At 38.0% G+C, this 72,089-nt stretch overlaps 1 protein-coding gene and 2 non-coding genes across 3 annotated transcripts; 2 read left to right on the plus strand and 1 right to left on the minus strand.

The window, feature by feature from the left end:
- The first annotated feature begins 20,782 nt into the window (after window positions 1–20,782).
- Window positions 20,783–20,889, plus strand: LOC128131434 (small nucleolar RNA R71). Its single transcript, XR_008229350.1, has one exon. It is a non-coding gene; the product is annotated as a small nucleolar RNA R71 (small nucleolar RNA).
- A 6,839-nt stretch (window positions 20,890–27,728) lies between these two features.
- On the minus strand, window positions 27,729–27,835 carry LOC111876338 (small nucleolar RNA R71). The gene has a single exon (XR_002844976.1). It is a non-coding gene; the product is annotated as a small nucleolar RNA R71 (small nucleolar RNA).
- Window positions 27,836–35,155: 7,320 nt separating this feature from the next.
- On the plus strand, window positions 35,156–36,966 carry LOC111876228 (demethylepipodophyllotoxin synthase). Its single transcript, XM_023872764.2, has 2 exons — window positions 35,156–36,132; window positions 36,259–36,966. Exons 1-2 carry the CDS (start codon window positions 35,191–35,193, stop codon window positions 36,895–36,897), a joined length of 1,581 nt encoding a protein of 526 aa, XP_023728532.1. The 5' UTR covers window positions 35,156–35,190; the 3' UTR covers window positions 36,898–36,966.
- The last annotated feature ends 35,123 nt before the right edge of the window (window positions 36,967–72,089 follow it).

A 72,089-nucleotide genomic window follows, 5' to 3' on the forward strand; every position in this document is an offset into this window, starting at 1 on the left:
TCGTCACAAAACTTCAAATACAGCTTCACCATGCTTCTGGGGTTAAAAGATTGTATGTTGAAAAATAATCTTCACTTCTTGTTCCTTTGAACGAATGTTCTTTAATGATCACCATTGCGCCTTGAAAAGTAACCATGACTAAAAACTCCCTGTGGATCACAAAATCATAAATACCTTTCTCACCACAGTTATTCACGGACCCAGCCTTAGCTCAGAAGAAGACTACTCACAGTATCTGTGTGAACACAGAGGAAAGCACTGCGATTTGTTAAGTATCAGAGAACTAATCATAGCCTTTTTGATGTTAGCCCATGTATATCCTAGATCAAAGATCTCAATACAGTTTTTCAAGCTAAAGAAGTTAACTTGGCCCTTGGGGAGACATTCAACGATAATCGTGCCTTGTGAGGTGCATCACCCTGGTGCTTTGAGCCATAAGTCGGCTAGTACTTAAATACGACAACTCTTAGAAAGATATTGCCTAATTGACATTTTGTACAGTTTCAATCCTTTAATTCCTTGTTAAAACAAAGTGAAGTCTAATGACCATCAACTCCTTTCTAACTTTCTTCTCCTTGCTCAGAAAACTCCGATATAGTCTCCTTGAGTCTTTTCTTCTTTTTGAATTCGCTTTTTAAGACAAATGAAATATTGAGATAAAAACAAAAATAAAAATAAACTTAGCACACAATAAAACGAATAAGAATAAAAAGTAAAATTAAAATACGCTAAAAACAATGTTTTGGATTTTTTTTGATTTTTCTGAAAAAAGAAATAAAAACATAAATAAACATATTTTTGGATTTTTTAAATTTTATGATTTTTTTTTTGATTTTTTTAATTCTCCCCCTAAATTTGTGCATAGAGGAAAAATATGAACAAATTTAACAAAAACAAAAATAATAACTATATTTAAAACTTTTTGGGATCAAAGTTGTCAAGCAATTCAATTTCGTTTTTCAACACACACTTGCATGAATAGCTCTGGTCAAGCACCAATATTGTGGTCCACTTAAACAAAAAGGATATTTGCAAGTTGGACAGATTATAAGTGACAAGACATTGCACCTATATTCCTAAATAGACCATTTAGCTGACGACGACCAAGGATATTGTTGTCCACTTAAATTCAGCAGTGAGACCTACATTCAACCTTTAGTCATGAACCAATATAATTTTAAGCACACTAGAATGTGTTCCCCATTTCACGACATACCCTAGCAATCAAGGAATTCCAAAGAGCTCTTTACTTTAGGTGAGTGCTCAATTATTTGTGAGAAAAGACAGACATAGAGATACATACGTTGTATCCCAGGTCAGATAACTTCCAATCATGCAGAGGGACAACATATGACTAACTTAGATAGAGGGATAGAAAGATAGAAAGATGCATATGTTGTGTCCCATGTCGGATCTTCTGATCATGCAGAGGGGACAACATATGACTGACATAGATAGATAGAGAGACGCATAGAGATAGAGATGCATATGTTGTGTCCCAGGTCGGATCTTCCGATCACGCAAATGGGGCAACATATGACTGACATAGAGGATAAGAAAGAAAAACAATTTCACATAGACCTACCTTATCAGAACCCCCTAGTCACCTTATCAGTACCAGAATTAAGGACATAAGTTTGTACATCGAAGAAGTGTTGAGGCCACAGTTCTAGATGATAAGTAACTTTAATGTATCTCGTAGGTTCCCTTGTTTATTTCACTGCTCAATCTATCCAAGCATCGTATGGTCAGTCCAAATGTTACTATCTAAGTCCAGATGAGTTAACATTGTCATGACCTTTCATTGTTAGCCATGTCTAGTCCTTCTGAATCCTTCGTGCCTATCAGCACATTAAACACAAAGTGTAAACAATTTAGCTTAAGTGCATTACACGAATTTCAGATTGCCCTTTAACACTAAACTTCATATCATTCCCCAAGAACACTTACGAAAAAGACATATTTTTGGAATTTTGATTTTATAATTTTTATGTTGTTTTTTTATTTCTCCCATTAAACTGGGCACGGGGAAGAAAGAAAATAAAATAAATGCGCAAATTTAAAAAAAATTGTCTTCAAAATGAATCATTTTAGGAAAAACTTAGAAGTATCGAGAAGAAAACTCAAACCATAATTTAACAATTCAAGATGCATCCAGATGATCTAAGAATAGCACGTAGATGCAACAACGTGTTTAGCCTTAGCTGTGTTTCAGCTTTAGAACGAAGTTAACAAGTTCAACAATTCTTCACATCGTTAAGTATGATCCCCATTTGTGATCCTTTCTTTCTTCCATCCCATAAAGGACACATACCCTCACTTAAAATTCTAAATGGTGTACAGATGATAGGTGTCTCCTATCATGTGCCTGGAACAACCACTATCAACAAATTGAAGTCTACTGATATTTCTCCATAGCTTCTCCGACACATAGTGCGAAATTAGTTGGTCTTTAGAGCCCAATCCATTTTGAAGCTGGGTAGACCATCACTATCTACACACTGTACTCTTTCCCATGACATATCATGTTTATCACACACAGAAGATGAAGAAATGTTAGAGTCATTAGATGATTTAGGAGTGTGAACTTTTGGTACCCATCTATAGTCTGGTTTAACCCATTTCTTGTTTGATCGGATGGATGCCTCAGCACTCGTTTTAGAACTTGAAACCGATCGCCGAGATGACTTTGAACTAAACGATCATGGTCTAACATAACCATCTCTTGAATTCGGCTTCTTGTCAGACATTCCCTTCTTGTCCTTGGGAATTTGATTCTTACCCTTCTTAGCATTCTAGTCACCATTGTATGAACGTGACCTCGAAGGGTTTCTTTTGGATGATCTACCTGTTGGCATATTCTCCCAACCTTTTTTTGTAGTAGGGAACATACGCACGATTTGGACAATTTCTGGCAATGTGTCCAGGTGTTCCACAATGGAAACATGTATGTTTCTTCATGTAGAAGTTGTTTCTGTCTTTCCCTGGTAGCGTGCCCATGCCTTGTCTCTGATTGTTCCCACATACACACTTATAGCAAGCAATTTGTTTCGCTTGTTTTGGTGGCCTGTATTTACCAACAGCAGGTTTATTAGAAGTAATAGAATTAGAAGCAACAAATTCAGAGTTCAAAGAGACATTGGCTTGACAATCAAAAGAATTAACAGAATTAGAATTATTTATGTTCTCCTTGTTCTCATCTTCCACTACTTTACCTGCACATAAAGTAGAAGAATTAGTATCGCTCACCTTAATACTCTTTGTTGGAACAGATTGTTCAGTCTTAACTGAAGCTGGTACAAAGGGTTGGCCAAACTGAGCAAATATCTCTACCTCATTGGTTTCAAGGGGCGGGGTACAATTATCATTGAAGGGAGGTGGAACATTATGATACCGTAGACCCTTATTCCGATTATATTTAAATTTTAATTGTTTTTCTATCATGGACTCAACTTTCTTACTTGACACATCAAACTTTCTAAACTTAAAATCTGCATTTTCAGACTTAACTTTCAATCTGTTTAGCTCGGTAGTTAGACTGACATTCTTTTCTTGAGCATAATCATAGTGTTCGCATTTTATGCTGTATTCTTCCTTAATTCTTTTTAAATCTTTTGTTTGGGCCTCTAATTTTTCTTTTAATGGTTTTTGGGCCTTTCTGAGAGTGTATCCTTCACATTTGAGGTCCTCAATTTCCCTAATTAATAATTCATGTTGATCACGATAATGTTTAATTTTAGCTTCACAGGACTTAGAGCATGAGTTTTCACTTACCTTGGTGATTGAAGAACTCATTATTCACCAAAAAGAATAATTTACCAAAAAAAGAACTGATTGTGAAATTAAGAAAAATACCCTTTGACTTGAAATCTTGAAAGTCAAACTTGAAAGTCAAGCGTAAAAGTCAAACGTGAAAGTCAAACTTTTTTTCAAAAAAAATAAGCTTAACCGAGAACAAAGGTTTCTAGACCGAAAACGAGGGTATTTGACCGAATACGTGCCTTTGTGACCGAATACGAAGCTTTAGGACTGAAAACGAGGTTATTTGATCGAAAATGTGGCTTTTGGATCGAAAACTAAGTTTCAAGACTAAAAACTAGCCAAAATCTTGAAAATCTGAAAATAGCTCCGAAAATTCGAAGCCTCTCGACCCTAACAGAGAATACTCGCACCGAAAACTCTCAACCGAAGACCGAAATCTCGCATCGAAATCGTAAACCGAAAGCACTGACCGAATATGTGGACCGAGAACGAGCGAGACCGAGAACTGCGTACCGAGAACCTGACGGAGAATTTCGCAACCCAAACCAAGAACAAGGCTACTGCCAAAGACTCGGAAGATTGTGACCGAAGATCTCGCAGAAATCACCAAAAACACGAAAATTTCCGATGTTAAAGCTAAAATCGATCAAAAACTCAAAAATATGAAGAACGCGAAGAACAAACAGCCAATATTTCATCAAAAATAAATCAAATACACCCAAAAATCCAAGAAAAACTCCAAGACACGGTTAAAATCTTGCCAATTCGATTGATATCGATCCAAGCTCTGATACCAATTGTAAAACCCCAAATCACTACGTATCAATTGGATTCACTTTGATGGTGCGGAATCCCAATCTAGTGAATGATGCAAGATATAATATGGAATAAGAGCAAGATGATTAATCTTCAATGCACACTATTATAGATGAATAGTCAGGTACATAAGATTCATGATTACACTTGGTTTTCTCTCTTTCTCTCTCTTGAATGTGTTCTTGGCTTGTGGAGCACCCCACAAACCTCTCACAATTTACGAGGCTAAATTAACACTATATATACCTAGACCTAATAACAAAGTCCCAGCCGAAAAGACAAATGAAACAATATTAAGCCTAACCGAAATCACATGTGATTTCAGTCCAAACAACACCAAAACATGGTGTTTTTGGTCCTACACCGAGAACTCTAATAGCTTATGAAAAGAAAAGTATAAACCACAATTTATGTGTAACACCGTAAATTTCAAAACAATTTTTCGCATTTTATAAAAACGTAATTCATTTATTACTCATAAAAACATCATTGTTTAAAACTCAATTCATAGCATATAACAATCCCAAGATCTCATAGCATAAAAATCCCGTGTGTGTACTGATCAAGCCGGCGCCTTCCCGCGATCGTCACTAGTACCTGAAACACATGACACATAACACTGTAAGCACGAAGCTTAGTGAGTTCCCCAAAATACCACATATAACACATATTAGCCACTCGAGGCAATAACTCTGTGGGTCCGTGCACCCAAACTCTGTGAACCCTCAGGTTCTATCTCTGTGAACCTTCTGGTTCTAACTTTGTAACATGCACAACATAAATCACAAAGAATAATGAAATGCAACACATAACACATATATAGCATACAACACTGTATCACATAACTCTGATTACCTACTCAAGGTAAAGTATAGTGAGAAGACTCACCTCAGACTCTCGTAAATCCCTGACTCGGTTGAAGTATTGCCTAGCCTCCGCCTATTCACACAAAGTAAATATCCTCATAAATATAACACTCGAGGCTAGACTTGACCCTCAATTGTCACCCTCAGAAGGGTAAAAGACTATTTTAACCCCCCCCCCCCCCCCCCCCCGCCCTCTTGACTCAAGGAATCCATTGCTGACCAAACCCTAAAAGTCAACAAAAGTCAACGGTCAAACTTTGACCCAACTCGCCGAGTACACTCCGGTGACTCGGCGAGTACACACATGACTCATAACCCTTGACCCACTGGGCACGTCGAGTCCCTCCCTAAACTCGACGAGTCACATCAGACATGAATCGCGGGGCCACCCCGACTCAACTCGCCGAGTTTCAAGAACAACTCGGTGAGTACAGCCTTGAACCTCAGTCCTCTAATCCCCTTCTGACTCACTGAGTCATCCCCCAACTTGGTAGTCCACTCACTGAATGATTAATGGGCAACCTTCATACTACTCGCCGAGTCTGTTCTTGGGACTCGGTGAGTTCATGCCATGCACACTCTCAAATCAACTTCTGAGGTTAGATCCGTCCCATACAATCATAGATCTGGCCTCCCCAAGCATGATAATCACGTAAAGCAAACATCTTGGTGCTCATGCAAAGGCTTAAAGGCCTTATTTGAAGATATGACCACTAAAATGACATCCAAAGCTCATAACCCCAATTAACACTCATAAAGCTCAAGGGAAAAGGGTCTCTGGACCTCTTTGGGTCCAGATCTACATCACCAACACAAGAAGGGACCAATTACTCAATAACCTTCCTCTAAAAGGGCTAAAAAGCCATAACTCTAGGAATTACACCATAAACTGAAGAAAGGTCGAATGAATACCTCAAAATGAAGTCTTTGAGCCCTGGAATCACTGGATTAGCACCCTCTTCATCCTCCTCTTGTCTTGGTCCTCTTCTATTTGCAAAAACACTAACAAATGATCAAGGAATGGCTCCATTCCTCTCACAATCGCTCTAGCTCACTTAGGGTTTCTCTCTGGGATCTGGTAGCCGCAAATGACGGCCATAAGGCCCCTTAAATAGGCCCCAAACCCGAGGAATTAAGGTTTCATTAAACAACGTGGACTCGACGAGTCCTCGGGGCGACTCACTGAGTCCATCCATCCACCCGGATAATGATTCGCGTCTCTACTCGGAGAGTCTACGCACCAACTCGCCGAGTTCTTCCACAAAACTTGAAACACAAAGAATAAATATGATACATGAAATTCCGGATGTTACATTATGACCTAACAAAAGTGATGGGTTTTGGTCATAAGACATCCTATGTGCTCATACAAACCCTAAAGCTTGGATCTAGGTTTCTCTATTGTACATGCTTTGAATCCAAGACTATAAACCCTAATTCTAGCATATGGAAATCAGAATTCACATGTAATTAGGTTTAAGAACATACCTTGATTGTTATATAGCAATAACAATCCAATTCCTTCTTGAATTGACCTTGGAAAGCTGAGAGTCACAAGTGTCACTCCTCTAATGGCTTACAAACACCATAAGCAAGTGGAGAAGGTATAAAGAGAGAGGAGGGAGGTAGGAATTCGTCCTTAGGACCTCTTGGGAAGGGTTAGACGAATTCCTAAGCCCTAGGGGGTTTATATAGGTGTAAAGATAGAGTTTCAGTCATTATCCTTATCTAGTTGCTTATCCACCAAGCAACCCATAAGATAATCCTTGAATCCTTATCATAGTCGAATTCTAAGTGATTATCACTTCAAATTCGTCCACCATATATATAAGATAATTCTTACCTTATTTTGTAACTATCACATAATTACAATTCAGCCCCTCTAGTTTAATTAATTACACTTGATCACAAAATTAATTCTTAATTAATTATTGACCAATATTAATTAAACAAATATGATTTCTCCTTTAATATATTATTCTTATAACATATTAATAAATCATAATAACCTCTCTCTCTTTATTTATTTCTCCAATCAAGTTGCTTTGGTGAAGGCAACCCAAAAGGACCATGCACCATCGGGTCAAGTACATACCAAAATAGTTATGGACTTAGACACTAATCCAACAGTCTCCCACTTGGATAAGTCTAACAACTATTCTGCGTATGACTTTGGATCCCGATCTGCAATCGTAGCTTTCCAAAGCCGCTGTCAACTCTGATCATATCAAATACGCGTGTCCTTAGATAAGGGATCATATATTCCTCCATTCTAGATATCATATGAGATATGATTTCAAATCATTCTCTTTGTACTATATCTCGATTTCCTATTTATGACAACTGACTAATTGAACAAATCAAATTAGCCCTAGCCCAGCCGAGCATTTACGTTTGTCATCACTAAACCATCAAGGGGCCCAAAGATATCGCCTTTATCCTATTTTGAATAAAAGGAATGGATAAACTTTGATACAATGCTCGCTTGCACTCACGCACCGAATCACACACAACAATATGTTTTATAACACCAAGTTACTAGTGCGTTTACATATTATCAATGTGCAACCAATTTGCAAGATACAACTCACACATCTCGGTTTCAAGAATATAAGATGTTATCGTCTCACCAATCACTCGTGATACAATCCATGGAGTGATCCAAGTGAGCGTGGGTCTAATCCAATGCTCAAATCACATTCATAAGCACTCATGAACGTTGCAGCAAACATTTGCTTATGTCTAATACTCTTTTAGAAAATCCACACACCAATTCACGACAGTCTTAATTCATATCTACTTCCAACATATGAACGACTGTGGTCCGTTTGAATAATTCGATTATTCTTAATAAACTCAATTATTCTGGAAGTCAAAACATGCAAATGTGAAACACAAGAATAATACTAATCCCATACGGCCTCAACCCTTTGAGCATAAATAAAACACCTTTTATTTATCACCATATTGATTACTCATTATTTGTAGTTTCGGGTAATCAACTTTTTACTTGAATTCCAACACTTGTCCCATGCTCCTAGCGTGCACACAATGTTTACCTATGGTTCTTACTTTGTGAAATAGATCACATTGAACACATTTCCAATCCTTCTCATTTCACAACTCCAAATCCGTTTTTCATAAATCAAAGAATATCAAATTCTTGCTACTTATAGAATATGCTAGATTCTAACATTCTATGCAACTATCGTTTCGTAATGTCACTTCACCAAAGTCACAAAGACTATTGCCAATGATATTACAAAGTCCTCTATCGGAGATTGTTACAAGACAATTCCTTAGATATGATGTCTCTCACTCAAAGTACATTCCTTTGAACATCCTTTTGCATAAAAGTTTCTAATCTAGACATAGATTTTCAATATTCAATTCCCAATATAGATACATTTCCATATTTTCCATATGATAACTCATTCTTAATATAATCTTATCTATTCGTAATGATGTCGATATGGTCCATCCAATATGAGAACATTTTCATATCTTCCAATACTATACTTCCAACTACTCACAAGCGACCAATCCTCGTCGAACTTTGGATTGTCCTTTGATAGTTGTTTAGTTATTTTAGTCAAAACCAATTCTAGTCCCTTTTCCCTCTAAATGCGCTAGACATTTGGAAAATTTTAGAATGGTCAAACATTAAAGCATTCGCAATCGATCCTATACCCGAAGCGTATGGGACACGACGCATAATGTTTTATTTGCTATGTTCTCAAAATTCGAATTGTGAAGAGGAATGCCGTAATCATAATCGAAATTTTAAGAACACGCTATGTACCCTTGACTAAGTTTATTAACATTTCTCAACCTAATCCTTTAGATTTGAAATGAAGCATAATATTCTCTCCCTTAATTATAGCAAAACAACCTTTCAACTCTTACAACTTTGCAAAATATGACTCTTGTTTTCTATAATTAATATTGCTAACCTTGCAATACTTGCCTTAATCATCATACAATCATAACATTTATGCTCCCACTATCATGATGATTATTATAAAACATAACACTTATGCTCCCACTAGCTTCGACATGTATTCATAAACATCTTAACTTCCAGAAAAACAATACTTATTGAATTTCTTAAGTTTATGTTTCTAATACTTAGTACTTTGATAATCTTTTATCAAGGTTTCTTGAACTTATACACCTTTGCCTTCGATAGTTCATATGTGTTTCTAAACACTTAAGACTAATTGCCAAACCTCACAATTCAAATTATGGAAAGGGATACCGTAACCATAATTGAATTCGAGAATGCAATTTTACAATTACTATCTTCTTAAAATCTTTCTTAGTGAAAGCATTTCCTCACAATCATTTTCATGAAGGAGGAAATCTTATGACACTTAGATTTGAACGGTGTATGTGTTCCTATCCATGTGAATTTGTCAAAACCAAAGTTTACGACAAATTCAAACTCTTATGGATCGAACTTTCTTGATCTCGATTTCTTGCCTTTATGGTAGCACAGCTGCCCACCATGTCTTCCAAGTAGTTAAGCAGCTCACCCTTTCCTATCATTGTACCTTTCATTGATTAAGGTGCTTTGTTCAAAATGAGAATTCATAGAACTCACATGCATACTTAACTCGATTGGATTGGCACATAATCAAAATAATGTCAACACGATAGGTTGTAAACCTCAACTCGTGTGCTAGTGATGATCGATAAGGTTTATTTGATTTGTTCTTGAAACCTTTCAAGACCATTAAGACTCCCACTGACTCCTTGACATATATGATTCTCTTGTCAATAAACATTTCTTGACAAACAAATATTCAAGAGTTAGTGTAGTTTTTATCAAAACACTTCATAAATTGGTCCTAGTTGGTCTTTGTCTTATCCAAGACATCACAACTTTCCACATTTAATGAAAGTTACAAACCTTCTTAATACCTTTCACTTAATGTCACAATCTTAACTTTAAGACTTGTTATTGGAACGAAGTATGATTGACTTATTGATTTAACCATTTCTTCAATCCCTGATTCCTCTTCTTAAACATACAACTGTACTAAGACTTACTTAGAGGATCAATTGAGACATGGTTCTTAATCATTAAAACCTATCAAAAAGCATAAAAGGTACTCTCCCTTCTTCTTAGAATGGAGAAACTTTTATCTTTCTGCCTACTTGATTCTTGTTATTCGTTCTACTATTGATTTAAACTTTTTCAATCAATTCAGAATTACACTTAATCTTATAAGTATAATCATATTTACTAAGCCTTTAGTAAATCATGACGAATATCTTTGTTACTCTTATGGTGGACTTGATCAATACGCAACTTTGTGTACTCGTTCTCCTAGTCCTTCACTTGACACTTTGTCAATGAATTAGTCTAATTTCCAAATACGAAATTTCTCATTCATCGTGCATCCACGTTGCATGATTCCAAGTTTCTGTCCAATTGAAACTTGGGCGATGAGAAACTCTCCTTATTTGGTAAATTCTCGACTTTTCATAATATAATAAGAACCAAATCCATTTGTTGTAGAAGTATGCAAACACCAATTTTCATAACGATTTCATTGCAAGGAAATAAACAAATAAATAAATAAGTCAAAAGAAAATTTATTTTATTTATAAAAGCAGCGGAAAACATTTTTCCTTACAATGCAAAATCCATTGAAAACTATGTATTTCAAAAGAAAATTTTCTAACAACTCTATCATAACTATCTAAGATCAAAATCTAATCTTCAAGTCCATGCGATCAAGATCCATTCCTTGTGATTAGATTCATCTTGCTCTTTCACCAAGCTTTCTTTCTTTTCACCGATCCTGTAAAACATTCAAATGCAATCTTATTACATTATGTATTAAGAATTAATGAATAGGAACTTAATGGAGTTAGATAGTGGATTTTACCTTAAGCGCAACCATACTCTTTGACTCTCCCATCTTCTGGACTCTTCAGGCTCTTTGGGCAGACTTGTATCCAACGCCCTTTCTTTTGGCAGTAAACGCAGGTCGGTTCTCCTAGAACGTCCTCGGAAGCATCGTCGGTTGATTTTTCCAACAAATACGCTCCATTGCTTCGCCAAATCATTTCTGATTCAGCAGCAATGAGCATGTAAGTTAGGTCAATGAGGTTGTCGTCATGATTCATCATATAATACTTTCTTTTGAACTTATTATATGATTCTGGAAGTGACTGCAAAACCCAATTCACAGCCAACTCATCTGGGAATGACACACCCAACATTATCAACCTATCAATGTGTGATTTCATTCCTAGAACGTGGGCACACACGGGTTTACCATCTTCATGTTTCATTTCCAATAGGGCTTTAGTGATATTGAACCTTTCAATTCTTCGATCTTGTGGGTTGGGGAGAACAATAGGGGGAGGAGGAGGAAGTGAAGCATGATTTCTCGTTCCTCGATTGAATCGTGGAATACCATCTTCATGTGGAATGCTTGTTCCACGGGATTTGGGAAGACCATAGTTGTCGAACTTTGACATCTACAAAACGGGAGAAAAAAAAACAAATTCAAGTTAGTTAATTGATTGAGTCCTTAGTAAATCACCCAAATGAAATACTAAGGCTAGGACCCAACACAATATTCTACAACTTGGGAGAGGGATGCCGTAACCCAAATTGCAGAACATTTGAAGGTAAGTGAATGACGATTCACTAATTTCCACCATGAAAAACGAAAAAGAAATTTAAGTTTTAAATCTATGAAAACTCCTAGATCCTTTGAGATTCATTGAACTTTCAATGGCATGTTTAAATCTCGATATGCCCCTCTTGTTTGTGACTGGGATGCCGAGGATCACAAAGCGGGTGTGAATAACCATGCAAACTTACATGGTGCCCTCACATGTTACAGTCACCTATTCGATGTGCCGGTAAACCACACACGCTCCACCGAAGTATGACAAACGTTGAGTCACCCTTTGCTACCTTTGCTTAGAACCATTTAGTGTGTCGGTAAACCACACACGCTCCACTAACGTCTTCGCAAGGGCACAAAGTGTAATTTCATGGAATTGCATCAATTCACTTTTGCCTAAGTAACTAAGATTGGGAATTTTATGACAACATTTAGTTACTTTTATACTTCATTATACTTATAATGGAAGGTTTTGTCCTATCCTACCCATTCGGCTAACGACCCTCCACTAGTCAAGAGTGCGGTGGGTAAGAGTGGATACCCATTCAATCGCCATTTTATAGGCAATTTCCTTAAACACCCCTTATAAACCAGCTTCATGAATGAGGCCTACTAACGGTAAGACTGACTTTTACTCATACATATATATAATGTTAGACTTTTAATGTTATATATAGTATAGGGTGTATTTTATACTTTCAAAATACTAGGTGGTCTAATTTAACAATTATACTTTTAATTGTAGACCTAAACTTTTATGGATTTATTAAACCTCTATTAATTATACACCTTAATTAATTAATAAAACCATAGGGTGTGATTTGAACTTTTTCAAAACTATACTAGGGTTTTAGAATTTAACATTCCTAATTAAACTTTTAATCAACTTTTAAATTCCAAAACTTGAGGGCAAGTTTTGAAACATTTCAAACCATAAGGGTTTAGAATTTAAATATGCATCAAAATTATACTATTTAATCAAAATTTAAATTCCAAAACTTGAGGGCAAGTTTTGAAACCTTTTTCAAAACATTAGGGTTTCAACCATTTAAATTTCAAAATAACAAAACTTTTGGGGTTCAAATTTAAACTATAAAACCTAAAGGGCCAAATATGAAACTTTTCACAACAACAAGGATCAAATAACAAATAATTCAAATTAACATTTAATCACATAATTATCCATATTTGATGATTTCTTGCAAAGTAATTTATCAATTTACTTAAAATAACTAATCAATTATCTTATAAGGAAACAATTATCTTATTAATTGACAAATATCTTCAATTAGATTAAAATATAGTCAAATATATCATATAATCGGATTAATATTAATCTAACATGATTAGGTAATTATCCCAATGCAAAAACAGCAAGAAATCCCGAGATAAGCACTGTCTGACGCACCGACTCGCCGAGTCACCCTCTGGAACTCGCCGAGTAGGGCTGACTCGCCGAGTCCAAGAGTGACTCGCCGAGTCAGGTCGAACAGTGAGGCCAAAACACGATTTTCAGTTACATCAAGCATCAATACAATAGAAACCAACCAGGCTCTGATACCACTGATGGGTTTTGGTCATAAGACATCCTATGTGCTCATACAAACCCTAAAGCTTGGATCTAGGTTTCTCTATTGTACATGCTTTGAATCCAAGACTATTGATGTGCACAAAAGTACCCACTAATTTTAATATTTATAACCTAACAAAATTAGACTAACTATGCACTTATAGGCAGTGTACCTAGTCAGATTACAGTATAGCTTGGGTAAGTCGGGTGTCGATCACAGGGAACGGTGTTCTAATTAATTTACTTACTATTAAATTAACCTAATTTATTAACAAATTTAATAAAGGGTTTTATCTGATTTTACAAGATCAGATGAACTTAAATCCAATTCAATAAGTAAAAACACACACTCTTGTTTAGATTGAATCCACTTTTCCCTTATGGCTAGCTAACAATTACGGATTACTAAGTTGGTTTTTAATTATATTAGTAATTTAGTTCTATCTTACCAATATTTAACTAATTCATGTCAAACCATGTATGTTCACACATAATTAAACACAGAACCAATTATAGTTGAAAATATGCTATATAAGATTTGTTGTGTAAACGCAATTATGATCACAATTATCATTCTCTAACACAGCTAGACTTTATTTATTCTAATTATTAACTAAGATTGGTCAATCCTAGCTCTAACAATTCAATGTTCACTAAATTATTAGGTAAACAGGTTCATGCAGTTTAATGGTCACTAAGCTACACAGAACATGTAATTAAACAATTAGATAAACAAATATTAACATGCTAGGTCATACAAATCAAACACAAGCAAATTTTCACCAACTAAGCTAAATCCATAATCATATAACTATTCATAAGTTCAAAGCTTCATCTAGCTAAACAAGAGTAGCTAGATTCAGCTGCTCATCATAGTAATTAAACTAATACAGCTAAAACTAATAAAAGACATGTTCTAAAAAATAAAACTTTTCTTCTTTTGGTGTTGAAAACCCTCTTCCAGAGCCTTTTTTTCGTTCTTATTCGTCTTCTGGAACTCTTTTTCTTCTGCCAAAAAGTCTCCTTTTTCGTAATAATCATCAGAACTTATATAAGCTTTAAAAACTCGCGCCACGTCGTGGCCAGATCTCGCCACGTCGTGGGCTTCAAGAAATCCGTATTCTTCAAGGAAATCCTCCGCGTCGCGATGCTTATCTTCTGGAACACCCATGCCACGTCGTGGGCTTCATCGCCACGTCGTGATTTTAGCTCTTATCGTGAATTTATTATTTTCTTGTCTTCCAAGCCTCCCATGTTCCCCATTTTGTCACCTTTAGTCCCTTTCTTCGAAAATCCTTTGTATTGACTGAAAATAACAATTTAAACTCATAAGTATCATTATTCTAAACATATTATCAATTTATTAATAAAAATGTACTTAAATATTGCCTAAAAATAAGTGTAAATATGGCAATATCAAAATACCCCACACTTAGGCTTTGCTTGCCCTCAAGCAAATTTCAACTTAATTCTTAATTACTAAAACTACACAGAACAATCCGACTCTAGTTCAACCATTATGCCAAAACCTCAACGCATGCATTTGTGTCTAAAATTCTCCTAAAGTACCCCCCCATACTTTAAATACTCACAATCTTCATAAACACTCACCCACTTTTTCCGAACAATGCTCATTTTATGCAACCCTCCGAATCCATCCGCAGAAAACCTCCCAACCTCAAGGTATTTTTAGTTGAGCAACCTAAGCGTACATAAACTAGAATTACAATTTTTCGATACCACTATGGAGCTCTATTTGAATTCTTCATTTCTTTGACATTTGATCTTTAGTTTCTTTGAATTCACCACCTTTGTTTGATTTTATTGGGTATCTTCAACTTTTTGGATTTCTTCAGAATTTTGATCTTTTGATCTTCACTTTATTTGCTCCAAAATTCTTCAAACTTTTTTCGTAATTCTCTCTCTTTTTCTTTCACATGTAACTCACTCTTTTTTTTTTTCACTCAAAACCCTACATGCTTAAGCAGAGGCGCTCAACCTCAACCTTTATTGGTTAATGATAATAATTTTCCTGGATACATTTCAGGTTTAGGCTGCTAAACATATTGCATCCCTCAAACCAAGCGAGGTTGTGTTTTTGTTCCATGATTTCACTAAAATAAGGGAGGCCACAAATGCACTATAAGGTGTATTGGCTCAACTAAACATTTGAACTTTCATCGGATCATCCCGCATAATACTAGCAATTTTAGCTCAAATTATTAGTACTAGATTCAATTAATTTTAATTTTCCAAATTTTCTAGCAATTTACTTTTTCTACCCCTACCCCACACTTATTTCATACAATGCCCTCATTGTATGTATAAAACAAATCAAAATTAAAGACAAGGGAGAAAAAGTAACAAACTCCCCTGGGATAGTGGCGTGAGCATCTCCAAAAGCGTGGACAAAGTACAATTGGACTTCCAAAAATCGAAACTTGGTGGAAAACTGGTTGAATACGTAAATAAACCACGAACCGAACTCGAAACGTCAATTCGTCAAAGTGTGTATTTGTAAGGAAAAATGTGGCAATGATAAACTGGATCTCGTCGTGATATTGGTTGAAACCACAAACACCAAAAAACCAAACTACCAAAAATTTCAATAGCGCCACGTTGTGGCACAAGAAGTCCACGTCGTGGAAACTGAACCTCAACAGAAAATGAGTTGTTTGCTTTATTCACTCTAGGAGCTTTGATCAATGGCTAACTGGTTGCCGACGCTTCTATGCAAATATATTTCCCAACTATAACCTCTCTCCCAATAGACCCCACACTTATCTCGAATTGTGGTTCCGACTCACGACTCTTAGCTTCTTTGACTAGACAAACACGACTCGAAAGTTAACCTTCTATGCTCCTTAGAATGCCAACGCTAATCTGAAAAATTAGATCAACCCAAAAGAAAAATAAAGTAACATAATAGTCTTAATAAAGTTTTACATCACATACTAAAGTTAACATAAAAAAAAACTACTCAAAAACAGAACAAAAGAAATAAAATCAATCATCATCTTGATCTTGTGCTCCACTCGGCCCTGCTCCATCATCTTGTGGACGCCATAGCTCCTCCCATGTCGGAAAATAGGGATATTGTGGTGGCATAGAAGGTGGTCGGGCCACACCCAAATGTGAATAGATACCCTCAGTAAGCTGGGTATGGTAAATAGCATGACCTCGTAGATTATCCAAATATGTTCCCACCCGACTCTGAAAAGGGTCGGTGGGCACTCCTTGCACATACTGCGAAGCAGCACGCTCTCGTTCGACCTCCCCTCTAGCCCTTACATTCCGACGCCTCGGCCTAGCTGGTGGCTGCTGTCCCGGCTGCACTTCCTCCTGTTCATCATCGATCGGTGGTATAACAAAGCGACCCCCGATATTCACCACCGCGCGCATCACACCCAAGACTTGAATGGTCAAGTCTGTGTCCGGGAATTGAGTGAGATTCCTCACAAAGTCAGGGGTCAAAATTTGATATGACCTAGCCAGGCGAGTAACCAAATGCCCCCGAGTAATCGGGCTCCCAGGCCTAGAATTGGCCGCTTTCTTCCCCATAAACCTTGCCAACATATAAGGCAGATCACAACAAACCCCCGGCGTAATAAGTGTCCATAAATAAAATAGATTCTGGATGGGGACCTTATCACCATGATGCTTGTGATTGATTGAAAACGTGATAAGGCGGTGCAAAAATCGGAACATAGGATTCCGTATTTGTGATTCACTTGAGTCACGAGTGTTGTTCTCATGGTTAGAAATGCCCCGCCAAAACTGCACATCCAAAGTACCCGGAGTAAAATCCCGCACACATCCAAGCAAGAAAGGAATAAAAAATGGAGATTGCGTCTCCACTTCCGTATAGAGCCCCATACGCCAAGCAAACTCCCGAAGACTACACTCACGATATACACCTCCAAGACGAAACACAAGTGCCCTATTGTAGGTGACATCAAGGGTGCGCTCTTCAAAACAAACGGTAGAAAAAAATTCTACCGACAATTCCCGGAACACGGGTTCTTGAATGGCGAATAGATTCCTCCACCCGTGACAAGTGAACGAAAATTGATCTCCAACATAAGTCTTCGACCAATAACGTTCCAGCTCCACTACCATTCCCACTCTACCCAGCCATCCCCAATCAATAATTGGGGCTATTGCAAACTCCCTATTGTATAACCATCCAAGTCGATTCTCGTAGGTTGTTAACAACGGTCGGGGAATGTTTTGAGGGAATTGATATAGAGGATGTATGCTTGCTACATCTATCGGGCCCTCTTCCTGCTGGACAGCTCGTCGTGGTCCCATTTCTGCAAACAAGAGCAAAGCAAAACAGCAAACAAACAACACATTAAAACATATATAAGGTCCTGCCAGAAGTCACGACGTGGCCAGGCTGCGCCACGTTGTGGAGCTTGTCGAACCCAGATGCTGAATCGGACATGTTTACGTGCGAATTCCATAAAAATAATTCTTGGGGTTTGTTCCTATGGACTTTTAAATAACATGGAAACTAAAATCGGACACTAGATTCAACCAATTTCATGAATCATTCAAACCCTAATCACGACAACTTGAAATTGGAAGAAATAATTGCAAAATAAATAAAACACGTACCAAATGGAGTAATTAGCAAGATCTTGCAACGAATTTAGAAGTATAATAAGAAATTGGCAGTAGGGTCGTGATGTTCCCGTGAATGCGGCAGTCTTCCAAGTGGGGGATAAGGGGTTACTCGGTCAAAGGGTTTTAAGCGATTGGTCCCCCCCTGATTTTTAAAGGCCACGACGTGGCGGGCTTTGCCCATGTCGTGGACCTTAAATTTCCTTAGATCGCGAATTGTAATTAAGCCCACGACGTAGCTGGCTATGCCCACGTCGTGAGAGCTGTCAGATGCCAAATTTTAATAATATTCATCTAATTAACTAATTTCTTTGCAAATATTTCATTATTTAAAGTCCCCTACAGCTATTTCTCTGCTTATTACCGGTTTTTAGATGATGAATTGATGTCTTTCCTAATTAAAAAGAAAATAAAAAGAAAGAAAAAATTGCAAACCAAACTCGGGTTGCCTCCCGAGAAGCGCTTCTTTTTTCTTGGAGTCTTGAGCTGGACTCCATGCCTTCTACGTTGATTCTTCGGAAGAGTCTACCATCAGGATCTTTTGTTCCTTGAACCGCCGTTTATAATCTTGAACTCTCCTTTTATATGCCTTCTTTGAATTTTCTTTTTTAGTTTTTCCATCTTCTTCATGCTTTCGTTTTGTGCCCTTTGTGTGTTCCTTGCTCTCCATAGCGTTCCCCTCTTCTTTCACCTCCGGCCTTGTTTCTTTTGAAGTGACTTCCTCTTCATCACTTGTCATTTCCTCGTCCTCTTCGCTCACCCAAGAAGGTGGGTTCTTGTAAGTTATGACTTCAATCAAATACGGAACAGATGCCCTGGGTTTTGTCCTCTTGGCTTGATGAACTACCTTTATCTCTTCTTCCATAAGCTTTTCCAACTCTTCTAGTTCATTCTCCTCATTAATCGTGAACACCTCTTCTTTATCTTCTTGAAAATCATTTCTTATCCTGAAGACTTCTTGTTCATCTCCAACCCTCAAAGTGAGCTTGGACTCGCGAATATCAACCAGGGCACCAGCAGTGTTAAGAAATGGCCGACCAAGGATTATCGGAACATCTGTGTCTTCTTTCATATCCAAGACTACAAAATCTATTGGAAAAACAAATTTTCCGATTTTCACCAAAATATCCTCCACTATGCCTCGGGGTTGTGTCACCGAACGGTTCGCCATGTGAATCTTCATCTTTGTAGCCTTCATCTTCTGAATCTCCAATTTTTGATAAAATGAAAAAGGCATTAGATTAATGCTAGCCCCGGAATCGGCTAAAGCATTAACCTTCATTTTATTCCCAAACTCGCATGGAAGAGTGAGGCGTCCAGGATCCCCCATCTTTTCTGGTGTTTCTCCCAACACAACTTTTGAAATTTGCTCACTTAGAATCACTGTAGACTGTTTCTTTAATTGCCTTCGCGTATCTATCAAGTCTTGCAGTAATTTCTGGTTCTCGGAAGCTTTGGATAAGGACTCAACAAAGGGAGTATTAATTGGAATCCCTTTCACATGCTTCACAAACTCTAAATGTTCCTTCTCTAGTTGACTAAGTGTTGCACGGGTGGGAAATGGCATAGGTGGATGATAATCTGGAATAGGCTCCAAAGATTTTTGCTCAGATTTGCGCCACGTCGTGCCCAGAGGCGTGCCACGTCGTGGCGAGCCTAGTTCAGCATTCTTTCCATTTTCGATCCTTGATTTCTTGGGCTGCTGCGGTTGTTCTTCCAACGCCTCCAGGAACTCGGATATTGTATCTTCTTCAGTATCGATGGCCATTACGTGAGATTGGGCTTTTACTTCGGGATTCTTCAGGGACAATTTTTCATGGACTAAAGTGGCTAGTTGACCAAGTTGTACTTCAAGGTTGTGGATGGAGGCTTGCTGGTTCTTCATCAATGTTTGTTGTTCCATGATAGCGGAATCCGTGGCATCATGTCTCTTTTCCGAAGCCTCCATAAACTTCATCAAAATGGTCTCTAGGTCGGGTTTCTTCTCGATTGGTGGCTGCTCCTTTTGGTAAAAGCCTCGACCTGTCTGCCTATACTTCTCTTCTTTTTGCTTTTTATACTCTTCATATGGCAGCCACTCCTTCTTTGGTTTCCTCCAGTCGTCATCAAACTTATCCCCACTAGAGTAGCACACTTGAGCTTTTCTGTTCCCAGACTCATCCATATTGCAGTCCTTGGTCAAGTGTGGACCACTGCATCTTTCGCACCCCACTCTTATGGCATGTATCGACTGGTCCATTTGTGTTATCCGGCGATCCATGTTATTTAGCATGGCCATGACAGCTGCAATTTCTTCAGTTTGGGTCCCTCCACCGCCTTTACTTCCGTCTTGCCTCGGGTTATGGTATTCGCGGGAGTGCTTCGCGAATTCTTCGATGAGCTCCTTGACTTCCCTTGGATTTTTCTTTGTCAACGGTCCTTGAGAATCAAGGAGTTGTCTTGTCATTACATTGACCCCATCATAGAAGATTGACATCTCTTGCTGCACATTTAGGTCATGTTGAGGGCAATTTCTGAGTAAGCCCTTGTACCGCTCCCATGCTTCGTATAGTGACTCCCCCGGTTGTTGTTCAAAGTTGGCTATCGCCTTCTTGAGTTTGGCTATCTTGGATGGCGGGCAGAACTGGTCCAGGAATTGCTCACGCATTTGAGCCCAAGTGGTGATTGTACCTGGTGGGAGTGCTTTTAACCACTCCTTAGCAGCTCCTTTGAAAGTGATGGGAAGCATCCTAAGCAAGACTGTATTTCTGGTGACATTTGGGACACTGAAGTAATCAGCAATGTCGTTGACTTCGTCTAGATGCTTAAAAGCATCCTCATGATCCTTCCCGAAAAATGGGATGTCCTTCAGTGCTGTCAATATGTGTCCCTTTAGTTCGAATGTGGCAGTGGCAGGAATTGCGGGTTGGACTAACCCAGGACCCATATCATCTCGGATCCGCTTTTTGTATGCTCCCATGGACATTTCTTCAATCGCTGCCATCTCGTTCCTTGGCTCGTTCTCGGGTTCACTTGTGTGTTCTTCAAATTCTGGCTCGGTATCGCTTTCGGACTCGGTTTGCACGGGTGTGTGCTCAAGATTGCTCTTGTGCTTCGCTGGTGAGCTGGACTCTCCTGTCTTCTTTCCCGACTTCCTAGAAAAGGCTGACTTCAATTCTTGCAAGGGCGTCTTTTTCTTGTGAAGTGCAGATTCGGGGTCTTCCAGTGGTGGCACCAAGTGTGTGTTCGAGCTTCTGGTCAGAACTCCTGCAACTTGCTAAACTAAAACGTAAAACTGAACTAAAATAAGAAAAACTAACTACCAAATAAGTAATTTTTAAAATTTTGCCTGTCCACGTCGTGGCAAGTATGTGGCCACGTCGTGGACTCTGTAAAAATTTTATTTTTGCTGAAAAATTAACTTTTTGTGGCTGTGACTCCACAAGAAGGATCGATTAATTTAATGCAAATAATTAAACTAAAAACTAAGCCGTTCCCCAGCAACGGCGCCAAAAACTTGATATGCACAAAAGTACCCACTAATTTTAATATTTATAACCTAACAAACTTAGACTAACTATGCACGTATAGGCAGTGTACCTAGTCAGATTACAGTATAGCTTGGGTAAGTCGGGTGTCGATCACAGGGAACGGTGTTCTAATTAATTTACTTACTATTAAATTAACCTAATTTATTAACAAATTTAATAAAGGGTTTTATCTGATTTTACAAGATCAGATGAACTTAAATCCAATTCAATAAGTAAAAACACACACTCTTGTTTAGATTGAATCCACTTTTCCCTTATGGCTAGCTAACAATTACGGATTACTAAGTTGGTTTTTAATTATATTAGTAATTTAGTTCTATCTTACCAATATTTAACTAATTCATGTCAAACCATGTATGTTCACACATAATTAAACACAGAACCAATTATAGTTGAAAATATGCTATATAAGATTTGTTGTGTAAACGCAATTATGATCACAATTATCGTTCTCTAACACAGCTAAACTTTATTTATTCTAATTATTAACTAAGATTGGTCAATCCTAGCTCTAACAATTCAATGTTCACTAAATTATTAGGTAAACAGGTTCATGCAGTTTAATGGTCACTAAGCTACACAGAACATGTAATTAAACAATTAGATAAACAAATATTAACATGCTAGGTCATACAAATCAAACACAAGCAAATTTTCACCAACTAAGCTAAATCCATAATCATATAACTATTCATAAGTTCAAAGCTTCATCTAGCTAAACAAGAGTAGCTAGATTCAGCTGCTCATCATAGTAATTAAACTAATACAGCTAAAACTAATAAAAGACATGTTCTAAAAAATAAACCTTTTCTTCTTTTGGTGTTGAAAACCCTCTTCCAGAGCCTTTTTTCGTTCTTATTCGTCTTCTGGAACTCTTTTTCTTCTGCCAAAAAGTCTCCTTTTTCGTAATAATCATCAGAACTTATATAAGCTTTAAAAACTCGCGCCATGTCGTGGCCAGATCTCGCCACGTCGTGGGCTTCAAGAAATCCGTATTCTTCAAGGAAATCCTCCGCGTCGCGATGCTTATCTTCTGGAACACCCATGCCACGTCGTAGGCTTCATCGCCACGTCGTGATTTTAGCTCTTATCGTGAATTTATTATTTTCTTGTCTTCCAAGCCTCCCATGTTCCCCATTTTGTCACCTTTAGTCCCTTTCTTCGAAAATCCTTTGTATTGACTGAAAATAACAATTTAAACTCATAAGTATCATTATTCTAAACATATTATCAATTTATTAATAAAAATGTACTTAAATACTGCCTAAAAATAAGTGTAAATATGGCAATATCAACTATAAACCCTAATTCTAGCATATGGAAATCAGAATTCACATGTAATTAGGTTTAAGAACATACCTTGATTGTTATATAGCAATAACAATCCAATTCCTTCTTGAATTGACCTTGGAAAGCTGAGAGTCACAAGTGTCACTCCTCTAATGGCTTACAAACACCATAAGCAAGTGGAGAAGGTATAAAGAGAGAGAGGAGGGAGGTAGGAATTCATCCTTAGGACCTCTTGGGAAGGGTTAGACGAATTCCTAAGCCCTAGGGGGTTTATATAGGTGTAAAGATAGAGTTTCAGTCATTATCCTTATCTAGTTGCTTATCCACCAAGCAACCCATAAGATAATCCTTGAATCCTTATCATAGTCGAATTCTAAGTGATTATCACTTCAAATTCGTCCACCATATATATAAGATAATTCTTACCTTATTTTGTAACTATCACATAATTACAATTCAGCCCCTCTAGTTTAATTAATTACACTTGATCACAAAATTAATTCTTAATTAATTATTGACCAATATTAATTACACAAATATGATTTCTCCTTTAATATATTATTCTTATAACATATTAATAAATCATAATAACCCCTCTCTCTTTATTTATTTCTCCAATCAAGTTGCTTTGGTGAAGGCAACCCAAAAGGACCATGCACCATCGGGTCAAGTACATACCAAAATAGTTATGGACTTAGACACTAATCCAACAAAAAGGACATTAGGCCTTCACATGGCCCACCTAATCACAATGGTAATAAATCATGGTGCTCGGTACTGGGGCATGCTAACGACAATCTCTCACAAAATGCCCCTCCTTGCTCCATTTTTGGCACCCACAAGTTAATCGACAAATTCGCTCATGTACCCTTCCGCAATTTCCATAAGTGCGGCCCCTCTGTTCTCTTGATCGTGAAATAGCGGGCTTAAACTGCCTTGCTGCAGGTTGTGGCTGCACCGGAGCCTGCTTCTCCTTGCTCGTCTAGATCTCAATCTCAATCTCGCGTTTCCGCACGACATCCTGAAGCTCGGAGAGGGTACTATAACGTTGGGTAGACACAAACTGCTGAATCTCAGTCTGGATCATGCTCAAGTATCGCAGCATTTGGGCTTGCTCCGAGGTAGAATACTAAGAACAAAAAAAGATCTCTCAGTAAACATCTTGGTGATCTCAGTCACCAATTCTGTCTTCTGCCTCAATTCCAGATACTCCTGAACTAACCTCTCTCTCTCTCTCTCTCTCTCTCTTTCTTTCTTTCTTTCTCTCTCTCTCTCTCTCTCTCTCTCTCTCTCTCTCTCTCTCTCTTTCTCTCTCTCTCTCTCTCTCTCTCTCTCTCTCCACCAGGGTAACATACTTCAGGAAAAACATCTCCAATAACTTCTCCCAAGTAACATCAACCCTCTTCTCAGGAGTATAAGTACCAGTCACCAGGTTCCACCAGTCCTTCGTGCCCAGACGAAAAAGGTTCAAGGCACACCTGACCTTCCAGTTCCCCGGACAGGAACAAGTGAAGAAGCATCCCTCCACATCAAAAATCCATCTCATAGCCATAATTAGGTCCTTGACACCGTTGAACTCTGGGGGCTTTGTGTTGCTGAAGTCCCGGTATTAGAAAAACCCTTTCCCGTGAACCCCTACAACAACAACAATGGTGGTAGCTGCAACAACAGCAGCCTAAGACGCAGCGATGTATCGCTCGTCGAAAAGTTCAATCATCACGGTCTTGATATACCCAAAGAACTTTAGGATCACCTACCTGACAACCACGATCATGTTAGTGGTGATCATCTCCCGTATGTCATCATCCGTCAAACCTGGCCTCTCCGGGCCGTCAACTCCTGATCCCGAACCTATCGTGTACACCATACTAAAAATGAACCAAACATGCATTAGAAATACCACAATTAATATTATAACAACAATTTCAAACAGACTAAAGCCTCTTGGTTCATGACTTCCTTGTTGCACGTACAGGTCCTATTCTTTTAATAGTATGACCCCATACTACCTTCCACACCTACCCGTACTCGTATCAAGGGGTCGTCGTGGACCATCTGATTGCATGACCCAACATCTAGGAAATGCATACATCCTATACATTCTCACAAGAGTGGCTAAACCTCCTCACATTAGCCTGCTATAAACTGCACTCACTCATGGAACTTCCACCAACCCTACGGTCACTTGTGCATGCTAATTATACATAACGCTGGATTCTTAGACATTCGAATACTTGATTCTACCCTAAGTCCACAACCAAACAAAAGAATAGGAAAAAATGATAAATAAAACATTCACATGCTATAAAATCTTAGTTATGTACCATTATGGTGCATACACTAAGAAACTACAGTAATGATGTCAATTTCATCTAGCATACTGATATGTGCATATTTAGTACTGTATTCCATGCATATGTCTAATACTTTTAGCTACAATCATGCTTAGTTTTGGACAACAGGTACTTATTATGTTTGAAATTTGTTTTGTAGTTGCAAAGACATGCTCGAGACAAAAAGGTAGCAAACAGTTGAAAGCAGGAAAATGAGAGCTAGGACAAAAATGAAGAAAAAAATAGACTTGAAGACAGAGAACCACAACATAGTGATCATCCACCACAACATGGTAGAATACGAAATATGCATGAAGACCACGACGTGGTGCCTTTAAACCATGACGTGGTGATTAGATAAATGGCACCTATAAATATCCTAGAATTAGGTCGAATGAGGGGATATGAGGCTGATTTTCTGAAGAGAATTGCGACTAAAAACCTCTGGAAACTCAGAAGAAGATCAAGAATCAATTGGACCTCAAAAGTTGAAGAAGATTTAGAAGAATTCTACCTAGATCCATTCGGTTTGCAAAATATACTCATGTCTAGTCTAGTTTTCATGGATTTTGTGTGTTTTTCTGCTACTATGAGAGGCTAAAAACCTTATACTTCTGTTTGGTGAAGATGAACCTGATCTTATAGTGTTGAGTTCGATTTATGGATATTAGATATTGGTTTTTCCTGTGTTTGATAATTAACTCTAGCATGTTCTAGTTCTAGTTTATACTGCTTATAAATCTGATTTTGTGTGATAGTTGATCATTCTAATTGCATGAATTTGTCACCTAGTTGTTTATGATCATTAAATAATTAGATCTAGGATTAATCACATATTATATAAAGTAATTAAAACTAGTAACTTTAATTGTGTTAGAGACCATAACTAATCTTAATTTGTGCTTGGTTGCTTAACTTGATCATAGGAAAGTAACTACTATCATTTATAGTCCAATTTGTGCTTCTTATCTATTTGGTGTTTAACTTGTGCTTGATTATTGCATGGTAATTCATAAATTGATACGTCTAAATATTTGATCATAATAGCTACTTAACGAATTGGTAGTCAATATATTCTATCCACTAGAAATCAACCATAGGAGAAGGTGAAATCGGATCTAAGAAGAAGTACTCTTTAAATCTTGAAGTAAATTCGTTTTCTTTTTTTGGTTAATTGTTTAGTTAATAATAATTTGAATTATGTTCTTATGATCTTTGAAATTCAGTAAAAACCCCCACTTTAAGTTTGTCAATTAGTTTAGTTAGAAGTTGTTAAATTAATTAATTAAATTTCGTTCCCTGTGTTCGACACCCGACTTACCCAAACTATTCTATACTCCAACTAGGTACACTATCTATAAGTGCATAATTTAATTAAGTTAGTTAGGTTATAAATCTAAAAACAAGTAGATACTTTTGTGCAGATCAAGTTTTTGGCGCCGTTGCCAGGGACCGAACAACTTATTTGATTTATAGTTTAATTTATTTTAGTTATTCGATCATTTTTGTGGTGTAAAAACTACAAAAAGTTATTTTTCTGCATTTATTTTTCTCTTTGAGCTGCAACCACGTCGTGGTTGTTCTGGTTACGTCGCTATTACATTTCTGTAAGTTTTTAGTTTAGTCATTTTTATTCGTTTTATGCATTTTTGTTTTGTTTTGTTTTTATTTCAGTAATTTATGACCCGAGGATCTAAAACTCCAATAGTTCCACCACTTCAAGATCGAGAATGAGCTTTTCATAAAAAGAAGGACAAGAAGGTCAACGAGTCAACTAGCAGTTTCCAGTCGGACAAGGGTTTTTAAAGTTTCGATAGGACACCTGATAAGAAGGGAATTGGTTACGAGGCAATAACATAAAGTGATACGGACGAAGGTGATATAAAAATGAGGTTGAAGAAATGGCGGATATCACGAGAATGGCTATGGGAGATTACAAGAATAGGATACATGCAAATAATGGACCAGATCTTGTACCACCCGAGATTCCAGCTGAAAGAAGTTTTGAGCTCAAGGGTCACATTCTATCAATGCTCAAAGACATACATTTTTTTGGGAAAGAATACGAAGATGCATTCAAGCACATTGATGAAGTAAAGGACATTGCAAACTACTTCAATGTTCCAAATGTGACACGAGAGTCAGTATTACTTAGGATGCTTCTGGTATCATTTAACGGTGAAGCTAAAGCTTGGTTGAAATCACTCACGCCCGGATCCATTTCTACTTGGGCAAATCTTCGTGACGCTTTCATTGACCAATTCAGTCCACCTTCAAATATCTCAAAGCTAAAGAATAAGATTGCTAATTTTCAACAAGAAGTCAGAGAGTCCTTATATGAAGCATGGGAGAGATACAAAGGGTTTCTTAGGAGTTGTCCTCAAAATGATCTAAATGTCCAACAAGAAGTGACAACTTTCTATGATGAAGTGAATGTCACAACCAGACATCTTCTTAACTCTCAAGGACCAATGACAAAGAAATGAATGGAAACAATTAAGGAGTTGATTGAAGAATTTGCAAAGCACTCACGTTGGTATCATAACCCATGAAAATATGTTACTAGAGGTAAAAGAGATGAAGGGAACGAGAACATGTCTATGGTTTTGGAAAAATTAGAGAATATAGATCGGAGGATGACAAAGATGGATCAATCTATACACACCATAAGAGTTAGATGTAACAATTTCCATGGGACACATTTAACAAAGGACTGCGATTTGGATGAGCACGGGAATAAGAAAGCACAAGTGTTTTTATCTAGTGGATATAAATATTATGAAGAATGGAGAAAGGCAAAAAAGGAGGGGTTGCCTTATGATGAGTACATGAAGCAAAAGGACGAGAAATATAGACAAACCAATCGAGGCTACTACCAAAAAGAACAGCCACCACCCAAAAAGAAATTGGATTTTGAGTCAATATTTAATCAATTTATAGAAGCCTATGAGAATATACATGAAACTATTGATGCTAATGTGAGAAATCATCAAGCTTCTATCAAGAACATAAAGACTCAGCTTGGGCAATTAACAACACTTGTTAACGAGTGGTTGCCTCCTATAAATCCCAAACCAAAATCACAACCTCATGTAATGGTAATTTTTACTGGGAAAGAGGTTCATTCTGAGCTATTAGTGACCCATGTTACAACCACTAAAAATCTTGATTCGTATTTGAAAGAAGAGAAACCCGAAGCTAAAAAAGCAAAATATGAGTCGTGTTCTGATGATTCACCACGTCGTGGTGAACTTGCCACGTCATGGTCACGGGAGAACTAAAATTCTTCTTTTTTAAATTTTTATCAGTCTCCTACCATTCCCATCTCAAGCCCTTAAGCATGCTTTGGAGCTGGAACAAAAGAAATTTATGTCACAAGTTATATCCCTCTCAATAAATGCTCCATTTTTAAATTCCATGGCTAAGCTTCCTAAGCTTGCTAAGGATGTGATAACTAATTGCAACGAGTTGGAAAAAGCATCTACTATCATACTTAATGAGTTGTGTTTAACTGTAATCATCAATGGGTTGCCAATCAAAATGGGAGATTCGGGCCAACTAACTTTGCCTTGTGAATTTGGTAATTCTACTTCAATAAATGCTTTAGCAGATTCGGGATCAAGAATTAATCTTATGACATATTCTTTCGACAAGAAACTCGGTCTACCAAACCTCCAAAATACATAGATGACACTATGAATGGAGGATCATTCAATCACTAACCCACGTGGAATCATTTTAGATTTGTTGGTAAAAATGGGAAAATTTATTTTTCCAGTTGACTTTGTGGTTCTCAACATGAAAGAAGATGAAGACCTTCCCATAAATTTAGGAATACCATTCTTGAGTACCACAAAAGCCCTTGTTGACATTCATGAATCAAATTTAGGAATACCATTCTTGAGTCCAAGCTTTACCATACAAATTTCAAAATTCGATCTCGCAACTACTATCCCAGGGGAGTCTGTTCCAATTTCTCCTCTTTAATTTTATATTCTTTAATTGTTTAGGCATTCAATGTGGAAATTGTATCAATTGAGTGTGGGGTAGGGAGTCGAATATAGGAATACTAACATACTTAGAAAAAATGAAAAATGACTAGAATTTAAAAAATTATTAGATAGATTTGAAAAAATAATCTAAAAATTGAATCTAGTTAAAAAAATTGTTGTATTGTTGCGTCGAGACCAAGGTTGCTAGTGTTATGTGGGACGACCCAATGTAAGCTTCGATGTTTATTTGAGCCAATATATGTTCTAGTGTATTTATAGCTTCCCTGTCATAGTGAAATCATGGAACAAAAACATGATATTGCTTAGTTTAAGGGCCATATATGTTTAGCATCGTGTACCAGAAATGTATCCTGGAGAGCTTAAGTAGCCATTGCACCTTAGACTAATACATTTAACCAATAAGGGTTGAAGTTAAGTTCCCATGCTTAAGCATATGTTTTTCTTTTTAGGATTTTTAGTTTTGAGTGAAAAAAATTGATAAAAAATTAGAAAAGAAAAAAAAGTTGCAAAAGTTTGAGAGAATAAGAGTCTACAAAGCTATGAAGATCAAGAAATATCATGAAGAAAAGTTCAAAATTGAAGACGTAAGAATAAGGCAATTTGCCAAGTTATTTATTGCAATTTTTCATTTATAGATTATTTTCCCATATGTATGCTTGGGTGCTTAACCAAAATTACCTTGAGGTTAAGAAAGTTTTCTGAGGATGGATTCGGAAGGATGCATAAAATGAGTGTTGTTCAAAAGAAGTGGGGAAGTGTTTATGAAGATTGTGAGTATTTAGGATTGGGGAAGTTCATAGGAAAATTTAGACACAAATACATGCGTTGCAGTCTTGATGTAACAGAGAGGCTCAAAATGGATTGTCTTGCACGATGTTGGTAACTAGGGTTTTAATGTAACGGTATGATAATAATAAAATCAATTTTGCTTGAGGGCAAGCAAAAGCCAAGTGTGGGGTATTTTGATATATGCATATATAATCATGTATTTCATGCATATTTCTAATACTTTTAACTATAATCATGCTTAGTTTTGGACAAAATGTACTTATTATGTTTGAAATACTTTTTGTAGTTGCAAAGACATGCTCGGTACAAAAAGGAAGCAAAAAAGGAGCTAGAAGCAGGAAAATGAGAGCTAGGACAAAAAAAAGAAAAAAAATTGACTTGAAGACATAGGACTATGAGGAGGTAATCATCCTCCATGACATGGTAAACAGATGATTCTCGACCAGTGAGCTGACTTGGAGAATACAAGATATGCATGAAGACCACCACGTTGTGCCTTTCAACCATGGTGTGGTGATCAAATAAATGACAACTATAAATATCCGAACATTAGGCCGAATAGGGGGACATGAGGCCGATTTTCTAAAGAGAATTGCGATTAAAAACTTCTGGCAACTCAAAAGAAGATCGAGAATCAATTGGAGCTCAAGAGTTTAAGAAGATTTAGAAGAATTCTACATAGATCCATTTGGTTTGCTAAATATACTTATGTCTAGTCCACTTTGCATGGATTTTGTGTGTTTTTCTACTACTATGGGAGGCTAAAAACCTTATACTTCTATTTCGTGAAGATGAAACTGATCTTATAGTGTTGATTTCGATTTATGGATATTAGATATTGATTTTACTTGTGTTTGATAATTAAACCCTAGCATGTTCTAGTTCTAGTTTATATTACTTATAAATCAGATTTTGTGTGATACTTGATCATTCTAACTGCATGAATTTGTCACCTAATTGTTTATGATCATTACATAATTAGAGCAAGGGTTAATCACATCTTAGATAAAGTTATTAAATCTCATAACTTTAATTGTGTTAGAGAGCATAACTAATATTAATTCTTGATTAGTTGCTTAACTTGATCATAGGACAGTAACTACTATCATTCATAGTCCAATTTGTGCTCATTATCAATTTGGTGTTTAACTTGTGCTTGATCATTGCATGGTAATTCATAAATTGATAAGTCTAGATATTTGATCATAATAGCTAGTTAACGAGTTGGTAATAAATATATTCTATCCACTAGAAATCAACCATAGGAGAAGGTGAAATCGGATCTAAGAAAAATTACTTTTTAAATCTTGAAGTAATGCATGTTCTTTGTTTGCTTAATTGTTTTGTTGATAGTAATTTGAATTATATTCTTCTGATCTTGCAAAATCTGTAAAAAAAAACCCCCACTTTAACTTTGTCTCTTAGATTAACTAGAAGTAGTTAGATTAATTAATCAAATTTCGTTCCCTATGTTCGAAACCCGACTTAACCACGCTATTCTATAATCCGACTAGGTACACTGCCTATAGGTGCATAATTTAGTTAAGTTAGTTAGGTTATAAATCTAAAACAAGTAGGTACTTTTGTGCACATCACATACAAGAAAACCACCCAGGATATTAGACATCACGATTCAGGCAATTATATCATGCAATTTCTAAAGATCCCTAGCCTACAACTAGCATGCAACTTTATCATATTCATCATAAGTGAATAACAGTGTGGATATATTGGGGTATAGTTTCTTGCTTCGGCTGATTGTACACATCTCATCCTTCCTTGGTTACTTTTGAAAACATTTTTAAAAATAAATTGAAAACTTTTACAAATCCTTAGTTTGAGTCTGGACTCACACGAATGTTCATCCAATTCTTTTAAACCAGGGTTCTAATACCAACTTGTAACATCCCAAAAATCAAGGTAAATTTTTTCATTTTTGATTCCAATCCAAAACCATAAGTGTTTACAAAACATAGTTTCCAAAAGTCATAAACATGAATCAAAGTATCCCAAAATCATAATCTCATAAAAATCGAAGATGATGTGCATGATCAACTCATCGCCTTGCCCTTGTCCTCTGAAGTACCTGAAACCATAAATTCAAACTGTAAGCCAAAGCTTAGTGAGCCCCCCCCCCCCAAGTACCCCACACAACCAAACAGAAAACAACATGCACGTATGATCCTTCAGCCTTACTGCACCGCCTCACATGCCTACAACCTATCTGGACCACTCTTCGGGCTTTGGCCTGACTAGATTGCATTGCAGGGCCTACATCCTATTCGGACCGCCCCAGGTATCTTGGCCTTCAGCATAAAGTAAGACCGCCTAACAAAACATACACATGTCGAGATATAAAACAACAATCAATAACCAACAAGTACATATAATCATACAGATCTACCAATCTAACACATAACCAATGAACATTGATAATTATACAGATCTACCAGTCTATCATATAACTAGCATACCATTATCCAATATACCATGATACATAATCTAGTGGGCTGGCATTGGTGCCTTCGACCCACAATTATAGTGAGGAAAACTCACCTCACATTCTGAAAAATAGCTGAACATATCACTGCTCCAAATGTTGTCTCTACCGGTTACATATACATAAACAACGACCTAATCTCAAACTACTATTCAAATTACCCAAAATGCCACTAAATCAAACTTGGTCAAATCCCTGGTCAAAGGTCAAAGTAAAAAAGTCAAAGGGTTAACAAGGCTGAGTACACCTTGTGTACTCAATCACTACGCATGGTGTAGTGAGGTCCTTTCCTGTTTACGTGGCTCTATCTTGGTACGCGTTGCGTACCACCAGGTACGCCCTACATACTCGGCCAACATCCATTTTTCCCATTAAGTTCTTATTCCATTAAGATCTCACATCCAAAGCTCATATCGAGTCACAAAATATCATTCTAAGTCAGAAAACTGTATGACTTTTCATGGCTAGAAGGTGTCCAAAAACCAAAACCCTAACTTATTAAAGAAACCCAAACTTCATAACACTTGCATGGAGGAAAGAAATGGACCAAGATCATATTTTTATGACTCCTAACACTCAAAAACATCTAAAAGAACAACTCTTTTGGTCTAGAATAAGCCATACTTATATATACCAAGATTATGGGACCAAAATGCTCCAAAATTTAAGAACTAACAAGATCTAGTGAAACACTTATCAAGCTCATAACTTTATACCTTCTGGAGGTTGCTTGAGAGGTGTAAATCATAGATCTACAATGCTTGAAGCTTTCCAAATGCGCCCCAAAGATCTTCTTCCTTCAAGGATGGACACAAAACACACAAATGGCTCAAAAACTCACAAATGAATACTAGGGGTTGCAAGGGGGTCATTTTGGGAGGATCGAGGATGAAGGTGGAAGGGATTATAAGAGTTAAGGTGGTTTAAATAAGGCTCAAATCCTCAATATTAGAGTACGCCCTACATACTCACATGCCTCTGCGTTCATTTTTAATGAATTATGTCATGCTTATGCCCCAAGTACGCATGGTGTAAGGACCAAATTTACAACAATACTTTGAGTCTAAAAGGAAAATATCTTATGTCTGGGTGTTACACTTATTATCTTCTATTCTAATCGGCACCCTGTAAACTCTAAAGACCTTATAAAAATAAACTTTTTGATTCATAAAAATTATGTACCCCATCATCTTCCTCATAGAACGAGTGAACAAAACCTCTACAAATGAAACTCGAGTGATGTTTATGTAATGATTCAAATGTAAGCAAGTTTAATGTTTTTCTAATGGTTTTGTAATGTCTTTGTTTAGTGGGATGATACATTTGTTGAGGAAACCACTCGTGGTGTCACTGATAATGGTTTAAATCTTGTTAATGAGAAAGTACACAGCGTGAAATAATGTAACAAAAGACAACGAGCTAATAAAGGATGGAATGAGAGGGCCACATGTTGGAACTACTTTGATTTGGTGTATTTAGTTGAAAATGAAGTTAAATGGAAACATTCAAAGTGCAAGTTTTACTTCATGCACGATATTAAAGCTGATCTGGTATAAAATGATACTTGTAGTCTTAAAAAACATTATTGGAATCCAAACTTTGTTGCTATGAAAAACCAAGTACCTTTGTGTTGATGGTTTTATATTATAAACGAAAATGAGGTGATTTGTTATTTATTATGGATTGGTATTTTTAGTGAATATGATTATTGTAAAATCCATCCGTCCACTTGACAATCTGCACAGTTGGACAAAGTACACTGCATTTTTTATTTTGATGCTTTTCATAGTCAAGTTTGATACATTCGACCAAACATATAATTTTTATTTTATTTGATTGGTCAACAAATTTCGATATTCTGCATTTATAAATTATTTTTAGGTTTATTTCTTATTAATATATTTTTTAGTAATAAGTTAACTATAGATGTTTTTTTTTATAACTAACACTAGAGTATATATATAGTAGCACCTTTGTATTATTCTTTGATTTCTTTTTCAGGTCTCATCGATCCATCTCCCTTCCTATTAATTATAAGGATTTTTTATGTAAAATTCATACGGAGAACATATTACAATGATTCTCAATCAAAACAACATCAATTCTAATTATTATACTTGATTATTTTATCTTTTACCCTTCAAACATCATATTTATTTATTTTATTTTCGTTAATAGTAAAGTGATTTTTAATTAGGGTAATGTATTGCACTATTGTGTGATTGAGAGGCTTTGAAAATAAAATATTAAGATATCAAATCTATTATTTTTATAGAACCGTCGCATGATGTTGTGGACCAGTAAGTAGTCCAGTACCCAATTTTGACAAGAATTTTCCCAACTAATCCTATTTTTTAAAAATAAAATAACCCTCCAACACTCAAAAGCAAGCGTCCTCTCCATTAAATAGTCTTGATTGCATAATAGTTGTGACCACCATAAGCCATGTCTTTCCCTGCGATATTTACAGCAATAATTGTTGGGGTCTTGTCTCTCATATTATTCCTCCGTTTCGTGCTTACGAAAAAGAGCGGAGATGTGAAACCACCTCCGCGGGCGGCGGGGGCATGGCCAATAATTGGACACCTTCATCTTCTTGGCGGTGAAGGCGGGCTGCCTCACAGAGTACTTGCAACCCTGGGCAAGAAGTACGGACCAATCTTCACTCTGAATCTTGGTGCTCATGAAGCTCTGGTAGTCAACAGTGCAGAAATGGCGAGAGAGTGCTACACCACCAACGACAAGGCGTTTGCAGACAGACCCAGATCACTCGCAGTTGAAATGCTCGGCTACAATTTTGCGAGCTTTGGATTCGTTCCTTATGGCCCTTACTGGCGAGGCTTGAGAAAGATAGCCGTGCTTGACCTGCTTTCGCCAAGCCGTCTTCGGATGCTTTCACATGTCCGGACCTCCGAAGTGAATTTCTTGATGAGCGATTTATATAAAGTTTGGGTGGAAGGCAAAGGGTCTACGGGAAAGGTAATCATCGAAGAAATGGAGAAACGGTTTGAGACGTTGGTATTTAATGTGGTTCTGAGGATGATAGCAGGGAGACGATATACGACTGGTGATAAAGAAGGTGATCATGTGAAGAACACTATCAAGGATTACGTCCATGAACTGGGGACTGTGGTGGTTGGTGATGTGATTCCTTGGTTAAGATGGTTGGATTTCAGTTTCCAGAAAAAGGTAAAGAAAACTGCTGAGGAATACGACGTGATCATGGAAGATTGGATAAAGGAGCAGAGAGAAAAGATGAGTTCCGGGAAGCCTGTTGATCCTAAAGACGAAGTTTTCGTTGCCTCATTGTTGACCCGTTTGAATAGCGAACAAGACAAGGATCTTTCCGTATTCGATAAAGGAACAATTGTGAAAGCTACATGCTCGGTAATTAAGTCTTTCTTGATATATACTTATAGCTATACATACACATAGATATAATAAAAGTTCATGTCCTAAATGTTCCATTGAAGATAGTTAATAATTTGTTGGTTTGTACATGTGTATGAACAGACGATTATAGGAGGCGCAGCAGACACAACAACGGTGGCTCTAACATGGACGCTAGCTTTGCTGGTGAATCACCCTGAGGTGCTAAAAAAAGCCCACGAAGAAATCGAGACACATGTTGGAAGGGAGAGAGTAGTGGAAGAATCAGATTTAAAGAACTTTGTCTACCTTAACGCCGTCATCAAGGAATCACTGCGTTTATACCCACCGGGTGCAATCATTGCTCCTCACCAGACCGTTGAAGACTGCATTGTGGCGGGTTACAAAGTTAAGAAAGGGACGAGACTGATGGTCAACCTGTGGAACATCCAACGTGATCCAGAGTTTTGGCCCCAACCGGAGGAGTATAAACCAGAAAGATTCTTGACGACTCAGAAGGACATTGATGTTTGGGGTCAGTCGTATGAGTTCTTTCCATTCAGCAGCGGAAGAAGAACATGTCCTGGAATAGGATTAGCAGTTCAGTCTATGCAATTGACACTCGCCACTTTATTGCAAGGCTTTGATTTTGAAACTCCAACCGGAGAACCTACTGATATGAGCGAACACTACCCAGGGATGATAACCTCTAAAGCTACTCCGCTTAGCGTTCTCATCTCACCTCGATTGGCTCCCAATTTATACAACCAAACTAGTTCATAAACTCTGGTTCGCAAATGTGCTTGCAGCAATGCATATATGTCTACTATAATGGAAATAATTAATTAATCACATGAGTTTCCCTTCTGTTCTTATAATTAAAGAAAAGCTTGTGATCATGGGTCATAAATTTACATTTATAAATTATAGTGTATTTTTTTTTATCAAATGGAATGCAATTCTCCAATTTTTAAACCGTTAAACTTTGCTATTTTCAGTTTTCTTAATTTATAATATTTGCTTGTTTTTGATAACACAAAATATGAACACTAGAAATTTAGGAATAAACTTTCATTATAACACAGAAAATTGCTCAAAACATTGTAATTCCTTGGTAGTTGCTCTCATAATCAATACCCTATACTCGATATATATATATATATATATATATATATATATATATATATATATATATATATATATATATATATATATATATATATATATATATATATATATATATATATATATCATTGTACTTAGATTCCTACTTGAACTTTAATTACTAGATAGAAGTGTCCTTGCATGATCTCTAAGAAACTTCTATTTGTTTGAACGATGTTCACTAGTTCTCACACTCAATCAAAACCGTTTCTTTCTATCTCTCTCTTCTTTCTCTCTATCTCTCTCTTCTGTCTCACTCTTGTTCACTAGTTGTTCACTAGTGAACACCACCCCCATCAATAGTAAATGAGTTGTGAAGATGTATAGAGGATGATGTGGAATGGCTTTCACGCGTGTTGATACCACATAGCCTTAAGAAACTCTTTAGGTTTCCTTCTTGCACAAGAGACTCCCTCCTATACCTCATCGTGTAAGGAAGGGTAATTCCAAAAATCAGCCAACAATTTTCATGTTGGAAGTGATGAATAAAAGTCTAATAGAGATATAAGATTATAAAAAATGAATTTATATTGTCAGGTTACAAAATACAATACCGAAATTTTGTCAAAAGAGAGAAAACTCAACTCTATATGGGTGGAGCACACACAAATGATGTGACGTGTCATTCTAGAAATGAAAATTGACTTATCTGAGTAATTACCTTTTCGTTTTATTCACATATGGGTAATTTTGTTTTTTTTTTTTTGTACACATCTAGGTAACGAACTTGTTGGAAGTGTTCACATATGTGAACATTTTCAACAAGTTCGTTGCCTAGATATGTACAAAAAAAAGCTAGCTAAATGTGAACAAAACGAAAAGCTAATTATATAACATCCCAAAAATCAAGGCAAAATTTTCATTTTTAAAAATCATTCAAAAAATCCATAAGTTTTACAAAACAAGTTCTCAAAAGTCAATGTCATGAATCAGAGTATTCCAAAATCATAAAAACACATAAAATTCAAGATAATGTGCACGATCAAGCCTTTGCCCTTCCCCTGTCCTCTGAAGTACCTGAAACCATAAAATCAAACTAAAAGCCAAACTTAGTAAGTTCCCCAAAATATCTCACACAACGGAACATATACAATGATGCATGTTGGGTCTATAGTCATCGGACTGGATTACCCCCGTGTCCACAATCATCTGATTGGATTACCCTTGGCCCATAGTCATAGGACTAGATTTTCTCGACCCAATCAATCATAGGACTGGAATGCCCTGGTATGTTTGCTTACGCACATAGCAGTAAAGCCTCAACCCAAATTGCATTATGTCGACATATGCAACAGGTAAATCATAGAACAGAAACAAATAATCATACAGATCTCACAGATAACTAAACCATAATAATATCATGTATACTACAATACATAACCTAATGGGACAACATTGGTGCCTTCGATCCATAAGTACAGTAAGGAAAACTCACCTCGCAGTCTGAAAAATAGCTTAACAGGTCACTGCTCCAAATACTGCCTCAACAAATCACCTATACAAAAATAAGGACCAATCTCAAACTATTATTCAGTTTACCCAAAATGCCCTTTAGTCAAACTTGGTCAAGCCCATGGTCAAAGGTCAAGAGTCAAAAGTCAAAAAGTCAAAGCTCAATTCAGGCTGAGTACACCCTTCGTACTCAATCACTACACATAGCGTAGTGGATTCCTCCCCAGGTTACGGGGCTCCAACCTAGTAAGCACTATGTACCTCTAGGTACCCCCTGCATACTCGATCAGTTCTCACTCTACTCATTAAGTGTTTATTCCATTAAGGCCTTATGTCTAGAACTCAGATCTAGCCCCAAATAACCTCTTAAATCATAAAGTTTCCAACTATATGACTTTGCATAACTAGAAGTGCTCAAAATCTAAACCCTAACTTACTACTCAAAACCCAAGCTTCATAACCCTTGCATGGATAGGAGAAAGGGGCCAATATCGCATTTTTATGACTACAAAATACTCAAAAACATCTGAAAGGACAACTCATTTGGTCTAGAGTAGGCCATGCTCATATATGCCAAGATTGTGGGACCAATATGCACAAAAACTCAAGAATTAGCAAGATCTAATGAAACATACATCATGTCCAAAACTTTATACCCCCTGGAGGTTGCTTGAAAGGTGAAAAACTCATATCCACAAGGCTTGAAACTTTTCACTCGCTTTCTAATCACTTTCTTCCAAAACTTTACACTTGTCATTAGTGGTGGCAAACCAGAAAAAATACTTAAAAACAAGGTAATCGGGGATGATGCCGTTAGCACGACATATCATCTCAAAATCGACCACTTTGTGAATGGCGCCGGGAGTTAACATTTGCACGCTACACCCACAGCGTCGGAGTATTTCTTCCTGAAAGTCGGTCAATGGAAGACGGAGACCATCGTCGAAGGTTTTCAGATAAACACCCGCCTTCCCGACAGGAGGACGGGTGATCAACGAACCCGGAACAGGAAATTCCACTCCATCAGCAGGGGTGAGGCCAAAAGCCTCTAGAAGAGTGTCGAATACGGCAGCAGTAGGGATCAAGCTTGGAGTAGAAGCCATAGCAAAACAAAAAGAGAGAAGAAAAAGGAGAACGAAAAGGCAATAAAGAAGCTAGAAGGAGAAACCATTCAGGGTAATAAAAAGGGAAAAAAGGCGGGATCTGCAAAAATCCCTGACACCGCTGACGTAACCGCCTCACACACGTCAAAACGTCACGTCGCCGAAAATGAAGCGTCAACCGAGTAAGAGCACAACACATGTCAATAGCTAAGTCCAGAACATCATAGCTAGTGTGACATCCCCAAAATCTCGGCCAGAAAAGACCGATTTTCATTTATGCTTTTAAAATAATTTCAGAGTAAATATGTGACAACCGTCAATTTTCGGTCAAGTCAAAGTCAACTAAAGTCAAGAAGTCAAACCGGTCAACTCGATTTGCCCATAGGTACTAGAGTTTACGTTATGTAATTTCTAAACAACTCGTTATTCTAATGAGAGATCATAAATCGAAAAGTGCGTACATCTAGATCTCCTTAACCTAAAATTGTGGTACGTGGCGAGCCAAACCGATAAAACAATGTTGCATACTCATCGGGAGTATGCAAGATCCTTAAACAAGGCTTAACGGGGCTTACGGACCTTGCATTGCGAAGTCGGACACTCACATTCGTCACACACGAAACCGCTCTCAATCGTTTTCACTCTATCTCTTCTTATCGAGAATCTCTCCCAAATTTCTCTAAGAATGTCAAATCTCTTCCAAATCTCTCTAAGTATGTGAAATCTCTCCTAAATATCTCTTTGTATGAGAAATATCTCTAAGAATGTGAAATCTCTCCCAAATATCTCTTTGTATGAGAAATCTCTCCAAGAATGTCAAATCTCTCCTAAATCTCTCTAAGTATGTGAAACCTCTCCCAAATATCTCTTTGTATGAGAAATCTCTCCAAGAATGTCAAATCTCTCCCAAATCTCTCTAAGTATGTGAAATCTCTCCCAAATATCTCTTTGTATGAGAAATCTCTCCAAGAATGTCAAATCTCTCCCAAATCTCTCTAAGTATGTGAAATCTCTCCCAAATATCTCTTTGTATGAGAAATCTCTCCAAGAATGTCAAATCTCTCTAAGTATGTGAAATCTCTCCCAAATATCTCTTTGTATGAGAAATCTCTCCAAGAATGTGAAATCTCTCCCAAATATCTCTTTGTATGAGAAATCTCTCCAAGAATGTAAAATCTCTCCCAAATCTCTCTCGAAATCTCTCTCAACTTCCTATGATCATTCGGGGCATTCCGACCCTCGAATTTGGCGAAAACAGCCCAAAAACGGAAGTCTACGCGAAAAACGGACTTAAGGAGCCGAAACCCCTCTTAGGACCCGAAAGTCCTCTTAGGACCCGAACCCTTCTGAGCCAAAGGTTGCTGAACTGAACCTCACTCAAAGAACCGAACCCGAAGGTCCTCTCGGGCCCGAACCTCGCATGCCACACCCGAACCCGAACCTTCGGTCCATTTCGGATCATGGTGCTCTCGGTCTAGTTCGCTTCTGACCCTTCGGACCGAGCCTTCGGACTGACCCTTCGCCTCTCGCTTCCTCGCCCCCTTCGCTTCGCGCCTAGCAGCATTAGGGACCGAACCCAGCCTCAGGAGGACCAAACCTCGGTCAGGACCGAGAGGTCTCGCTGGGAAGCCTCTTTTCTCCTGGTTTTCGACCAATGTTGCGTTTTAGGCCCGTTTTTAATTGTTTTAACACGGGATTTTCACCCAAAACTTTATTTTAACATATAAGGACCCATAATTATTAAATTATCATATTTTTTTTAGGATAAAACCTTATCCAAAAGAGTGGGTGAAGTATAAAGGTGTAGTGTTGACTTTCCTTTATTTTATGACACAAGCAACCTCTCATACCCACTCCATGTCACTATTCCCCATCAGCCCTTACCTAGTCACTTCATTGTACTTTTTCCACCTTTTTCCAACCACACAATTGGTCAAAGGCTAGAAAAGTCTCCTCTCTCCTCACTTCTCTCATTTTCTCTCTTTTCACCAAAAATATCAAACTCTTTTCTCTCTCACTTCCTCTCTCTAGAATTCGAGATTCAAGGGCTGATCTTGGGTTTTTCCTCCATATTTGGTAAGAAAAAATCATTCTCCTTATGATTATTTCACTTCTTTCTACTCAAATCATGGATATCTTACACAAACTCCATCATAATCGTGTTAGATCTTCGAATCTTCAAGTGATTCTTCAAGTATTCTTGGGTTGAACACTTCTCTTCTTCAACATCCATCTACTGAAATCACTCAAGGTGAGTTCATACCCCTACATTTTTATGTTTTCTTAAGTTTTTAGGGGGGGGGGGGGGGGGAATACAAGTTAAAACACCAAGAACATAACTAAATTTTTCTAACAGCTTTCATCAGAAAAGTTGGACTCCATTCACGGACTATTTTGGACAACTTAAACATTTTTGTTTGAAAAACTGTTTTAGGTGTAAGTAGTTCCAGTTCTTAGCTTTAAAATGACTACTTGCACATCTCCATACAATTTTTCTACAATTTATGGTGATTTTTACAAAACTGCCTATCATTTCAAACACCAATCCGGACCAGTCTGTGATTATGGACTTTTCCACCCAAGTTGGAGGTCATTAAAAATCATGATAAAAATTATGAGTAAACTGGACACATTTTGGGAACTCTCAGAATTTACGGATTTAGTTTTCAACTTCGTATGATTTTTCTATGACTTTTCAAAAACAGTGTAGAAAGGTTGAAAATTTGTTAACAACTTATAACTTTCATAACACTTTGTATTATGTTGAGCAAAGTGTATAACGATAAGTTCTAAATATTGAATGTGTTTCCTTGTTAGTTTATCATCATAAACTGAAACATAGTCATTCATGATAAGATTATTCATTCATTTAGAACACGTATATTAAGCTATAATGAGCATAGTTTATGGATTCATAGCATTAAGGCATTTTCATAAAAGAATTCTTATACATTACAAACGTTTTGGATAAACTATAATAGGTATAGTTTATGCATCATTTACTTCTCAAACTTATTTACCAAAGGTTTTCAGTTTAGTTCACGTAAATCTGTTAATGAATAAATTTGTGAGTCATTCCCTTCGGGTTACTTCCAAAGTAACAAAGTCAAAAAGTCATGTAAATTGTAACCAGAGTCTCTTGTAGGGAGAACGTGATAGTTGTGTATAGATCTATATTGGGTTTGACAAACCCACACCAGAGCTGCTTGCAACAGCTAGACCGGCAGGTCTGTGGTGACAAGTGTCATTTAATGGCGACGCTTGAAGAACGTCGTATTACGAGGCCGTCTATGTCAAGTATGGTTATGATAGCTCACATGTGGTATTAACAATCATAAGATTTATGGGTTCTAACTTTAAATTAGCGAGTTATGTCGATTTAGCTCACTGAGATTTCTTTAAGTATGGAAAAATACTTGTGCGTCTTCATATCAAAAAGGGTTTTATGTCGATTTAAAGTCACTTTTTATATCGATTACAGATATTACTGTATATTTTCAGTCTTGGTATTTAAGACTACACACCATTCATTACGGGATTTTTCTCAAATCAGAAAGGGTTTTACGCCAATTTAAAACCACAATTATATCTTTAAGTATGACAAATACTTGTTCATTTCGGTCCTGGTATTTAGGACTACATAACTTTTATAAGGAAAATATTGGATTTTTCTTAGTAACATACATCTCCTTACAAAGATCGATTTTCAAACTCTTACTGTCAAAAGCTTATGAACTCACCAACCTTTGTGTTGACACTTTTCAAACTACTTGTATTCTCAGGAATTCAGTGAAAACAGGAAATCAACCACGTTTTGAGGATGGGACGATAAATCGTCAAACAGTTCATTTTGTATCATAATGTAATTGATTTGAATCATGTAAACATATACTTTGGTGTAACATTTTAAATTATATTTATGATGGTTGTATTTACTCTGAGCACTATTATACTCGTTGTTGTGATACTCTACATGAAGTCCTCCACCCCCGGACGTTTCCGCCATCCTTGGTTTGGGGGTGTGACAAAATCTTTTTGATTTGAAAGAGTTGTGGAATTTGTTCCCAAAAACAAAGTATGATAAAATAATATTTACCAAAGCATTTCATAAAAGAAATGTATTTTCATTATATAATCAAAACTCGGGGTGTCATGTTCCGATACAGACCATAAAGCATAAACGATAACATTACAAGTCATTCAACAAATATATACATATACAAACTTGAAAACAAAACCACTTGATGGTTCATCCATCTTATGCCCTTGCGCCACTTCCTGTAATACAAATAAACTGAGTGGGTCAGGCTTGGAAGCCTGGTGAGCATATAGGGTTTTCAACCCACAATAAATAATTATATTTAATTTCCACCAACCAACAATAACCCAATTACCCATTCCCGTTATTCTCACTTTACGTCCCTAAGACAACTAACATAAGGGACTTAGTCTAAGAATATTTCATCGGGGCGACAACACATGCTTCGGGGGTTCCTCAGCAATATAAGTCAAATAAGGCAACCATGAGGGGATGGAATACAGCGAATGAACACCCAAGTTCATTAACACCTACAGGTTATGAGTCTGCTAGCGTTCCACTGGACTGTCTAGAAAAGTCCGTGATCGTCATCTAAATTCCGCTAGATGACTGGATCAAAACAACATCGAGGCCTCTCATCTGTTTATTACACACCAACTCTCTACCCATGTTCTACCCAACATATTAGTAGATAAAATATACATTTTTATACATAGTTTTAAAACCTGTATAGCATGCTTAATCAATACATTTTCCACATAACAGATGAGACGCACACATATAACACGTATTTCATAGAGAAATAATCAAATCTATAAGATAGAAGAAAGTGAATATACATTCACACACATAACAACAAAATATACACATAACACGTATTTCGTATAAAATACTTCATAATTATGTGTTAGAAAAAAGTAACTACACACTCACTTGATCAGAAGATGATCGGACAGCACTACGGCTTACAGAAGTAGTATTCTTCGGCAGATCTAGAAGATCTTCACAAAAACCGAGTTCCTCGTGGGCAGAGCTTCGGCTCGGGAATCTTACTTCTCGGGATCTTCGGGACCTCGGGACTTGCTTCGGGGCTCGGGAATGATACCGGGGCTTTGGGATACTTCTGGAACGCAAAACGATGCAAAACGGGAGAAAGAGAAGAAAATTTGGCAATTGGAGTTGGCTGCCCTCGCATCCCTTTTATAGAGGCTGAGCCTCGCACGTACACTGGGCGTACGCCTGTACGCTGGGCGTACTCCTCCGAATCGTCATGGCATGCGTCATCCGAAGAACTCGAGTGCGAAGTTCGTCATGCTTCGATGTACACTGGGCGTACGCTAGTACGCTGGGCGTACTTCGGATGAGTCCGGTGACTCCCCTTCGGATAATATCGGAAGTTGGAATTAAAATTAAATATTAAATATTTAATAAACTTCAAAAATTCATATCTCCCTCATACGAACTCCGTTTTCGACGTTCTTTATATTCACACGTAGGTGAGACTACGCTCTACAACTTTCGTTTAGACTCCATCGGCTAATTTTGAATTTATTTTTATTATTTATTTTTAGTAGGCCGGGACAGGAAAACTTCGTTATAAATTCATAACTTCTTTATCCGACGTCCGTTCTCGCCTATCTTTTTATCGCTATTGCTATTAACGAGATATTCAATTCTTTTTTAGATTGTTTCAACCAACGATCACTCGATCTCGAATCGAGTATTCGGGATGCATACTGCTAAGTCGAAACTTAGAAAAATCATAACTTCCTCATACGAAGTCAGATTTGGGCGTTCTCTTTATGCACGCTCTCGGTTTAATGAACTCTACGACTTTCGTTTATATCACTAAGGCTAAATATCACTCTAACGTAAATTTCACTTTTTACGTCATTCAGTGTTGCCGGTTCTGTCGCGAAACTTCGACAGGTCATAACTTCTTCGTTATAACTCGGATTTCGGCATTCTTTATATCTTCGGAATCCTTGTTTCGACCACTACATCTTTATGCAAAGATATTGAGTTTATTTTACACTTAAATTTTGAATCTTATTTTTATTCTTAATTAATCAAATCACATAATTAAGCAATTAAGCACAAAACACATAATACTCAAATAATACACTTCTATTATTTCAAAACGGGTTACAAAGGTTAACCTAGACTATTATATCAACATTAATGACAAGCCCAGAAACACAGGCGTTACAATTATCTCCACCTTAGAATGATTCTGTCCCCGGAATCACACATCAACAAACAAATGCGGATAGCGACCCATCATGTCACTCTCCGTCTCCCAGGTGAGATTCGGCCCTTTCGTGTGTTTCCATCGGACAAACACTAACTCTACCATCTTGCGTCATAACTTCTTAGTCTTTCGGTCAACAATTGGCTCTGGTTCTTCAATCAACCTTTTGTTCTCATCGATTCTCAACTCCGAAAGTGGAATCATGTCGGGAACTTCTCCCGTGAACTTCCTTAAATAACACACATGAAAAGTGTTATGAATTCCATTCAGTTCTTCTGGTAGTTCGAGCTTGTAAGCTTGGTTCTCAATCCGCTGAAGAACTTTAAACGGTCCCATAAACTGCTTTTCCCCAACCTCAAGCCAACAAGACGGCCTATGACACTTCTGTCCATACAAAGCTTGAGAAGGTGTCATCTTTATGGTCGAGTGAAAACTATTATTGTAGGAAAATTCTACCAAAGGTAAATGTTCATCCCAATTACCTTGGAATTCCAGGGTACATGCTCTCAGCATATCTTCAAGTGTTTGTATCGTTCGTTCGCTCTGACCATCAGTCTGCGGATGGTAAGTTGTACTTAAACACAACTTGGTACCCAATTCCTCTTGTAGACTTTTCCGAAATCTCGAGGTGAAACGGCTATCACGATCCGATACAATCGTTAACAGAACACCGTGAAGCCTCACAATTTCCTTCACATAAGAATTCGCAAGCTTATCCATAGACCGTTTCTCCTTGGCTGCTATGAAATGTGCACTCTTAGTGAATCGATCAACGACCACCCAAATCATGTCGTGACCATTCTTTGTTCGGGGTAGTTTAGTGACAAAATCCATAGCAATGTCTTCCCATTTACCCATAGGCACAAGTAAAGGCTCTAAACTCCCATATGGTTTCTGATGTTGTGTCTTGACTCTCGCACAAGTCACACACTCGGCCACATACTTTGCAACATCAAGCTTCATCGTCGGCCACCAGTAGTAGGGTTTCAGGTCCCTATACATTTTAGTGCTACCCGGATGAATCGAGTACATGGTCTTGTGAGCTTCTTCCATCAGAAGATCTCTAATTCCTCCGGACTTAGGTACCCAAATCCGATCTTGGAACACCTTCAGTCCGTGACTGTTTATACCGAACACTAACGTTTTACCCAAACGTTCCGCCTTTCGATCATTCTTCTCTAAAGTTTCTTCTTGAGCTTTCTTTATACTCTCCACAATTGTTGAGACAACTTCTATTCTCAACGCTCATGGCCTCTAAAGCTTCTTCTTGAGCTTTCTTTATACTCTCCACAATTGTTGACTTCAGTCCATGACTGTTTACACCGAACACCAACGTTTTCCCAAACGTTCCTCCTTTCGGTCATTCTTCTCAGAAGCTTCGCTTTGAGCTTTCTTTATACTTTCCAAAATAGTTGAGACAACTTCAATTCTCAACGCTCTTGGCCTTTTCCTTTCAAGATTGACTTTCCGACTGAGAGCATCAGCAACAACATTAGCTTTACCGGGATGGTAAAGTATCTCACAGTCGTAGTCCTTGAGTAACTCTAGCCAGCGTCGTTGCCTCATATTTAACTCTTTCTGATTGAAGAGATATTGGAGACTCTTATGATCAGTGAAAAGTTTACACTTCGTGCCGTAGAGGTAATGCCTCCATATTTTCAGAGCGAAAACTACCGCTGCCAACTCCAAATCATGAGTCGGGTAATTCTTTTCATGCTCCTTCAGCTGTCGAGACGCATATGCGATCACCTTTTCTCTTTGGGTCAAAACACAACCCAATCCAACCCCAGACGCATCGCTATAGACAGCGAAGTCTTCAACTCCATCGAGTAGAGAAAGTATCGGTGCCTCGCATAGCTTCTTCTTTAGCTTCTCAAATGCTTCTTTATGCTTATCATTCCAAGCATAAGTAGCTCCTTTGTGGGTCAAAGCTGTTAATGGAGTAGCAATCGAAGAAAAGCCTTGGATAAACCTTCGGTAATATCCGGCTAATCCTAAAAAGCTTCGGATCTCTGTGGGACTTTTCGGCTGTTCCCACTTCATTACAGCTTCAATCTTCGTTGGATCAACCATTATCCCTTCCTGGTTCACGAATCCAAAAATCACATTTGGAGAACTTTGCATACAGCTTCTCCTACTTCAAGACTTCTAACACTTCTCGCAAGTGACTGCTAGACATGCACAAAGACCCGATCCGATCCGATCCGATCCGGTTTGATTATGTCACGCCCAATCCGATTCAGCATTTAATCCGAACCGGTTTCAAACCGGTTTTGACCGGTTTTCCGAGCCCCGCATCCGATTCGGTGTAATCCGATCCGGATCCGATCCGATCCGAAATCCGATCCGATTTTCTCTATTTTTTTTTTTAAATACACATTTTTTGGACTTCAACTATAACACAAAATGCAACATGGGTACATTAAAATAGTTAAAACATACATCAAACGTCGAATTAGAAAGAGTTTTTAAACTAGTTAAATAATAATAATAAAGTGGCGTTATAACATTTAGCCAAATGGAAATAGTTTTTGTGGTCTTCCACTTCGTGTCGCCTTCATTTAATTATTCTTCAACCGCCACACAAGTAACTAGGGGTCTCATCAATGCCATATTCTTCATCCCCGTCTTCATCTTCGACTTCATCGTCATCGTCTTCGTCTTCCGGAGGTGTTGATAAGCCTTGTGCATATTCTTCATCCATGATCTTCGGTTCAACATTTTGTGATAGTGGGCCTTCTAGTGATGCCAAGTGTTGTATACGTTCCACAGAATCCAAGTAATCCTTCAAGCAAACGCAAACCTCTACCGCAACCGGGGTAAGATTCGTCCTCAACTTTGATAAAACTCTTCCACTAAAAGAAAAAGCGGATTCCGAAGCTACCGTGGAAGCTTGGACGGTTAGTAAATCACGGGTCATGACGGAGAGAATAGGAAATTGTGCTTCCTTTTCTCTCCACCAAGCCAAAAGATCCAAATTTTTAAATTGTGGTGCACTCATGAATTTTAAAAAGTTTGAACCCATATAAATTCCAAGTTCGCTACTAGGCGTTAATGTGCGTGCTCTTTTGTTTTGCTCCTCCAAAAGGTAGTTATAGAGGTCGATATGAAAATCCGTTCGACCCCCACCACTACCCGATGCACCGCTAGTAGAGTCGGTTACACTTGCAAAAGTGTTTGACATATTGCCATATTTTGTAGCGTAAATGTAAAAAAAATTAGTAAAAGTATCATTAAAAATGTTTATTTGGTTACGGATGTAGTTTGAGTTATCTTTGTGCAAATTTAAAGACATAGCAATTTTGGTAATCAAAGCCTCTACACCCGTAACATTGATACATGGGTTTAATGCTGCGGCGCAAGTAAAAAGTGGTGGCATTTCTTTGAAATATTTGACTAGTTTTTGTCTCATTGGTCTCGTAACCAAAACAAATATTTCACTTCTTTGTTCAAAACGTTCCAATTGTGCGGACATCAACCATAATTCATTTAGTAACAACGGACTTGTAGGGTAATACACACCTGATAGAAAAGTGGTTGATTGTTTAAAAACTTTTAACATTTCCACAAACTCTTCCATCAAATCCCAATCATAATCCGAAACCGGGTTTTTTCCTTTTGAAATTGTGTCGTAAAATAATTGCAAAGCGATTCTTTGACGTGTCAAACTTTCAAACATCATGCATGTTGAACTCCATCTAGTGTCACAATCCCAATGAGGACTATATGGAGTTACGTTAATGGAAATGGCAAACTTTCGATATTTTTCCATTGTAGCTTTATTTTTTCCAAAAACTCTAGTTAACACAGTTTTGAATTTTTCAATCATCGAATCTATCATTTTTAAACCATCTTGTACCACAAGATTAATAATGTGACAAACACATCTAGTATGAAAAAACGAGCCATCCAAAATAGGTTTATATTTTGCAATTAATCTTTTTGCCGCGGCGGTATTGTTACTTGCATTGTCAAACGAAATAGAGAAGATTTTGTCGCGTAAATTATAAGTCTCTATAACGCTTACTAAAATTGCAAATAATCTTGCCCCCGTGTGAGGATGCGCAAAAAGTTCAAAAGCAATAACTCGTTTGTTCATTACCCAAGTAGAGGGATCTATCCAATGTGCCGTGACACAAAGATAGCGTTTGGGACAACTACCGGCGGAGGACCAAACGTCACAGGTTAAAGAAACACCAGTTTTTATATTTAAAAATCCCAATTGCATATCTTTTTTGGCTATATCCCAATACTTTAAAGCATCACGTCTAAGAGAAGTGCGACTTACTTGCCGGTATTGCGGTTGCATTTTTTCCCGCAAAATCCTTGTTAATCGTGGGTTGTCGAAGTGGTTGAAAGGATAGCCCTCTTTAATCACGAACTTGCAAAAGCTTTCACGAAGGTCATCATTGTTGTAAATGAAGATCGACCCGTCGGGAGTAATATTTGGTTGACTTGGATTGCTTTGACCTTTTACAGCCGGACAAGTTTTTGTTGTATGACTCCTTAACGTGCTATTGCCATCTTTTCCCAAAAACATTCCGCACTTCTTGCATCTCGCTTTTTCCTTCCCGTTCGACAACAAACACAAATCGTAATGTTCCCACACTTCTTTACTCCGAGTGGTTGGTATGATTTTAACCACCGTTGCATCCGAATCTTGACCCGCGGTTGAATTTCTCGAGCTCATTTTTTTGAGTATTATGAGAATAAGTAGTAAATTTTTTGTGTAAAATTGAAAGGTAGCAAATGAAAGGTATATATAGGTGTTTAGAAGTGCCAAAAAGTCAAAGTATCCATTTTTTTTAAGTTCTAACGGCTAGTTTAAAAAAAAAAAAAAAAATTGAATTTTTCCTGTTTTTTAACGGTAACAAAAAAAATCCGGTTTTGGATCCGGTTCGGTCAAAATCCGGTTCTCGATCCGAGGGTCTAATCCGATTCGCATCCGAAGTCTCGATCCGGTTTCAATCCGGTGGCCGGTTCAATCCGATCCGGTTCGGTCAAAACCGGTTTTGATCAAATCCGGTTTTCGGATCGGATCGGATCCTATAGCCCAAACCGGTTTTTGTGTGCATGTCTAGTGACTGCCATGCTCCTCTTGGATTTTCGAATAAATTAGAATGTCGTCTATGAACACTATCACAGATTTATCAAGGAACGGATTACAAACCCTATTCATCAAATCCATGAATGTTGCCGGAGCATTGGTTAGTCCAAACAACATAACCAAAAACTCGTAGTGTCCATATCGTGTTCTGAATGCAGTCTTCTCTATATATTGCTCTCTTACTTTCAGTTGATGATATCCTGACCTTAGATCTATCTTCGAGAAATAGCTCGAACCTTGCAATTGATCAAATAGGTCATCAATCCTCGGCAACGGATATCTATTCTTTATTGTTGCCTTGTTCAGCTCTCTATAATCAATGCACATTCTCATACTTCCATCTTTCTTCCTAACGAATAACACCGGAGCTCCCCAGGGTGATGAACTAGGTCTAATGAAACCTTTGTCCAATAACTCCTGAAGTTGCATCATCAGCTCCTTCATCTCCGTCGGTGCTAATCGATACAGTGCTTTTGCTATTGGCGTGGTTCCTGGTAACAAGTCAATACGGAACTCCACTTGTCGATCAGGCGGTAATCTAGGAAGATCTTCGGGAAATACTTCCGGATAATCACACACCACTGGTATACTCTGCATCACCATCTTTTCCTTCTTAGCATCGATCACGAATGCTAAATATGATGTACACCCCTTGGTCAAACACTTTCTGGCTTTCATTAGGGAAATGATTCCAGAATTAACTCTGCGTTTGTCCCCATACACCATAAACGAATCTTTCCCAGGTGGGTTTACTTTAACTATCTTCTTCTTGCATAAAATTTCGGCATCATTGGTGCTAAGCCAATCCATTCCCAAAACGATGTCGAAACCATTAAGTTCGATAGACAATAATTTCTCGTGAAACTTTTTCCCATTAAGGTCGATTAAGATGTTTTTCATACGATGGCTAACAGGTACAAACTTGCCACTAGCAACTTCGACTAATAAAGCATTATCTAGTCTGTCAACAGGCAAAGCTAGTTTTCTACCAAATTCATGTGAAATAAAGGAGTACTTGGCTCCAGAATCAAACAAATTTTGAGAAGGTAATTCGTTTACGAGAAAGGTACCTGAAGCGACATCAGCTTCATCTTTCGCAGCCTCAAGTGTCATCTGGAAGGCTCTCGCCTTCGGCTTTGGTGGAATGTCGGGCTTAGCTGCCTCCTTCTTCTTCGGACAGTCTTTCAAAATGTGCCCCTCTTCATTACAACCAAAACACATCCTTTTGTTGTTCGGACACTCATTGGCAAAATGCCAAATCTTTCCTCCTTTTCCTCCACCAAACTTTTTCGAATCAGATTTCGAAAATTTGCTTTTCTTACCGGAAACAGATGTTCCCTCAAACTTTCTCTTCTCACCAACTTCAACCTTGTTGGTGGTTCTCCCCTTAATCATGTTCTCAACAAACTTGGCAGCCCAGATAGCTGCCTCTAGAGTATGTGCCTGACGTACTGGCACCTCGTACTCCCATGGGAGTCCCTTCGCATACCGGTCCACCTTTTTCAGCTCGTCTGGGACGATACGCAAGGCAAACTCCATCTTATCGGTAAAGTTATTAGTGTATTCATCAACTAACATGCTGCCTTTCGTCAATGCCAAAATCTTATTCTCTAACTCCAACAGATTTTGAGCCGAGCAGAACTTGCGCTTGAACTGCACCAAGAACTCTGCCCATGTCAATTGCAGTGGCTCATTAGGGCTTAACGTCTTCCCTAGAGTGTTCCACCAACGAACGGCTCCACCTCGGAATTGACGCACTGCATAGATAGTTTGCAACTTTCCTCTGCAGCCACAAGTCATGAAGGCTAACTCCATTTCGGAGATCCAATCCATAACTCCAATCGGATCCTCCTTTCCATTGAAGGTCGATGGTTTGCAAGTTAGAAAGTCCTTGTACTTGCATCCCATTCCATCATTCCTTCCATTATGGTTGTTTTGCCTAACTATCGGTGGGTTGGCTTGACCAACAGACCCACTGAAGTTTCCACCTTCCGAGTGCCCTTCATTTAATTCGGGCTCTTCCACACGAATTGACAGTTCTTCACGATTCTGATGAAGCAATCACCTAGTTTCATCCATCTGACGATCCAACATTGTTTGAATCATCATTTGCACACCAGCCATGGTTATTGGCTCAGGTGCTACTGCTACGACGGGTATTTGCTCAATCACTGGTGGTTGATTCCTGTTTTCATCAGCATTTCCAACTCCACTTCTTGTTCTCATTATTTTTGATCTATACACCGAATAAGGTGAAATTAGATCCTCATTCACGATAGATATTCAAATCATCCTTATCACTCCGAAACATCTACATGCTAGTTCTAAATTCGTAGACGCACGCTTAAAATCCTACACACATAAGGTTTCTAGATCCGGTCGGCAACAGACCATAGATCCGAACAAATAATATCATATATGGCAACATATAACATTTAGCACATAAAAGCATTTTAGGCAACTTTCCTAAAATAAACTAGTGCTTATGTCTAAAACGTAACAGACACATATCTCAAAATTTCACTTAGCATTCTAAGTTTAAGTCTAGAAATCCTACAAATTCCTAGTTCGCTTAAACTAATGCTCTGATACCAACTGTGACATCCCCAAAATCTCGGCCAGAAAAGACCGATTTTCATTTATGCTTTTAAAATAATTTCAGAGTAAATCCTTTTGATTTGAAAGAGTTGCGGAATTTGTTCCCAAAAACAAAGTATGATAAAATAATATTTACCAAAGCATTTCATAAAAGAAATGTATTTTCATTATATAATCAAAACTCGGGGTGTCATGTTCCGATACAGACCATAAAGCATAAACGATAACATTACAAGTCATTCAACAAATATATACATATACAGACTTGAAAACAAAACCACTTGATGGTTCATCCATCTTATGCCCTTGCGCCACTTCCTGTAATACAAATAAACTGAGTGGGTCAGGCTTGGAAGCCTGGTGAGCATATAGGGTTTTCAACCCACAATAAATAATTATATTTAATTTCCACCAACCAACAATAACCCAATTACCCATTCCCGTTATTCTCACTTTACGTCCCTAAGACAACTAACATAAGGGACTTAGTCTAAGAATATTTCATCGGGGCGACAACACATGCTTCGGGGGTTCCTCAGCAATATAAGTCAAATAAGGCAACCATGAGGGGATGGAATACAGCGAATGAACACCCAAGTTCATTAACACCTACAGGTTATGATTCTGCTAGCGTTCCACTGGACTGTCTAGAAAAGTCCGTGATCGTCATCTAAATTCCGCTAGATGACTGGATCAAAACAACATCGAGGCCTCTCATCTGTTTATTACACACCAACTCTCTACCCAACATATTAGTAGATAAAATATACATTTTTATACATAGTTTTAAAACCTGTATAGCATGCTCAATCAATACATTTTCCACATAACAGATGAGGCACACACACATAACACATATTTCATAGAGAAATAATCAGATCTATAAGATAAAAGAAAGTGAATATACATTCACACACATAACAACAAAATATACACATAACACGTATTTCGTATAAAATACTTCATAATTATGCGTTAGAAGAAAGTAACTACACACTCACTTGATCAGAAGATATTCGGACAGCACTACGGCTTACAGAAGTAGTATTCTTCGGCAGATCTGGAAGATCTTCACAAAAACCGAATTCCTCGCGGGCAAAGCTTCGGCTCGGTAATCCTACTTCTCGGGATCTTCGGGACCTCGGGACTTGCTTCGGGGCTCGGGAATGATACCGGGGCTTCGAGATACTTCTGGAACGCAAAACGATGCAAAACGAGAGAAAGAGAAGAAAATTTGGCAATTGGAGTTGGCCGCCCTCGCATCCATTTTAGAGAGGCTGAGCCTTACACGTACGTTGGGCGTACTCCTCCGAATCGTCATGGCATGCGTCATCCGAAGAACTCGAGTGCGAAGGTCGTCATGCTTCGCTGTACGCTGGGCGTACTTCGGATGAGTCCGGTGACTCCCCTTCGGATAATATCGGAAGTTGGAATTAAAATTAAATATTAAATATTTAATAAACTTCAAAAATTCATATCTCCCTCATACGAACTCCGTTTTCGACTTTCTTTATATCCACGCATAGGTGAGACTACGCTCTACAGCTTTCGTTTAGACTCTGTCGGCTAACTTTGAATTTATTTTTATTATTTATTTTTAGTAGGCCGGGACAGGAAAACTTCGTTATAAATTCATAACTTCTTTATCCGACGTCCGTTCTCGCTTATCTTTTTATCGCTTTACTGCTATTAACGAGATCTTCAATTCTCGTTTAGATTGTTTCAACCAACGATCACTCGATCTCGAATCGAGTATCCGGGCTGCATACTGCTAAGTCGAAACTTAGAAAAATCATAACTTCCTCATACGAAGTCAGATTTGGGCGTTCTCTTTATGCACGCTCTCGGTTTAACGAACTCTACGACTTTCATTTAGATCACTAAGGCTAAATATCACTCTAACGTAAATTTCACTTTTTACGTCATTCAGCGTTGCCGGTTCTGTCGCGAAACTTCGACAGGTCATAACTTCTTCGTTATAACTCGGATTTCGGCATTCTTTATATCTTCGGAATCCTTGTTTCGACCACTACATATTTAAGCAAAGATATCGAGTTTATTTTACACTTAAATTTTGACGCTTATTTTTATTCTTAATTAATCAAATCACATAATTAAGCAATTAAGCACAAAACACATAATACTCAAATAATACACTTCTATTATTTCAAAACGGGTTACAAAGGTTAACCTAGACTATTATATCAACATTAATGACAAGCCCAGAAACACAGGCGTTACAGCTAGCTAGCATACGCTATGACTACTGGACTGGGGGACTTGATGGCGCGCCCCTCAGAGCGGGCCAGAAACAAGCGAGTTGTGGCAGAGCACCTCTGACGAAGGAGTCGACCCAGCGACCTGGGTAGCTCCAAGCCCCCGCGTAGCGATCACGTAAAAAGCTCGCCCTCGCCAAGAATTGTCTTTTAGCTATAGTCTAAAGACAACGGCTTCAGGCGACAAAGCGTCCAGATAGAGCACAATCGCCTAAACCAATTGGAGGTCGGGACATGAATGTGCAGCAAAGCCTCCAATAAGGACGAAGGATCCTGTCGGGATCACAGTCCCTGTCCCCATACGGACCGAGGAGGATCCTTACTATAAAAGGACTTACACTCGGTTCAGCCAAGGTAAGTGAACCCAAATCCAGTAACGTATTACCATATTCTCTCATACACTCTAGACTAACTTGACCGTCGGAGCCTCTTTCCGGGAGCTCCTCCCGGAAGACGGCTGACATTGTTTTCTCTTGTGTGACCTCTCAGGTTTCGCCATGAAGGAGCACTTCCACATAGCCGGTGGTTTGGGACCTGGTCGCATCATTTATATTATTTAGAATTTATAAATATTAGAGTATCAATCAGTAAATCATACTTCAAAGTTAAACCCGATCCAGTTAATTAGCTAATCAGTAAATCATAATCCGCATATCATATTTAGTTAATCATACTTCAGATATCATAATTAGTTAATCATACTTCACAGACCAGTTACCAATGTAACAGTTAATCATACTTGAACACAATCAACAAGAAAACGTACGCAATACATACTATTTTATCATACTTTAAAAAATTACAGTTAGCAAATAAAATGATTAAGTAATTTGATAGTTAATCATAATGTAGTACTTCAAGTTTTCAACACAATTAGCAAGACAACACATACATGGTTTCAGTGGAAGTCATGACAGTCACAAAATTACAATTTTATTCAATGGAATGACACAAAAGTTTTGGTTTGGGCTAAGAAAAAACAATTTTATTCAAAGGAATGGCACAAAAAAATGTTTTTTATGTAAACTAGTCCAAAAATGGAATTTATTCAAGTAGCGGTTATTGCACCGCTATAGCGGTGACTATAATTGTGGTAAATCGCGGCGCTAATAGCATCACCGCTATTTTGAAATAGCATTTCCTTACCTCCGTTAACCGTTATAGTGTCGCTATAACACCGCAATAGTGTTAATATTGACTACATAGCTCTTGAGTCATCAGATTATGGAGCAAATCACTTTAAGAAGGACAAAACAAAGGATAACACCAACATCAACCAATGTCTCTGTAAGGTTGTTGATGTGAATTTTACAGTAGCAGTGAAAGTGTTATGCTCCTCGGATGTTGCTTCATACAACATTGATACCCATAGGGGTGTTGAGGGGGAGGGGGCAAAGCGGGCAGCTACAGATGGCTCAATTTTATTTGGGACCCAACTTGTATATATATATATATATATATATATATATATATATATATATATATATATATATATATATATATATATATATATATATATGTATATATATATATAAGGGCCATTTTTTTGCTCGTCTTGGGCATTTGAGGATATTTAAATCCTCAGGACCGTCCCAGGTGATACCATCAAGGCTTTAGAGGTTAAGCATCCATACAAGCCATCCTATCCATGTCAAGCACCATTTATTCTTAGCCTCCCTTATAGTAGTGATTGATAATGTCTTGGGTTGCATTAAATCGTTTCTTAAACGAACTTCGTGTGGGAGAGACGACCTGAGAGCTCAACACATTTTGGATGCTTTATATGGGGAAGAGTCTGGTATTGTAACAACCGGTTATTTCAGGTTAATAAAAGTCAAACAAGTCAAACCAAAGTCAAGGCAAGTCATTTATGTCAAACAAAAGTTAAATAATTATATAGTTTTAAATAAATAAGGAAAATTAATATTGCTTTTAAGGTTCTCGGTTTTTGGAATCAAAAACCACTTGGACCGAAAACCCATCCTTAAGCCGAGAACCATGTTGGACCGAGAACCCTTCCCAACCAAGAACCACTTGAGATCGAGAACTCCCATGACCGAAATCTCCTATAGACCGAAGACCTTAGGTTCTCGATTGGACTTTTGACCGAAATCATTGGTTCTCGGTTTGGAAGATATAGTCGAGAACACCTACCTTATCTTTTGGCACACCTTCCAATTAGATAATTACACATCTCATTGCATGTGTAATGTCAAATTTCATCCTATTTACATGTTAAACTGAAAACAATCCTCATAATTTACATTTCATCTTCGAAATCCTTCTCATTTTCTCTCAAAAATCAAAAGAACTTCCTTAAATCTTCATATCTTCAGGAACCATTCCCAGTACATCATCAAACTTACCCGAAAAATCTAGTCCTTCAATTGATTCCTAGGAAACCTGGTAAGTATTTCTTACCTAATCAAGTGTTATTTAACACTTTAATTGTTAATTATCTAATTTGTGCATGTATTATGTGTTAAAAACTATTAGGATTACGACTATTTCCACGTATTCAAGCTTGAAGAACATCCCTAAACACTTTGTTATCCAGCCAAAAACACACCCGATGCGAGTTCATACCCCTACCGTTTTTCACAATTTTTATATGTTTTAGGTGGGGAATACAAGTAAAACACAAGATAAATTGTGTTAATATACAAACCGTTAAATTTATATTTTTAATCAATATAAATATACATATGGTATAAATTTGATATAATAAAATGTTAACCCTTTTGTAACATGTTGAGAAAAAATGGTATAATTATATACAAATAAATATATAATCATTCCAATTATTTTTATTATCATAGTACAAATGATAATGTACATACAAGAGATTCATCATTTCAGTGAAACATTTTTATAAACTATAATAGGTATAGTTTATGAAACATACACACTAATTTACCGGTTCAAAATACAATCTTAAAAATAATTATTTAAAAGCATAATTATTGTATAATATGTAAACGGATGATGCCATATAATTACAAGAAAATGAGTTTTCATCATACTACATGTAAACAGTCAATATGGCTTTGTGAGACACGTCTTCAAGTACTTATCTAAGTACCAACAAAAGTCATGAATTATAACCAGAATCCCCCATAAGAGAGCGAGACAATTACTAGATATAGTTAGACCGGAAGTGTCACACTCCAAAACCGAGAACGGTGGAAACGTTCTGGGGCGGAGGGCGCCATGTAATGTATCACAACACAGTAATAGTAAACAAGAAAACAACATCATCCATTGCATTAAATATATAATTTTTAATACAAGTGTTCTATACAGTTATAGACACCAAAAATAATGTAAATCAAAATAAAGAGATGAGTCCTGAATGCGCTCCATCTTCTCTAAAGCTGGTCTCGGTACCTGTCTATTGATGACCTGAGGATACAAGTTATTTTGAAAGCGAGTCTCAGCATTAAGATGGTGAGTTCATAAGTATTTTAGTGTCGGTGTTTGTTATCAAAACGTTTGAACATGTCTCAAGTGTAAGTTTGTAAAATGTATGTAAATGTTTGTAAGTGTTTGTAAAAGTTTGAATCTCTTAGAAAAACCTATATTTTCTATTAAAGTAGCCTCCTACCAAGGCTTAACTGTTTTGTATGTTCGTTTGTTGTAAACGTGTGTAATTTCCCAAGTCTAACTATCATTAACAAAATATAGTTTGTACATTAATGTTTAAGTGAAATAATCACTAAATGTATGTAATGGGTAAATTAATGTAGTACTGTAGAGTTGTATTATAGGAACTACTGTTGTACTAACTACATTAAACCGGATTGATATTAAGGTATTATGTGATTAATTGTACCATACTATCGACTGAGTAACAACGACAAATGTAGGTCGTAAAAAGGTATGACGTTTGGCACCCGCAGACCTGCAGGTCCGGCTTTAGCTAGCATCAAGGTGTAGGATAGTCAATCCAGTATAGATCTATACGCAAACTCACGCTCTCCCTCCAAGAGATTCTGGTTACAACTCGGGCCATGACATTTAAGGCATGCCCGATACAGTGCATCACAATTGTAAACATATTCATGTATAGGTAATGTAATGTTACTTGTTCTAGTATCGTTGTATATGTTCTCTTCCTAGTATAGTTGTATATGTTCTTCTCTAGTATAGTTGTGTATGTTCCTTTTCTAGTATAGTTGTAAATGTTCTCATAGTAATGTAATGTATATGTTCTCATAATTAATAAGTATCGACTCATGAATGAACTGACTCATTGATCTATAATTTGTAGTAGTATGATCCTGTGTTACCCCGATGGTAACTTACTAATGATGTAACTGATACGCATGAATATGGAAGTACTTTTATGTCTATATATGCACATATGATATGTAATTAATATTGAAACGACCCTCGGACGGCTACCCGACATCCCACCAGACCACATCCAAATCGAGGAAAAGGAAATAGGGCGGATGGTCTTCCTAAGTCTTTTAAACATTTCTTATATATCTATGCATATATGGACATGCAATTTATAAGAAGTATAATAAAGTTTAAATAAAAGTATTTGATAAGTAAAAGAGTTTGTAAAACATTTTGAAGTAAAGCAGTTTGATAAACAGTTTGAACAGTGATAAAATCATTGGTTTTCTAGTTATTAATCACATGTGATTGATGTAATAACTATAAGTATTTAGCTTGTATTCCCCCCTATAAAAGTATTTAAAACATTCAAAATTATTTCAAAGGTTAATTAAAGGGGTATGAACTCACCTGTAGTGAGTGGTTCTGATGACAATGTTGGATTAGTTGCTAGGTGTCAAGTGGTGACTTGAGTACACGCGTGAATCCTATTTAGCATATATTGGCACATATATGGATTTAATTAGTGTTATGAACAACTAATTGATGATTTTGGGACCACCTTAGGGACTAGTAAACACTTATAATGAAGTGTTATAATCAAATATGATTGTATGAGGGTTTATAAGGCTATACAAGAGGGTGTATGGTCAAAATACACACTATATGTGTGTGCGGCCTAGTGTGCTACCGGCACATGTGTGCGGCCCTGTGTGCGGCCATGTGTGCTGCCATGTGTGCGGCCAGATGATGATCTTGGTGTACTTGGTGTTCTTGGTACCTTTTATGAAGATCTTCAAGGAGAATGGATGATACTTGAGAGGATTTTCGAGTTCTATGCTTGAAGAAGTGAAGGAAGTGTTCAAGAATGATCTAAGTGTGGCATATATAGGTGGAGTGTGCAGTTGGGAAGGTGTGAAGCCACAAACAAGAGTGTGTGGCCGCACACTCAAGTGTATGGCCGCACACTCCATGTGTTGGAGTGTTTGGCCCGGTTTTGATTCCTACACTTCGAGTTAACCCTTCTTAACACTCTTACCTTGATTATATCACATTTAGAACACTTCGTTAGACTCTAAAGGGTATTAACATATAGTAAAATAAGTCTAATATTGGAAAGAATTGAAGAGTGCACGCGAGAAGATTTTCGGGTTGCCACATCATCCCCCTGTTAAGGGAATTTCATCCTGAAATTTGAGTTTAAGTTAGTATATTATTACAAATAACTAAGTAAGAAGATGAGGATATTTCAATTTCATCTGATCCTCGCGTTCCCAAGTGAATTACGGCCCGCTCTTGGCGTTCCATCGAACCTTCACAATCGGGATACGGCTTTGCTTCGTCTGTTTGACCTCACGGTCCATGACTTCTACGGGTTCTTCCATGAAGTTGAGGCTCTCGTTGATCTCGATCTCGTCGAGTGGGATTACAAGAGTCTCGTCGGATAGACACTTTTTCAAATTGGAAACATGGAAGGTAGAATGTACGTTACGAAGTTCGTTCCGTAGATTGAGTTTGTAAGCCACTGGGCCGATTCTTGCGAGAATCTCGAAAGGCCCAATGTACCTTGGATTTAGCTTTCCACGCTTTCCGAAGCGTATCAAGCCCTTCCAGGGTGAGACCTTCAATAAAACGTGGTTGCCCACCTGGAATTCCAACGGTTTTCTACGTTTATCAGCGTAGCTTTTCTGTCGGTCTCTGGAGGCTTTCAATCGTTCGCGGATTTGAACGATCTTCTCCGTCGTTTCCCGAATGATTTCCGGGCCTGTGAGAGTACTATCAGAAGTTTTCCCCCTAGCTAATTAGGTATCACCCACCTCAGCCCAGCACAGAGAGGATCTGCACTTTCGGCCGTAGAGGGCTTCAAATGGGGCAGCCTTGATGCTCGTGTGATAACTGTTGTTGTAGGAAAACTCGACAAGGGGTAAATGAGTATCCCATGCCTTTCCAAAGTCAATCACACAGGCTCTCAACATATCTTCTAGTGTTTGGATGGTCCTCTCACTTTGTCCATCGGTCTGTGGATGGTAGGCTGTGCTCATGTCCAGCCTTGTTCCCAAGGAATGTTATAGTGATTGTCAGAATCTTGAGGTGAACCTACTATCTCTATCGGAGATAATGGATATAGGAACACCATGTAGTCGCACGATTTCCCTAATGTATGTTCTCGTAAGTTTCTCCATCTTATCGGTTTCCTTGATAGGTAGGAAGCGTGCAGACTTGGTCAATCTATCGACGATGACCCATATGGTATCAAGTCCAACCGTTGTCTTGGGCAACTTGGTTATGAGATCCATAGTGATTCGTTCCCACTTGCATTCTGGGATCTCTACGGTAGTAGCCAGCAAGACCTAAAAATTGACGAATTTCTGTAGGCGTCTTTGGTGCTGACCAGTTCTCAATAGCCTTAATTTTGGATGGATCCACATGGATTCCCTCTTCGCTTACCACATGTCCTAAGAATTTGACTCTTCGGATCCAAAATTCACACTTCGAGAACTTCACATAGAGTTTCTCTGTTCGTAACGTTCTTAAAACTTGTCGTAGGTGATTGCCATGCTCTTCCTTACTCCGGGAGTAGATCAGAATGTCATCGATGAAGACAATTACGAACTGATCCAAGTAAGGTCGGCATACTCGATTCATCAGATCCATGAAAACTACGGGCGCATTGGTCAGTCCGAATGGCATCACTACGAAATCGTAGTGTCCGTAACGAGTCCGGAAGGCTGTCTTTGGAACATCTTCCTCTAGCACTCGTAACTGGTGATATCCGGATCTCAGATCAATTTTGGAAAAATAATTCGCCCCTTGCAGCTGGTCAAATAGATCGTCTATGCGAGGCAGAGGGTAACGATTTTTGATTGTCAGTTTGTTGAGTTCCCTGTAGTCGATACACATACGGAATGATTCGTCTTTCTTCTTAACAAACAAGACTAGTGCTCCCCAAGGCGATAAGCTTGGTCTTATGAAGCCCTTGCTGAGCAGTTCGTTAAGTTGACCAGATAGTTCCTGCATATCAGCTGGTGCTAATCGGTAGGGAGACTTGGCTATTGGGGTAGCTCCTGGAACTAAGTCGATTCTGAACTCGACCTGTCGTTGCGGAGGTAAACCTGGTAGCTCTTCTGGGAAAATGCCGGGGAAGTCGCTCACTACTGGAATGTTCTTTAGTTCTTTCGTTTCGAGGCTTGTATCGACAACGTGAGCAAGGAATGTGCGATATTCCTTACGTAGGTATTTATGTGCTTGGATACTGGAGATAATATGAAGACGGGTTTGTCGCCGTAGATTATAAGAGTTTCGTTAGACGGTAGGTTTAAACGGATTGCTTTCTCGAAGCACATGATGTCAGCGCGATGAAGACTCAACCAATCCATGCCGATGATAACGTCGAAACTTTTAATGGAAACCGACATGAGGTCGATTGGAAATGAATGGTTATCTAGAGTTAGGTTGCATCCTAAGTATATGCTCCTGGTGCTTTTAGTTTTCCCATTTGCCATTTCTACCGTGAATTGTTCTTTAAGAGTGTGTGGTTGATGTTTAAGTATGTGAGGAAATTTATGGTTCACGAAGCTTCGCTCTGCTCCACTATCAAATAGAATACATGCATAGGAGTAATCGAGAAGGAACGTACCAGTCACCACCGTCGGGTCAGCAACTGCTTCCCCATGGCTTATTACCAGTACGCTCCCCGATCCACCTGCATTCTTTGCTTTGGGGCAGTCCCTCTTGTAGTGGCCCGCTTCACCACATCCATAGTAGGTTGGGCTCGCGCCTGAGCCATGGACTTGAGTGATCGGTCTTGCCGGAGACCTACAGAAACGGACAGTGTGTCCTTTCTTGTCGCAGTTAGAACACTGCATTTCACAGTAGGGGCCGTTGTGGTGGAAGTTGCATTTGTTGCATTTCGGCAAACTTCTTGCATACTGCTTCACCGGAGTAGTAGCAGTAGGGGTTATTGCAGCATGTACAGCCACAATTTGCTGCTTTTTGGCAGTTCGCTGCTTCTTCTTGTCATCCCAGAACTTCCGCTTAGATTCAGCGGGTTTGGAGGGTTCTGAGACGGCTTGAGTTGTTGTCGCTGTTGGGGATTGGATTCCATGGTCAATGAGTCGTTGTGCCAGCCGCTTGGCACTGTCGAAAGTAGTGGGGTTTGATGATAGAACATTTCCTTGATACGGAGGCACCAGCCCCTAGATGTACCTCTCGATCTTCTTCCCTTCAGTGGGAACCATATTGGGGCAAAGAGCCACCAGTTCACTGAACCTAGCGGTATAAGCGACTATGTTGGAGCCCTTCATGCTTAGGCCCCACAACTCTTGCTCTAATTTCTGGATTTCGTCCCTCGGGCAGTACTCCTCAATCATGAGGTCTTTCATTGTTTCCCAACCCATGTCGTTGGCTCCGACGAGAGTTAGAGCTTTAACGTGGCCGTTCCACCACGTCAGGGCTTTTCCTTCAAAGGTGCAGGCGGCATATTTAACCTTGCTCGCCGCAGGGCATGAACAAATTTCGAAGACCGATTCAGTCTTCTCGAACCATTGCGAGAGGGCAATGACTCCGCCGGTTCCATAAAAGGACTTCGGCTTACAGTTGGTGAAATCCTTGTAGGAGCATTCTCTTGGACGCACATGGATCTCAGCATGAGTAGATTCAACAAGGGTTCCACCTTGGTTGTTGTTAGTTGAGTGATATTGAGCCATGGCAGTTGCTACTGCCACAGCCACTGCAGCATTCAGAGCCGCAGTATCGATGACCGGAGGAGGTGGAGGTGGAGGAGGTGCAGGGTTACGTCTTGTTGACTTACGAGGAGGCATCTTTCAGTTATAAGTTTATAAAGACAGATACAATGGTAAGAATCAATTGTAAGCAAGTTGAGAGTGACACATGGACTAAGTAGCCATAGTCCAACAGTTGAATGAGTGTATGAATTGAAGTCATAATAGGGAAGAATAGTAGGAAAACGCAAGTGTAAAGATTTTCTCACAGGTTAGTTAGCTATCAATATTACTGGTATTATTGATGTAATGTGTTCAACGAAAAAATTGACCTAACAGTAGGTCTTACATCATACCATACGGAAAAGTTTGACAGTTACTAAATTCCTAGTTAGCGTACTGAAAGTTAGGAATATTTTACAGACAAGTGTTACTAAAAGCCCAGATACTAAAGGCTATTCCTTACTCAAAAGACAAAGATGTACTAGACATCTTCTAATGACGGCGAGAATTTCTAGGGCGAATCCTCATGTCTGCCAATTGACGAACCACTTCTCGGAGGTGTCATTAGTGAGCTCTTTGGCGAACTCGAAGTTCTGCGATTTCGGTGGTCAATTGATGTCGTAGTGCGTCATTGGATCTCCTCGTCCTTTCGAGTGCTTCTTCCAGATGTCGAATGCGGACAGTATTAACGCCTGAGTTGGCATCAATTTCCATGACTCGGTCGATGGTTGCTCGACCTTGTTCGACGTTTCGAGCAATTCTACAGACCATGATGGGCAGAGCTCTATCCGCAGAACCACCTTCGCTAACGTTGTAAAAGCTTCGGTCCCCAAAGTAAGGTAAGGGTTGACCCTGTTCGTCGCTCCAGCGATTCAAGTTGTTTACCCACAAGGGAGTGGGACCTGGAAAAGCTTGTTGGGGATCGTTGTTTGGGGCTTGACCTACTAGCGGTAGGTTGTTGACTTCAGACTCGGAGTCGGATCCATCAGAAAAGCCTTCTGCGAGGTGATCATACAAAAGGGATTGGATGCTCATCTTCGGGCTCTTCTTCTTCGATCCACCCTGCATTGCCTTCATCTGGAAAGTACGGGTCATCATGATGGAATCCAGCCATGATATCTATGCGAGAAGAGAGGTATGAGAATATAGTATATGCATAGCTAATAGTACAAAATACACTTATAGTATTTTAAGTTTAGGTTCTACTGATCTTCTTGTGGTATTGTTGGTAAGTTTTTAGACTTGTTAACACATCACAACCATTCTAGGGCATATGCTAATCACTCCTCGGACCAGCATAGTTGATCAGGCTATGCCATTCCCAAGACTGACCATACATCCCCGAGCTCACCTGTGATATTTAACAATCGTAATACTTTTGTTCTTGTCGTTGTGACACTGATTTTAGTATGAATGCAGCCTAGTATACTTAATTAAATATTTTAGTATTTAATGTATAGACTCTTGGTCAGAGTATTTTTAATCCCTTATGTATTTATAGTTAGTATATCTTTTATGGGTTGATATACTTAATTCACTATAAACAATGCTCTGACACCAATCTGTCACACCCCAAAACTGAGAACGGCGGAAAGGTTCTGGGGCAGAGGACGTCATGTAATGTATCACAACACAGTAATAGTAAACTAGCAAACAACATCATCCATTACATTAAATATATAATTTTTAATACAAGTGTTCTGTACAGTTATAGACACCAAAAATAATGTAAATCAAAATAAAGAGATGAGTCCTGAATGCGCTCCATCTTCTCTAAATCTGGTCTCGGTACCTGTCTACTGATGACCTGAGGATACAAGTTATTTTGAAAGCGATTATCAGCATTAAGCTGGTGAGTTCATAAGTATTTTAGTGTCTGTGTTTGTTATCAAAACGTTTGAACATGTCTCAAGTGTAAGTTTGTAAAATGTATGTAAATGTTTGTAAGTGTTTGTAAAAGTTTGAATCTCTTAGAAAAACCTATATTTTCTATTAAAGTAGCCTCCTACCAAGGCTTAACTGTTTTGTATGTTCGTTTGTTGTAAACGTGTGTAATTTCCCAAGTGTAACTATCATTAACAAAATATAGTTTGTACATTAATGTTTAAGTGAAATAATCACTAAATGTATGTAATGGGTAAATTAATGTAGTACTGTAGTGTTGTATTATAGGAACTACTGCTGTACTAACTACCTTAAACCGGATTGATATTACGGTATTATGTGATTAATTGTACCATACTATCGACTGAGTAACAACGACAAATGTAGGTCGTAAAAAGGTATGACGTTTGGCACCCGCAGACCTGCAGGTCCGGCTTTAGCTAGCATCAAGGTGTAGGATAGTCAATCCAGTATAGATCTATACGCAAACTCACGCTCTCCCTCCAAGAGATTCTGGTTACAACTCGGGCCATGACATTTAAGGCATGCCCGATACAGTGCATCACAATTGTAAACATATTCATGTATAGGTAATGTAATGTTACTTGTTCTAGTATCGTTGTATATGTTCTCTTCCTAGTATAGTTGTATATGTTCTTCTCTAGTATAGTTGTGTATGTTCCTTTTCTAGTATAGTTGTAAATGTTCTCATAGTAATGTAATGTATATGTTCTCATAGTTAATAAGTATCGACTCATGAATGAACTGACTCATTGATCTAGAATTTGTAGTAGTATGATCCTGTGTTACCCCGATGGTAACTTACTAATGATGTAATTGATACGCATGAATATGGAAGTACTTTTATGTCTATATATGCACATATGATATATAATTAATATTAAAACGACCCTCGGCCAGACCACATCCAAATCGAGGAAAAGGAAATTGGGCGGATGGCCTTCCTAAGTCTTTTAAACATTTCTTATATATCTATGCATATATGGACATGCAATTTATAAGAAGTATAATAAAGTTTAAATAAAATTATTTGATAAGTAAAAGATTTTGTAAAACATTTTGAAGTAAAGCAGTTTGATAAACAGTTTGAACAGTGATAAAATCATTGGTTTTCTAGTTATTAATCACATGTGATTGATGTAATAACTATAAGTATTTAGCTTGTATTCCCCCCTATAAAAGTATTTAAAACATTTAAAAGTATTTCAAAGGTTAATTAAAGGGGTATGAACTCACCTGTAGTGAGTGGTTCTGATGACAATGTTGGATTAGTTGCTAGGTGTCAAGTGGTGACTTGAGTACACGCGCGAATCCTATTTAGCATATATTGGCACATATATGGATTTAATTAGTGTTATGAACAACTAATTGATGATTTTGGGACCACCTTAGGGACTAGAAAACACTTATAATGAAGTGTTATAATCATATATGATTGTATGAGGGTTTATAAGGCTATACAAGAGGGTGTATGGTCAAAATACACACTATATGTGTGTGTGTGGCCAGGTGTGCGGCCTAGTGTGCTGCCAGCACATGTGTGCGGCCCTGTGTGCGGCCATGTGTGCTTCCAGGTGGTGTGTGCTGCCATGTGTGCCGCCAGATGATGATATTGGTGTTCTTGGTGTTCTTGGTACCTTTTATGAAGATCTTCAAGGAGAATGGATGATACTTAAGAGGATTTTCGAGTTCTATGCTTGAAGAAGTGAAGGAAGTGTTCAAGAATGATCTAAGTGTGGCATATATAGGTGGAGTGTGCGGTTGGGAAGGTGTGAGGCCGCAAACAAGAGTGTGTGGCCGCACACTCAAGTGTATGGCGCACACTCCATGTGTTGGAGTGTTTGGCCCGGTTTTGATTCCTACACTTCGAGTTAACCCTTCTTAACACTCCTACCTTGATTATATCACATGTAGAACGCTTCATTAGACTCTAAAGGGTATTACCATATAGTAAAATAAGTCTAATATTGGAAAGAATTGAAGAGTGCACGCGAGAAGTTTTTTGGGTTGTCACAGGAAGGTTTGTGGTAACAAATTTCGTTACAGTTCTGATGCCTAAAGAATGTCGTTCATGCCATTTAGGACATTAGCATGGTTATAATAACTCACTAGGGATATTAACAATACGTTTGGTTTACGAATACATACACAACTTCAAATAGTTTTATTTATTTAAAACTACATTACATTACTTTCGAGTATAATACAGATTATATTTCTGGAAACATACATTCAAAGACTTTTACACAGATACAATTACAGTACTGTGACATCCCCAAAATCACGGCCAGAAAAGACCGGTTTCATTTATGCTTTTAAAATAATTTCAGAGTAAATCCTTTTGATTTAAAAGAGTTGCGGAATTTTTTCCCAAAAACAAAATCTGATAAAATAATATTTACCAAAGCATTTCATAAAGAAGTGTATTTTCATTATGTAATCAAAACTCGAGATGTCATGTTCCGATATAGACACAAAAGCATAAACAACAAAAGATAGACCATACAACAGTTACATATAACAACTGGTCTAATAAACAAAATAACTTGATTATTCATCCATCTTATACCCCCGCGTCACTACCTGTAATACAAATAAACTGAGTGGGTCAAGCTTGGGAGCCTGCTGATTATATAAGGTTTTCAACCCGCAAAAAATAATTATATTAACTTTTACCAACCAACAATAACCCGAAGTCCCATTCCCGTTATCCTCACTTTACATCCCTAAAACAACATCTATCTCAAGGGACCTAATCTATGATTTTCATCAGGACGGACATTACTGCTAAGGGGTTTCCTCAACAATAGATGTCCTAAAGGCAACCATGAGGGGGATAGTGTACACCGGTGAACACATCGTTCATAACACCTACAAGTTATGAGCCTGCTAGCGTTCCACAGGACTGTCTAGAAAGAGTCTGTGGTCGTTATCCATACTCCGCTGAATAACTAGATCAACAACAACAACATCGAGGCCTCTCATCTGTTTATGACACATCAACTATCTACCCATGTTCTACCCAACATATTAGTAGATAAAAATATATATTTTTGTACATAGTTTAAAACCTATATAGCATTCTCATTCAATACATATTCCAAACAACAGATGAGACACATACACATAACACGTATATCATAGAGAATAAATCATGAATCATATCTATGAGATAAAAGAAAGTGAATATACATTCACACATATAACCAACAAAATATACACATAACACGTATTTTATTTAAAATACTTTGTATTTATGCGTTGGAAGAAAGTAACTACACACTCACTTGATCAGAAGATGATCGGACAGCACTACGACTTGTAGAAGTAGTATTCTTCGGTAGATCTGGAACACCTTCACAAAAACCGGGCTTCTCGCGGGCAGAGCTTCAGCTCGGGAATTGCACTTCTCGGGATCTTCGGGGCTCGGGAATGATACCAGGGTTTCGGGGTATAAGTTGCACTCAAAACGAAGTAAAAACGCGAGTGAAAGTAAGAAATGAGCAATATTTCATAGATTCCTCATATAAACTCCGTTTTCGACGTTCTTTATATCCACGCGTAGGTGAGACTACACTCTACAACTTTCGTTTAGACACTGTCGACTAATTTTGAATTTATTTTTATTATTTATTTTTAGTAGGCCGGGAAAAGAAAACTCCGTTATAAATTCAGAACTTCTTCATGCGACGTCCGTTTTCGCCTGTCTTTTTATCGTTTCACTACAATTAACGAGATCTTCGATTCTCATTTAGATTGTTTCGGCTAAAAACTGCTCGGTCTCAAATCGAGTATTCGGGCTACATACTGTTAAGTCGAAAATTCAGAATATCATAACTTCCTCATACGAAGTCAGATTTGGACGATCCTTTTATGCACGCTCTCGTTTTAACGAACTCTACGACTTTTCTTTAGATCGCTAAGGCTAAATATCGCTCTAACGTAAATTTCACTTTTTACGTCATTCTGTTTTGCCGGTTCTGTCGCGAAACTTCGACAGGTCATAACTTCTTCATTATAACTCGGATTTCGGCATTCTTTATATATATACGGAAACCTCGCTTCAACCACTAAAACATTATCCATAGATATAGGCTTTATCTAATATTTCATTTTGACGCTTATTTTCATACTTAATTTAATTAAGACACACAATTAAGCACAAAACACATAATACTCAAATAATACACTTCTATTATTTCAAAACGAGTTACAAAGGTTAACCTAGACTATTACATTGCTATTAATGACAAGCCTAGAAACACGGGCGTTAGAATTCTCTCCACCTTAGGATGATTTCGTCTCCGGAATCACACATCAACAAACAAATGCGGATATTGACTCCTCATGTCACTCTTCGTTTCCCAAGTGAGATTTGGGCCATTCGTATGTTTCCATCGGACAAGCACTAACTCGACTATCTTGCGTCGCAACTTCTTAGTCTTTCGGTCAACGATTTCCTCTGGTTCTTCAATCAACCTTTTGTTTTCATCAATTCTCAATTCAGAAATCGGAATTATATCAGGAACTTCTCCCGTGAACTTCCTCAAATAACACACATGGAAAGTGTTATGAATTCCATTTAGTTCTTCGGGTAATTCGAGCTTGTAAGCTTGGTTCCCAACCCTCTGAAGAACTTTAAACGGTCCAATAAACCTTGGACTTAACTTTCCCCTTTTACCAAATCTTATAAGTCCCTTCCACGGCGAGAATTTAAGCAAAACCGAATCTCCAACTTCAAAAGTCATCGGTCTTTGCTTTTTGTCAGCATAGCTCTTTTGACGATCCTGAGCGGCTAACATTATTACCCTAATTATCTTCAACTTTTCAGTGGTTTGATGAACCATCTCGGGTCCCATAAACTACTTTTCCCCAGCCTCAAGCCAACAAGACGGCGTACGACACTTTTATTCGTACAAAGCTTGATAAGGTGTCATCTTTATGCTCGAGTGGAAACTATTATTGTAGGAAAATTCTACCAAAGGTAAATGTTTATCCAAGTTACCTAGGAA

This window comes from Lactuca sativa, chromosome 1 (genome assembly GCF_002870075.4).
Source record: "Lactuca sativa cultivar Salinas chromosome 1, Lsat_Salinas_v11, whole genome shotgun sequence".
In the NCBI taxonomy this organism is placed as follows: domain Eukaryota; kingdom Viridiplantae; phylum Streptophyta; class Magnoliopsida; order Asterales; family Asteraceae; genus Lactuca; species Lactuca sativa.

Bases quoted from the DNA above. Each gene is read 5' to 3' on its own strand.
- LOC111876228 (XM_023872764.2), top strand. From the start codon at position 35,191: ATGTCTTTCCCTGCGATATTTACAGCAATAATTGTTGGGGTCTTGTCT. The intron at 36,133-36,258 runs GTAATTAAGTCT...GTGTATGAACAG, and splicing joins TTGTGAAAGCTACATGCTCG to ACGATTATAGGAGGCGCAGC.